Source organism: Centruroides vittatus, unplaced genomic scaffold (assembly GCF_030686945.1).
Source record: "Centruroides vittatus isolate TY-2023 unplaced genomic scaffold, ASM3068694v2 contig_1057, whole genome shotgun sequence".
In the NCBI taxonomy this organism is placed as follows: Eukaryota; Metazoa; Arthropoda; class Arachnida; order Scorpiones; family Buthidae; genus Centruroides; species Centruroides vittatus.
Window position 1 is genome coordinate 1,027,268 of NW_027120684.1, and position 72,089 is coordinate 1,099,356.

Below are 72,089 nucleotides of genomic sequence, written 5' to 3' on the forward strand. Positions count from 1 at the left end.
AAAACTTTCAATGTTAAAATTATAAAATTTTAAGTCATACCTTCTAATAATTTGTTATATATCTAATAACCTATTATTTGACTACTGTTAAAAAACTATATGAAAATGCTAAGCAGTTTTTAAAAATTCATTTAAGAAATTCAAAAAGTCGGAATATTTAAAATTATTATTAGAATTGCTTTGTTGTTACACAGATGTATTGTTTAATATGTTATGACACCTTTGTTGTAAAAGTGTGTGATTTACATTTCAATGGGAAATGAGTGACTTATCACCTAGAACAAAAAAAAAAAAAAAAAAAAATTCAAATTTAACAAATGAAGGTGTCTCAATCAGAAATTGTCAAAATCATTCTGTTTACAATATACAGTATCAAAAATTTTCAAGCAAATGAATTTGAAAAAGAAAATTGTGATCATGGTGTGTATGGGGAGAACCAAAAAGCAGCTTTTCATCCATCCACACTAAAGCGATGTATCAAATATTCAGGGAATGTAATGATATGGGATGCATGCGTGCAAGAGGTGTAGGCCACATGACAAATATTACAAACTTAAATTCCTCAGGATATCAAGAGTTGCTAGATTACTTCTTGATTCCTTTAATGAAAGCACACTGTTCAGATGAGAATGTTATTTTCCAACATGATGTACCAGCAAGCTTGGTTCACAGACAATATCAATTTTTCAGACTTAAATCCTATGGAGCAGCGATTCTTGACCACTGTGCCGTGGCACTTTAGTGTGCCGCCACTGCGAATACCCATACGTAAGTGATGTCAGACAAGTAGTGCAATCGGTTCTACCTTCCTAAGGTGCATTTGGAAATTGTAACTGGTATCGCCGGTACTTACCAAGGTTTTTAGAAAATGTGACCTAAATAACCACCTGCATTTAAAAATCACTGTTATGACGTCACCAGTTGTCCTGCGGTACTTACCGAAATGCCACCAAATTTTTAAATTATTAGAAGTGTATCTTGATGAAAAAAAGGTTGAGAATCACTGTTATAGAGATTGTATGGGGGATAATGAAACAAAGCTTCAACATTATCAGAGTTAAAAGAAAAATTGAAAATAATTTGTTCCAAGATTATATTGACGATTATCAGAAGTTAATTGATTCTATGCCACAAAGAATTTGTGATGTTATTAAAAACAAAGGTTATCCAACTAAGTATTAAATGAATTTTCAAATATCTTTTATAATATGTTAATACAATATGAATTATACTGAAATAACATACGCATTCCAATTTTTTGAAACAAATAATCTGTTCTAATTTTTGAATTTCTTAAAATGAATATTTAAGAACTGTTTAGCATTTTTGTATAGTTTGACTGTAATTAAAAAAAAAACAACAGGTTAATTAGATAAATCATATCTTCTAATAATTTGTTATGTAAAATTTTATAAATTAGAAAAAACTGGAATTGTGAGATTATGACAATTTTTTGACACAATTGTATTATTCAAACTGTAATTTTGAAAATTGAATCATGTATTGTAAGTATTAGTTACTGTCTCTTGTTGTTATTCTCTTGACAGCTAATTTACAATACTAAAGTTCTTTTAGCAATTGAATTTTAAATGAGTAGATTTATAATTATTTCTGAATAAAGTATGAGTTAGGCAGGTATAGCATTAGGAGGTAAAGCAAGATAAGCATCACATCTGATGTCTTAAATAAAATTGTAAAATTAATGGGTTTTTTTTTCATTTCTACATATTTAATTTTTAAGGGAGCTGAAATTATTTTTATACCTATTGTCTATATGCAGAAATATTAACTATTGAATAAGTGTTTTATCAATTTTGAATTGGTGACTACACTTAAATGAGGTTTCTGTCGTCACTGCATATAGTTTATGCCTGATGGAATTTCCCATAAGTTGCAATTTTAAATATTTTGGCAAATGGCATATTTTAAACTTTAAGAAAAGATAGCCTCATTGTGTCACTTCTGTAACAAATTTTAAAAAAAATCTTTTCATAGTGACCATATGACAGTTACTTCCTATTGGATGATAGACTATCTAACAAACCCATTAGCTTCAATCTCTACTTTCCCATAAAAAGCATTGTCATGCTTGACGGGAGAATTTCTAGTTAATAATTTAAAATTGTTATTAATTTGTATTTTACAGACTTCCAAGTCAAGTTTTAAAACAAGTAAACATCCAAACCATGCATTCTGGATTGTCATTCATCCAGAAACGAGAGATGGGCAAAGAGCTGTATATTTAGATTTAGCATATGTTATTTCTGTTGATTTTGTATCTTCATTCCCTGTTATATTAAAATCTCATGAATTAAATTCATTTGAAATAAGTGACAATTCATATTTGTTGTTATAAATGACGTCCATGTCTCAATTCCTCTGTGATTTATTTAATAAACAAATCAAAGCTAAAGACATGCATTTCAATTCATATCTTTAGCTTTATGATGGACCAAACTTAATATGCGCATTTGCTTTATACCAATTAAAGAAAGGTATAAACTAAACTAAACGTTGTTCTAAATCAAATTCATAAACTCCAGTCCTCATTGAATTTTTGAACACCACTTAAAGACCTGTGATTCAATTTCCAAGTTGTGACAATAAAAATTTGAAATTCTGTTCAAACTTTCAAGAAAAGAATTAATAATTTACAGACCTAATAAACACTGTAATTTATTGATTAGAATTTTCCTGTATTCAACTTTTTTGTATATATGTATATATATAGTTTGATGTATGCCTTTTTGATTCAGTTAATAATTTACAAAAATATTCTACAAATAAAACTAGTTTATTTACAATGAAATCATATAAATACATGCTAATGATTATTACAGTTTGTACTTGACTTCTCTACTTACTTTTTTTTATTGTTGGCTTTGATGCACTTATAAAACTGGAATTATAATAGATGGAAAGAGATCAAAATATCACTTACATTCAAAATAGCATTTTGATTAATGCCAACTGCTTTTGACTATATACAACCCATTTGGAAAGATTTTTTTTCCCCTATTTAATGCTCTGTGTGACAAATATCTAACATAGTTACACCGTATATACAGCTTATAAGAATACACTGTGTCATTAATCGTTCAAGCATAGAAACAGCAAGATTAAAATGGCTGTTAAGATAATGTTAAATGCTGTTTGGCTGGATTTATTTATTAGTATGCCTCTCTCGTCGAGATTTATTCTTCCAGACAGGAAGAAAGATTGATTATTGGGCATACCAACAGAGGAAGGATACAGTGCAATCACATCCTTCATGGCCTGTCTTGCTGCCTGACTGAAACTGCTGTCACCAGTTGTTAACAAATCAAAAATACAGGCATCAAAATAAAAGTCTGTTACATTAAACTCTCTACACATTTTGGCTGCCTGTTGGACGGTTATTGTGGCTTTACCGTTTTTTGTCACTATTGGAATCCACTGGTTAGGAAGAGAAAACAGACGACTGTAATCTATTCTTTCTTGTTTTGGACATCCTTTAGCACACAATTCAAAGGAATCACTTCTTCCATTCTGGATGGCAACTTCTTGAGGAATACGAATAGCAAAAGTAAGATAATGTCCTATCTGATGCAAAACTATTCGAGTAGATATATGTCTTATGTATATTTCCACATGACGTCCTGGTACTTCTTCTTTAATTCTGACATTTTTATCAGGCCCGCTGCTTTTTGTACCATCAACAAATACACCGGGCAGGAAGTCAGTCTGAGCTACAAATGTTTTCTCAGGAGAACAAGGAGAATGCTCTCTAATGATGATGGTTACCTAATAAAAAATAAATGAATATTAAGATTTTTATTGTAAGAGCTTGATTTTCATGTATTTTGTGATTTGATATTTATAATCATTTTTCACATTCACAAAAAATAATGAAACAGATAAAATGAGAATTAAAATAGTTCAATACTTATTGCAAACATGTTTATGGTAATTTGTGTTGTCAATTGTTAGTAACAGTAATGTGGTTTATCCTAGTTTCTCATATTATTATAGCAGGTACAATTGTATAAAACATTATTTATTATATGCACAAGATTTTCAAAAAGTCATGCAACCATGGGAAAACAGGTTAGTCATTCAATGCTTATTCTCTATTTCAGGTTACAATGGTTTTTACACTGGAAGAACATATCTTCATTTTGGGACAGTACATCCATAGTAATATACAGACAAGTATTAATAAAAACTGTTCTGAACAAATCCCTATAAAACATCTGTACAATAAATTCAAATTCATTGGCAGTGTTGACGACACAGAGATCTGGTAGAACAGGTGATTAGATTTCCAGGGATGCCTTAGTATCAAAGCAATTGTCTGATTACAGCAACATATCTGCCAGGAGTGCTGATAAAGCACTGAAATGCAAACTGCATCTGCACTTCTTCAAAATTAATGGTGTCAATGGATTGCAATCAAGAGATCCCTAGTAATGTTTAGCATATCACTGGTTTTTGGAATTGATAACACTAGACAGAGGAATTGGATAACTAATACTGGACAGACCAAGCTTGGTTCATCCTTGATGGGTATGTTATCTTTGCATATGACACATAGGAAATCTGTCCCATCAACAACTATTCATCACATTCTTTCATGAAATAACAAATAGTGAATATTACTTTAGACGATGCAACAGTTTGTGACCACTCTGATGAGAAATTACAGAACACATGTTCCAAGATTGTATGATATGCTAAAATATACTTATGGCCCTAGATCACCTGATTTGAATCTTCCTAATATTTTTGTTACTATGCATACAACAATGATTCTCATTCAATTGTCCAACTTCAGGCCAATATTCAACTCTTTGCAAATGACATATCTGTAGCAACCTTACAGAAAGTTTTCTGTAACATGATCAAATGCATTTAGTTCAGTGAAGATCAAGATAATGGTATTTTTCAGTAGCAAGGTTGAGGCCGAAGTTTTAAACCGCGAAAACGTATGTCGGACGTTCAGTGCCACTTTTCTGTAAGCCTAGAAGTTTGACAATGGTGTTTGGAAAGTCATGAAATCGTGCTCGACATTCCAAATGCCATTGTCAAACTTCTAGGCTTACAGGAAAGTGGTACTGAACGTCCGACATAAACGTTTTCGCATTTAAGACTTTGGCCTCAACCTCGCTATTATCTAATTTAGAAATAAACAATTGTGAGGTTGCCGACAGGGTGCCGACTATGTCAAGAGGGTCGAGCGGTCGCGAAGAGTCGTATGTGGGCGATCGGCACTGAGACAGACTCTACGGTTACAAGTAACCGTTTATTTGACACGAAAGAAGCTTACAAGATTTCCGCGATCTTGGAAGTTCTAGGTCGGCAGCAGCCTCTGGGTCTTCCTCTCCTTTCGAATATAGTCTCATTTTGAAGGAGTGTCCCTAGGTCGCGAATGGCCAGTTCCCTCGACGACTCCGTGACTCCAGGACGATGCGGTCGACTTCCGTTGATGGAAAGATGTCGATCCGAGGTCGGGAGACGGAGACGAAGATGGGCACCAGACACACACACAACAATAGATCCGTCACTTGGAACTTTCGGGAGAAGAAGCCCTCGCGTCCTTGAATTCTCAGGTTTTATCTGTTTTCCTCCGATTCCGCTTTCCGATTGGTCTCTTCTCGTCACCTGATGACAATTCGAAACCTTTCGGGGGCGCGGGAGAGGTCAAAATCGAAGTTTAATTCGATTCCCACTCGGAGATAGACGATCTACGTTTCCCCATTGTTCTATTGTTTAAAAGTTCGCGTCGTTTTCTTTAAGAAAAACTATTTCTGACTTCTATTTTTTTCCTCTAAAAAAAGAATTCTTTTTCCTAAAAATAAATGATTTTAACGCGAATTTCAGTGAGGTTCGGACCTATCCAGAGCCTCACACAATTACCCATACATTGCCTGAATTTTGAAGACCCTACATTATCCCAAGTTAGTTATCTAATATATTCTAATTCTTAGGTGATTTGGAAATTCTTAGAATCAGTAATTTGGGTTCACCATAACTTACTTTTTTTATCACTCACTATTGATTCAGGAACTGCTATCAGCTGTGACTATGATAGCAAGTTGCTTTGACAATTTGGTGAATAGAAAAAGGCTTGACATTTTTTTAAACTTGCTTACAAGCATCAAATTTTAAAATCTGATAACCCTTACTTCAGTGTAGTGTTTATGAACAGATTTTTAATTTTATTAGTTAGTGAAGAAAAAAAGAAAATGTCATGCTGCTTGACTGAAACTGCTGTCACCAAACTGCTGCAGTTGTTAACAAATCAAAAATGCAGTCATCAAAATAAGTCTGTTACATTAAACTCACTACACTTTTTGGCTGCCTATTGGATGGTTATTGTAGTTTTACTGTTCTTTTTCACTATTGGAATTCACTGGTTAGGTAGAGAAAAAAGACAACTGTAATCTATTCTTTCTTGTTTTGGACATCTTAACGAGAAGGCTAGCAATATAACTTTATTTGCAAGAAGGATAATATCCCTTCAAGACAATCTGAGTTATGAGAGTTATGAAAGTTGTGTGCACTTTCATGGTAAATGAATTACCACAGAAAACAGAAATTAAAAATACACAAAATTTTTCTACTTGAAAATGTATTTTCTAATCATATATTTTTTCAATCCAATAACCTTAATTTTCTAATATATTTCTCTTTTCCGAATTCACAACAATTTTTCAGAATATAATATCTGGAAATATGGAGTTTCTATTTTAATTTGATACCTAATGATATTACCGTATTAGCCCGAATATAACGCGACCCCGAATTTAACGCGACTCCGAAATTTTCATAAAGATATTTAGAAAAAAAAATAATACTCATAAAAGAATTCAAAGAAAGTAAAATTCAATCAGATAAGCATTTATTTAGGTAATTATAGCTAATAATACAGGTTAAATTTATTTCAATAAAATTAAGTAATGTAAAACAAAATTAATATTACGTAAGTAACAACAAAAAACGGAAATGTTTATTCAGAATCAGAACTGTTTTCAGAATGAGAACTCATTGATGTCACATCGGTATCATCAGTATTTTCATTCTTGCTTTCAGTCTCCCACAAAATGCCATCTTCCGTCCCATTTAAATCATCGGAAATGCAGCATTTCTTGAAACTTTTAACTATCGATTCAGGTTCGATCTTCTGCCAGGCAGTGGCAATCCATTCTCCTAAAAGAGAGACTGAGGGTTTTTTTATTTTTCCTGAAGGTGTCAATGGATGATTGCCCGATAATAGCCAATTGTTGTATTCTTTTCGAAAATTCTCTTTAAATGGTTTATTAACCACCACATCCAAGACTTGAAACTAAGAAGTCATACCACCCGGTATTATTACAAGATCGGAATCCAATGCCTCAATTTTTTCCTTAACATTTGTCGTAAGGTGGCCTCGAAATGCATCAAGGACTAGCATGGAGCGGGAGTTTCTCAGAGAACCTGGCCGTTTCCCCCATATCACATTCAACCAGTCTAATACCAACTCCTCTGTCATCTAACCTTTTTCTTGGACTCGAAAAACAATTCCTGGACACAGCTTTTCTTTGGGCATTGTTTTACGTTTCAATATAACGTAAGGTCGAAGCTTTTGTCCATCAGAAGTAACAGCAAGCATAACAGTAATTCTGGAGTTTTCATAACCAGCTGACTTCAATAAGACCGTTTTTTCACTTTTCTTACTTACCGCAAGGTTGGAAGGCATGTCAAAATAGACTGGTGTTTGGTCTGCATTTCCCATATTTCCAAGACTGTAATTGTGCTTTTTGCGTAATGATATAACATGGCGCTGATAAGCCAACAATTTTTCATTAAAGTCGTCAGGAAGTTTTTGCGCGAGAGTTGTCCGCCATCATAGTGATAAACCGTTCCTTTTTATCATTCTTCTACACCAACCCATACTTGCCTTAAAGTCCTTTCTAGGAATGTTTAAATTAGCAGCCTCTTCTAACGCTTTAAATCTTATGACTTCACGGGATATTGGGCATCCTTCATTTCGCTTTTCTATTACGAATTTTAACACTCGCTGCTCAACTTCATTAAACCTTCCTTTTTTAGGTCCACTAAAAGATTTTCTTGAAGAATTTGCATTCTTATATTTCCTTAAATCTTTTCTCCATAGGCGGATGTTTACACAATCTTCCTTACACACCGGTGATTCAATCAAAAAATACACTTACGTAAAACCAGATAACCGGAGTGATTAGTATTCGGGTCGCAAACGTTTTCGTAGCCTCTTCTAGGCTCTTCTTCAGGCTTAGTAGTAATAAATTCGAATATATTCCTTTTTGAAAGAAACGAGTTTCGAATTCCGTCACGTGAAAACGTTCCAACATATTTTTTAAACGAAACGATCGCCATTCTGTGTAGCGCGCATGCGCTTCGAAGCGGCGAAGATGTTAATGTTTACAAATTATCTTCCAGCAGGAACTGCCACGCTGCTGAAAGGGCCAACTCGTCTTTAAAATTGATGCATGTGGTGTTACATCCTGCTCTGTATATTTCCATAGCTTCCAATAATTTGAGATGTTCTGGGTGGTTAGTGGTGAGGATAATGCGAGCTGCGGTAAAGTCCGCCGTGACTTCTTGATCGGTGGCATATGTTGAGAGAGCTGTTGTGAGCCTTTTGTGTGCTATGTCCGCCTTATGTTCTTTAATCCTTATCCCCATTGTACGTTTGGTGGAGCCAATGTAGACCATATCTCTGTCAAATCTGTGGTCTCTGAGGAGGATGGTGTATATTCCCGGTAGTCTGATTGGGTTCGGAGGATCTTTTCCGTTACGGAGTATTTGGAAAATGGTCTGGCATCTTCTGTAGGCTATACGGACTTGACATTTTTTGGATATCGTAGCATATATCGATTTTAATCGTGGGTTAAAAGTGATAAGGATCCCTTCAGTATTGTTTTCTTGAATATTTAAGCGCCTTTCTGTCTGATTGTTACTCTGTTTCTGGCTCTTTCTGTACTTTCTACATAGTCCCCTTATCAGGTTGGTGTATCCGTGTTCTACCGCTATTTCGTTTATACGTTTGATCTCCTGATTTAGTGCCTGGTGAGAGGAGGCAAGGTAAAGGCGTAAAGGCCCTCCTAACCAATGCTCTAAAGGCTGCTATTTTATACTGAAATGGGTCACATGACCCTATCGGAATATACATGGAGGTAGTATCAGTTTTGCGATACACCGAAGTGTGTATGTTTGGCCCTTCCAAAGCGATATCTATATCTAAGAAATGGATTTTAGAGTTACTATGCTGCTCCACCTCAATTACCAGACCGTACAGATTTTTGTTCATCGCTTTAATAAATTGATCTATATTCGGTTCCGTCTTCCACAGGATGATGACGTCATCAATGTATCGTTTATAGAGCAGTATGTCGAGTAGGAAGGTAGGAAGAGTGATGTTTTCCAAACGTCTGACCACCATTTCGCACAGATCCCCCGACACCGGGCTCCCCATAGGAACACCCTTATTTTGCATGTAAATAATCCCATTGAATTGAAAAACCGAGCTATAACAAATCAAGTGTGCCAGCTCCAGAACCTCTCGGTGTAGTGATGTATCGTTGACCTTAGAGAACAGGAAGTTTCTTAGTGCGCAGAAGCACGGAGGTAGCTCAATGGAGGGATATAATGATCTGAAGTCCAATACTGTAGCGTAGACTGGGGAGGAGAGAGTTTTAAGCTGTTGTATCAGTTCAATGGAGTTGGATATGGTAAACTCGTAATCCTCTAGGTGCATGGTGAGCAAGTTGTGTGTGGCTTTCTCTAATATTCGAGTTGGGGCCCTGGCCTTGTCTACTACCGGTCTTAGCTTCTGCTCCTGTTTGTGTGTCTTAGCAAAGGCGAACAATTTAGGAGCGTCGGGGGGCATCCACGATAATATTCTTTAAATCGATATATGCTACGATATCCAAAAAATGTCAAGTCCGTATAGCCTACAGAAGATGCCAGACCATTTTCCAAATACTCCGTAACGGAAAAGATCCTCCGAACCCAATCAGACTACCGGGAATATACACCATCCTCCTCAGAGACCACAGATTTGACAGAGATATGGTCTACATTGGCTCCACCAAACGTACAATGGGGATAAGGATTAAAGAACATAAGGCGGACATAGCACACAAAAGGCTCACAACAGCTCTCTCAACATATGCCACCGATCAAGAAGTCACGGCGGACTTTACCGCAGCTCGCATTATCCTCACCACTAACCACCCGGAACATCTCAAATTATTGGAAGCTATGGAAATATACAGAGCAGGATGTAACACCACATGCATCAATTTTAAAGACGAGTTGGCCCTTTCAGCAGCGTGGCAGTTCCTGCTGGAAGATAATTTGTAAACATTAACATCTTCGCCGCTTCGAAGCGCATGCGCGCTACACAGAACGGCGATCGTTTCGTTTAAAAAATATGTTGGAACGTTTTCACGTGACGGAATTCGAAACTCGTTTCTTTCAAAAAGGAATATATTCGAATTTATTACTACTAAGCCTGAAGAAGAGCCTAGAAGAGGCTACGAAAACGTTTGCGACCCGAATACTAATCACTCCGGTTATCTGGTTTTACGTAAGTGTATTTTTTGGCGGATGTTTACTTCTGGAACTCCATATTTCCTCGAAACTCTCAAGTTGTTCGTTCTTTCTGCCTCGTTTGCAACCATAATTTTAAAATTCATATCGTAGGTTCTCCTGGTACCTTTATTTATTTGACTCTTTGATGAGCCTTTTTTCTCAACACTACCTTTATTACTCACACTCATTTTCTATGGACAATAAAGAAAATAGTAAAGTAACCGTCGCTAGTCACTAGAGCAAAAAACAAATGAAACGAAACAGTTGCGTGAGACGTTAACGAGTGGAGACATAGCCTTACTATAGTAGCGCTATGCAAACAAAAGTGCAGGCCTACTAACTAGATCACATGGTTGTTTTGAAGTGGTCGGTCGAGCTAGGAATTGGTCGGACGTTCAGTCGCGTTTCAACCTCTGTAGGAAAATGTCCTTGTTTATATTACATTCCATTACTTAAAACCCGAATTTAGCGCGAGTCGATTTTTTAACGGAAAATAAATGGTCGAAAAATATCGCGTTATATTCGGGCTAATACGGTAATACTTGCTTTATTTTTTAAATGCAAAATTTTTTAACAGTTGATTATTTAAGAGTTAATATTTCAGATTAAACATTTTCAGCATAGAACATAGTTTAAAATATGGATAAGTTCCCTAAAGATAGCTACATGTTATATTTATAATTTAGTGCCTGTAATATAATTTACTGATAATTGTAAAACACTATGGTAAAAACATCATAACAAATATAATTCATATTTGTTGTTTAATTATTATGCTTAATAATCTAAACATTTTTGTATTACAGTACTTTGAAACATTTACAATAAAAGTGCAGGTCTTCCAGGATTACAGTTCTCAAACTAAAATAATTAGTCTATTCTCTTTACAAATCTCTTAATTCACCAATAATGCTGGCAAACTATATTTCTTACAGTTAATACATCTCTAACTTTGCTCTAACAGCTTGCCAATAGTTAACTGTAGAATCAGTGTAGTCTTTCTACTGACCATAATGCTCTTGCAAGTATAAAAATTCAAGGAACATTTGTCAGTTATGAAGTGTCAGATTTATTAAATAGACTTTAAATCTCTTCTGTTCCTATACAACCTTAATAAGAATATAATACCCTTCATTTATCTATAGCTTTCTTCCATCTCATCACAAACTTCCCAATTTGTTGAAGAAAAGCTTTGAATGTCAGTCTTTAAATGTAGTTTTATTTGGAAATCTGATATGGAATACAAATGCCTTCTTGAGACTCTGAAAACACTTGCAAGAAATTGGCATACTAGTGTATCTCATAAAAGCATTTCAAAATCACTGTTGTTTTGGTAATGTTTACATGCTAAAATTATTATTGATATGAGATATTTTTGAGGTTGACATCTTCAGATTAAAATTTTGCAAACCATTGACAACAGTTTGCATTCAACTCTTTATGAAAATCATAAAATGAAATGCCTATACACCACCTAGTCTGCATATGTATAGTGAAAATCGTTTAATTGGAAGGTGCACTGAGAAATGGACATTTCATAGTTGACAACCCAATATAAGGAGCAGTACTCTATAAATAAATCAGGATTAAATTCTAAATTTAAACCTGAACAAATTTGTCAGGAAATTTTTAAAATAGTTGCAATTTGTAAATTTTAAATAAAAAAAAAACATTTATAGATTATTAAGAAATGATAAGAAGAAGGAGAATTGGAATTCTTTGATGGGGGTTTATTCCATACCTTTAAAAGTCCACCGCTTTGACTCTGACCTAGTTTATGTAGGGGCAACTATGCAGCAATTAAAACAAAGGCTCAAAGAGCACAGATACTCCATTAATAAGAGCATGGATAGTACTGTATTTGCATCATTCGCTAAACAGCAAGAGGTCAATGTCTATTGGGATCAAGCATCCATCATCAGAACTGCAACCAACAGACATACCGTGAGGCATCTCGAGAGGCTAGAGATATACAAGGCACATATGAGAACAGGTTGCATTAATCATAGGGATGAAGACACATTGTCCACTGCATGGAAATCTTTTTACAATAATGTTTTAATACCATGTGGTCATCCTGTATTTTTCCTTATTTTCTTATGTTATTTTTATTTTACTTTTATTGTTTATAAGTAATCCTCATGCGCATTTTTCTTTATTTTTGTATTTATTCTACACATGTGCAATTCCTGTTTGATTTTTCACATGTATCCCATACGTTCTATTTTTAATGTTCTTTTTAATTCGTTCGTTACATTAAAAATCTCTCAGCGAACATTAAGGTGTTTGATTAAGTTTTTTAAGTTCTTTTTAATATTTGATTAACTGATAAAGACCGTTAAAAACAGTTGAAAACGTTTTTATGTTATTAAATATTTATTGCTAGATAGATAAAGGTGGGATTTATTTTAGTCATTTAAAAAAACAAAGTGGATTTGAAATGAAAAGTAGCACGATCCCTCATCAGTTGCAATTTGTTAGAAGTGGTACCATAGAGAATTTTAAAACAAATTGCTGTTTGCTTCATTTCAAATTGCTTATTGAACCACACTGGTAATTTCAAGTGCAATACATTTGAAATTACCAGTGTGGTTCAATAGAACGGTTTTAGCACTAATTATTTTAAATTCCTAGACAAAGAATAATTCTTGCTTACAAATTTCTAGCACTCAAAAACAAAACTATGTTATGTATCTAAAATGATTAAAATATGGAAAATTAAAATAAAATTAACTATAATAAACAAAAATTCTGGATTGACCATTCAAAATTGAAAGAAAAAGACATTTTGAAGCTTCAAACTCCAATAATGAATTATAGAGCAAACAAGGCATTAATCATTATAAATAAAAAACTCACATAAGGTTAGTAAGTTATTTATAATAATGAATTAATTACAAAATACAGTAGACCCCCCCTATAACACAGTAGATATGTTCCGTGTTATATGAATCCGTGTTGTATGAGTCACTTAAATACATGAGCCAATCACAGCCTGGCACATGTGCAGTTTAGGAGCTACGGCTGTTTGAAAGGTTTTCTTCCATAAAATTAATCAATTCTAGACTAATTTGACTCAACATTTCCAAAACACATATAATTTTTTGGGAATAATCCATATAAACTATGCTATAAACAAAAAATTGTAGGATTACTTACCAAGTGCGCACCGTTCGACGATGCCATTGCTTAAGCTTGTATTCGTCGTGGAGTGGCTCATCAAACGGTGGGTGCGTGTTTCCTGATCAGTGAATTTTTTGCAGAAAAGTAACTTAACTTTGGCAACATCATTAACAAAAATATAATTTTTATGGCCGTTGAATAATAAATGTTTTTAGTAGGTCAAGTGCTCGTTTAGCACGTTCACAGTGTTACAAGGCATATGTGACTCGTATGAACATGTCTAGTTAGGGCTACAGACATAATTGCTTGTTTTTCTGTGGGGTAGCACATATGTTTTGATAACATTATTCTACAAACATCATAATCGATATATCGATATTATTTTATTATACACAATAAAATATATTAATTTAATAGTACAAAGCATGGGTGACTCGTGCCGCTCTGTATTAAAATAGACTAAGAGTCACCTGTGACTCTTAACGCCCAGCAGCTACCTAAGTGTTTATCTACTGATGCCATGAACGTGTTAAACTCAATGGTTTGTACAATATCCGCTATTGGTCAAGATTCGACCAATCCTGTCGTGACATGAGTCGGCAATGACATTTTACCATGTTATACAAGCTCTTTTAGTGTGTTATATGAATACGATTGCAATTTTTTCGCAGTGTTATAGGGGGTCTACTGTATTTTCATCTGTTATCAATATTGTTAATAATTGATCTTCCAAGTACATAAATTTAATAACTAAGACAAATAAAAATAAACAGTAAATTTAGAGAAATTTAGCAGTTTAAATTTTTTTTCACTCACTCTTTCAAACATTTCAACTGAAAATAAGTTGTATTATATACAACTTATTTTCAGTTGAAATGTTGAAACCAAAAGGGAATTCAAACGGAGAAATAACTAAATTCATGTATTATATAATTTATATACATCATGATATTAAAAAGAATTTTAAAATGCTTTCCAGTTAATTAAAATCTTAACTATTATAATATATTACCTTGCTTGTTGCAGTAGCAGCACCATCTTTAACAACAGCACTATTTGTTACTTGAACAGCAAGATAGGAATTATCAATAAGAGGCCATGCTCCTAATACTCTACATGTCTGAAATTCATTGTGAAATGTCCTAAGATGTGGATCTCCAAATAGTCCACAGTGATTATAAACAATGTTGTTTTGGAAACGTCCTTTATATGTACACTGAGTAGCAAAAGTAGGTCTTGGTTTAACTCGGCCATTATAAAATGGAGGATATTCGGGTCGTCCATGAGCAATAATATAAGAACAATTAAAATCGTTACTCCACTGCATCACTAAAGATAAAATAGAGTGATATTCCAGGTTACCACGGCAACTACGTGCCGTGGCCCTGATGCACTCCGAATAGCTTCTCAGTACTGTGCAATACTGGTAACTTGGACCACGAGTTATATGTTCTGAAGCAGTAGCTCTAGCATACTCTCTAGAACACACTTCCACTTGGCATGAAGATGAAACTGAAACAAAAATTATAAAATTAAAATCAGAATGTAATTCTAAATGAATACAGTAATATTCATGAAATTAACAGATTACAATTTACTATAAGTGCACTATCATCTATTAATTCACTTATCTACAGTCTCAAACTCTCATATTCATTAACATATTAGTCAAATTATAACTCTGTAAATCAAACATCAAGAGTAGTGTTTATCTTAACCAATTCCATCATGAATGTTTTATATTTTGTATAAAAAGTTAAGAAGAAAAATTTTTTTTAAATATAAAAAATTTCAGAGTTAAAGCACTCAATCTTTACAAACTTTGAGGACAAAACATTACAGTTAATGTAGTGGTGTATATTTATTACATGATATAACATTGTGTAAGAATAATGTATAACATCTGTAATGAGATTATATTATTTAGATTTTCACTTAACATAAAAATTTTTTAGAAAATATCCATAATCAATTAAAATATAAGTCAGAGAAATGTTTCAGAATAAAGTTGTGCTTTCTGCAGAAGAAAAATGGATGAAAATTTTCAACTTTGCTAAGAAAATTCTGATGCATAACTTGAAAGTTTTGTAAAATTTGTGACCAATAAAAATAGAAAGATTCAAAATGTTCTACATTTATATTTTATGGCAAAGAAAAGATTTAACTCAGGGATGTCCAACCTTTTTGTTTCTCTGGGACACATTGAAAGAAGTCATGCAGTTTTGGGCCACAAATATCTTGTATATACTTGTGACCCAATCCTTAAATATACAAGTATATTTAAGGATTAACATGTCTAGATTATAATAATAAGTATTAAAACTTTATCAGGAAAAAAGATATTTAAAAAATTACTTCTACAGACACTTTCAATTTTTACTAAGAAAGAGATAAATTCATTTATTATAAAGGAGACAAACAAAAATTTATTTGAAAAACACAAATATTTGTTTTATTTGGGTCTCTAATTAATAAAAAACGACAAAACACCATTTTAAAGTGCATTTTTATTTGACTAATATATTTATAAATAATATGTAGCCCAAAAAGTAGCCAATGTGCCAAATGATATTTTTTACGTCAAACTAAAAAAATGGGTAGCCAAATTTGGTGCAAAGTAGCCAAATCTTGCAATGCTGAAAGGATTACCAAATAAAGCTAGAGTTGGAACTCAAAGGATTATAGATCCAAATGCAAGGACAAAAGATAGAGAAGTGAGGAAGGTTAGAAAATTAAGGGTCAATATTTGCATAACAGAAGGTCTATTTAACCTTTCTCACTAATTTTTGTCTTTTGGCCTTTTTCTCCATTCCCCAAATTTGGGTCTATAATCCTTTGAGCCACAACTCCAGCTTTATTTAGTATTCCTTCCTCATTCACACATTTTCAAGTATTTGAAAACATTTCCTTTCCACTAAAAATTAAATATGTATAAAAGTTTACAACTTTGTGAAACTTCTTTTTGAGTTTATGCCATTGAAATGAATAAATAAAAATAAAATTTAAGAATTTGTTGGTTTGTTTACACATTCATTGGGCCGCATTGGAACTTGCCTTGGGCCACATGCAACTTGGACACCTCTGATTAAACTAATCAAAGTTGTTATGTTTTGATTTAAAATTGCAGTCCTTTTTGAAAATTTAAAAAGAAACATTATCTGTTCAGGTAATAGTTAAATATCATATAATTTTAACTTCAACTTAATTGTCATAATTTACAATTCACTATAGAGCTGGACAATAAGTCTGTGCAGTTTTTGTTGATAGAGAGTGGTAAGCATTATAAAAAACAACAAATTTATGAGCTTTCAAAATTTAAACAGAACAGTTTGAAATTGACATTTCAACATTATATTTTTTTAAAAAAGCATTAAGGTTTGTTGTGTTTTGTGTTTGATGTCAGTTGAAAGATGGATAAGCAAATGAGCATTTTTGGTATGTTATGCTTTTTTATTTTAACAAAAACAGAAAACATGGTGCAATTCTATGCACAGTAAACTAGAACTTTTCTATAATAAGTTTCAGACACCTTTCTCTCTTTTCTAGCAATTTATTTAATTAAATAAAAGAACTAACATTTTCAGCTATTTTAAATGGCCTTCTTCAAGTTAAAATAGCCAAAAACATTAGTTCTTTGATTTAATTAAAGAAATTGCTAGAAAAGAGAGAAAGGTGTCCAAAACTTATTACAAACATGGTGCAAATCTGTAAAAAGATGTATGTTGTGAGGATGCCTTGAAAGAACATATGTGCTAGAAGTGTTTGTGAGATTTCATTCTGGAAATTTTTCTATGCAAGACACACCATGCTTGGGCCATCCATGAGATCTTCATTTTATTGGTATCACTATCAATACCAATTCATAACTACATGACATGGGAGACTGCAGGCATTCTCCAAATATCAAAATTGAGTGTGGAAAATCACCTGCGTAAACTTAGCTATGTTTAGCAAGCTAAATGTTTGGGTTCTGCACAAATTGACTGAGAAATCTATAAAGCATTTCCATCAGTGATTCACTATGAAAACATGAGGAAGCAATTCATTTCTGAAGCAGATGATAACAGATGACAAAAAATAGATCATGTACAACAATGTTGAGTGCAAACTATTATGGAAGCTGTATGAAGAATCATTACAAACCACTTCAAAGGCTTCACCCAAACAAGATCATGTTCTTAATTTGGTGGGACTGGAAGAGTGTTGTGTTCTGTGAGCTACTTCCGAAGAACGGAACAACCAGAGCAATAAATTTGGCATAGACCTGATCCTTAGGGTATATTACTGAGCTCAGTTTATCATATGTGGTAGTGTCCAACAACTGTGAGTATTAATACACTACCAAGCAGAGCATACAAACCGATACAAGCAAATGTACAAGTCCTAAGTAAAGTAACTGCATTTAGTATGCAGCAACCACCAGATGATACTTCTACATGCACATGCAGGAAGCAGCTACAAAGCAAGTTTGATCATCACTTCCATTGCTATGCTTTCAAAGAATACAAATGGTGAAATACAATGAACTGACATTTCTTACAAATATTGTGTCTTTTGCCTGTAAGAAATTTTTGTAATACAATACAGAAAACTGTTTTCCACGGTAAGCATTTGATGAAGCAATGGTTCTGCTGCAATTTTATAAACAACAAATGTCCATTCCAGATAGTGGTCAACTGGCCAACTGGTCACTGGCCAACCAAAGTTGGCCAGTGACCTTTCAAAGAACAAATATTGTATTTTTGATACTGAACTCTGTCACACAACACAAAAGTATTTATTAGAAGACTATAGCAATTGCAGGAAATTTCTCAGAAATGGAATAGAAAGGTTAAACAGTGTTCATTACTTTTCAAATATACAAAGATCATTTTTAAAAAAATCAGAAATTAATTTTCAAATTTAGGTTTTGATTTTATGAAATCAAATTATAACTTGATTTCATATCATCAAAACCCAATCAAAATATTTTAAAGGAAATATGAAGATAGTATATTTTTGTAATCAGTTTTATCAGTTCATTATTGGTTTGATCCTGATGACAGTTGCCCAGCCAGCTGAAAACACTGATAAAATATTTCTGCTGAAAGAGCCTAGAATTGCATTCATTTATTCAATATAGTAGTCTTTATTAAAGAATTTTTGAATAAAACTAAATGCCATGAAATATAGACTCATATCAAAATTTTATAAAAAGTTTATTAAAAATATTGCAAATAAAATTAACAATACCAAGAGTATATTTTGTGTTTATAGATAATATTAACTATCATTTTCCAATATCTAAAATTATCAACACTGCTAATTAGTGCATTTCTAAATAATGTTGACTAAGAGAAATATTTATCAACAATTAGATAACAATTTCATTATAAATGTAGTTAATCTTTTGGATATGACTAATTGGAATAACAACAGAATTAAGAGCTATCAAATATGTAAAATATAGGCTATAACTAATTTAAAATTTATCGTTAAATAAAAAACATTATCAAAAACAATTATTATTGCACTACAATATTAAACAGTTCCTGCAATATTATATTAAACAGAATACTTTCAAAATTTATAATGAAAATTTTAAATGAATTGCATTTTTATTATTAGCTAAAGTGAATGACAGCATAAAAATATCTATAAATTGCTTAAATCAACTGAAGATAAAATATAACATTTGATAGTGATTCGTTCATTTAAATTCTATAATTAATTTAATTTTTATTATTTATTGAAAATATAAATTTAATGCTGATACTGCACATATTCTACTTATGAAAGACATTTAATTATTAAACATAAGTTTTTAAGTTAAAGTGATGATTAATGATTAAAGTTTTGATAAATAATTAAAAAATTTTAATACCTGAACTATCAGATTAGTCCCTTTCCAAAGCGACCAAACCAGCTTTAATATTATTTTTACAAATGTGATGTTTTTGACTTTTTGTAAAATAACATAAAAACCAAAATTGCAAATTTTTCCTTTTTGTTTTTGTTATTGTGAAATGTTAGATGGTATTATATATAAAACTACCAAATAAATCAATTTGGCCAGCAATCACTAATGTTTTAGTTAATGGTAATAATAAATCCACATTTTCCAGAGAAAACTCCAAAGACTTTACAACTCAAAAATTAAAAAACTTTTGAACTGTAGAGAGTGTCACCAAAAATGATGAGTTTTATGGCATAGCAATGATGCATATGAAAATTCTGCTGTAAATAGCAGAATTTTTGTAAAAGTATTAGTTAATACAAATAAGAATTTGCACATATATGTACCAATAGTGACATTTCTATTTGTAGTTAAATTTTTTAATTGAGTAGCTAATATTTTTTTAAATATTAGCTACTCAGTGGCTACTTTTGAGTTAGTGCTATTGTAATATTTTGCAATGGCACCTTGGAAAAAGGATCATATTCTTTATTAGCAGATGGAACTGATGCTATTATCAAGTGTTGCTAGTAAAGAATGCTCCTTATTGCCACGAATTGATTCTAGTATTAAGTTATTAAAAGTCAAGTTTCCAGGACTATGATTTTAGTATAAAAAAATCAGTAATTAGCAAACACAATAGGAAGTTAGAAGTAGATAATGTGTGATCTATACTTTGGGGATCTATTTTCATTCAATGAAACTGTCTCAGGACAGATTTTGAGATTGTGAAATATATTAAATTTAATATTAAGTCAATCCAACTGAAAAATGATAAATTTGCTTTACATTCTCAGATGCTGAAAAATATACTTGTCAGAAGGAAATGTATTTCCTTCTGACAAGTATATTTTTCAGTCTATAACCTTATACTTTCTGGAAATATGCTAATGGAAACACAGTATACAAATAAAAAAGCAAATGACTTGGAATACAATTATGGTATTTCATAACAGTATGAAATATGGAGTAGAAGTCTTAGATAAAACAGTGAGAAACTTCTTTGTAAAAGCAAATTCATAAGTGTCACTTTATATATAAGTAGTGACAGTTCATACAAATAATACATTATATATTTTCTGATATTTTCAGATTTCTAAACATTTTTTCATTTTAGTCATTTTAAACAACAAGTTAATACATATAATAAATATAAAAGAAAATTTATATGGATTATATGTATTATAAAATTAAGTGTAAAAACATAAAAGTGTTAATTTCAGAAAGTTTATATTTTCAAGTTAATTCTAATTAAAATCTAATGATGATATAAATGTATTTTCATAGAAAAAAAGATTTTTTAAAATTAGTTTTATAAAATGTTTGTGGAATAAAAAGAATTAATATTTAAATTAATTGTTTAATTAATTAATTGAATCATAGAGTCCTGGAAACTTGACTTAGTTTGGTTACAGAAACTTAATAAATTTTTTTTCCTGAATTAAGAATATGAATACACAAATGCCTTAAAAACCAACAGGAATAATATAATAAATGAATTAATATAATAGGATATGTTTAAATTTTTAACTTACTTATCAGCAAAATTTAATAAATTTATATTTATTTGCCCAAAATGACTGATAACATAGATTCTTCGAGCAGCAAGGATCAATTTGAGTATTTTTTAAGAAAACGGTTTGCGATTACAATTCTAGAAAATGTATATATACATATAATTTTGAATTTGTATTTAGCAATTTATTCTTTTTATCAAGTTTGGTTACAGAAAACATTTTAAATCCATAATAGTGAAAATGGTCTTGAAAATATAATCAGTATAAATTAGTCATGGGCAACCCACAGCCCTAGGTCTTTGGCAGTGTAATTTTATTTTCCTGTTTTCTGCTTGTGCCATTATACATGTAGCGCTGCTTGTACTTAATTACTTACGATATGCAAAGCAAGACTACATACAAAAAACTTAAATTTATTACATATACAATATATGGCGCGATCGTACAAGTTGGACATAGAATGGAAAACACGCGTGTACACAGCGAGGTCCGAATCAAAAGTGAGGTCACAAGCCGAGAAAGGTCGAAGGTCAGGTTGCCAGTTTGTTGGGTTCAGTGTTCCACCTGGTGGCGACCTTTGGAATTACGACCAAAGCTATCGCCACAATACAATATTAATTAAGCTAATATTTATCATGAAAAACATTAAAACTATACTTGACCAGTAAAAAGATGAGATTAAACTATTACTATTAGTTTGCATATTATTAGCATATATTTAATTTAGTATCTAGTATATTTATGGTTATACAGTATGTTAGTACTTAACAGGCTTAAAGCCTGCAACTCTAAGAAAAAAATGTATGCGGCCTGCCAAAGGCCTACGAAGTTCCCTTGAGGTCCACATACAGAAAGATTGCTCATCATTGGTGTAAGTTATAAGGTTTTCAAAATTTTTATGAAAATGTTAAAAAGTATCTTAAACTTCTACAAATAGAAATATCTTCTCACAAACTATATACAGTGCTTTAATTTTTTACAGCATTGAAACTTTTTCCATGTGTTAATGCTATAAAAATTTTTATTAAATGAAAGTGTAATATTACAATTTCCTGTTTTAATTTCCTTACGTAATATACAAGAATTATACTATTTTTTTATTTATATAATTAATAGTGATTTTTATTAAATTCTTTCATTTTATAACATAAAAATTGAAACAATTCATTAAGTAGAAAGAATATTTAACATATAAGTAATAATTTAACAACTGGTTAACAATATAAATTAATAAAACACTGCAATAACCTAATATACCAGCAACAAAACATTCCCATTTTGTTTATAATTCGGAAGATATGTTTATTAATTTATAAAGTAATAATATCTACTTATTATGTAAACCACAATTATTGAGATACTATTATAAAACTGTATACATTGTTTTTATTAAGATGTTAAATATTAATTTTATGCATTACTTGAGAAATATTAATTTAGATATAATCAAGATTTAAGAATAAAGAATATAATCATAAGAAATTTGGAAAAGCACAAACAAACATTAATAATGAAATGATGAATCATTAGTGAGATCCTGTTTTAATGGAGTATTATACTAAAATACACTCAATTTGTTTTTATATAATAGATGAATTCACAAAAAATTCATGTAAAAAAAACACTGCCCATTTGAAAAATGGAAGCTTGGTTCCATATCTTAAAAACCAACAAGAATAATATAATAGATGAATTAATATAATAGGATATGTTTAAATGTTTAACTTACTTATCAGCAAAATTTAATAAATTTATATTTATTTGCCCAAATTTTATTTTTTATTTGACTTTTCAAACTAAACAACAAAGTTCGTCTTACTTTTGACACTAAGTGGGATACAAAAGCTATTCCAAAGAAAAGAAATTCTATATTGATACTCAATTTCTTTCAAATATGGAATAGATTATTTTGAGTCAAACTTCAAAAATACTGTAAATATTTTCTGACTGCTTCAGTCAAAATGAAAAACAGATTGTAACTACAAACGTTCAAATACGCAATAATGCAATATAAAAACTACCAAATATTAAAAATTTATTTATTTGAGCTTGTGTAGCAGCCTTAAATGCAAATTCTTAAAAAAATTTTTATTAGAATTGTTTGATTGCCAAAAAATAAAATATTTAATACTAAAGCACAATTAATTTCTATGAGGTAACTGTCAATTTTATTTTTTATTTGAAAAAACTTAATAATTTTTTTTTCCGAATTAAAAATATGAATACACGAATGCCTATGACTCATGCACCTATTAATCCATCAATAGTTACATATCAAACGGAGAATGAAATTCAGATCAATAATCATAATTAAAATATAAATAAGTAATATAAGTTAATTTATTTACTTTAGTAAATTAATTAGACCAGATAAAATTACAAAAAATTATTGTTTTTAGTTAATTTAATCAAACAATAAACAATATTAAAGGCTAATATTAAATTTAATAAATATTCATTTTTAAAAACTAATAAATATTTGTCAAATAAGAAAGTTATATTTTTTGCTCCTAAAGATAAATTAAAAATAATATTTCTATTAAGCATATTAAGTAATAGAGGTTTGAAAGTGATGTTACATTTCAAACAGATGTAAAAAATAATATTTATAAACAGTAAGACAAAACATGTTATTTTATTTGTTATTTATACTACATAATCTACTTTATTTACATATTTGCAGAGTAAAATTTAAAAAAAAAATAACAAGAAGAAACATTAAATATTTTTTTTAAAGATTTTTACTAATCTGTCATGTATATATAATATTATATTGTTAACCAATTGAGCAAATTTAATTGGATAAAATAACACAAGAAAATAATAACAATGTGTTAACACTTTTTTAAATGTAAATTTCAAAATTACACGCACGTGTAATACGAATTAATCAATTTCTAATGGTTAAATCTCAGTTTACTTCATTAAAATATTTTATTAATATAAATATACATATAAAATTAACTTTAATTTTATTAATGCATTTACTTTAAATAAATTATTCGGTATTATAATCGCAGATGTTATACCCGAAATTAGTGTATTAGGAATAAGAGGACGGAATAATTAAGTTATTAAAACAAATATATAAATATATATTTAAAACATTTATAAAAGTCTTGTCCATTGGAGTTTCTCATTATCTTAACGCACGTGTAGAATAATAAAAACAATTGGAAATTGAAAGATTTCAAATATTTGCATAATGTAATAATAAGATTGCACGAGCGTAATCGTTGAATAAACATAACATTAGTAACAAAGCACGGATCGACTACATTTAATTTCGTTATCTGCGGATAAATCAGACTTGTTTATCAACTTACCTGTCGATAAAGAGAACGTCAAACGGAAAAAGACGACAACGAAAAAATTGATGCCGTCGATTCGAGTTCCCATCACAGCCCATTGAAAGGGGCTGCGAATTGATAGATTCTCTTAAAGCGTAATTCGAACATCGAGTATTAAAAATGAGATTATCAATCGAACGGTAAAAATTTCAGATAATCGCCACGGCCTCCCAACATGGCGACGGGTGGAGTTTTGACCCTGACTGTTTCCCTCCCTAAAGGGTGACCCAGGTGGCGTCTCTCATTGGCTGCTCGGCTTCACCTTGGGGATGCTTCCATCAACAATCGGGCACGAAACAAGTTCGAGAATGGATTATGTGTCAATAAGACTACGCTTCTTTCTTCTCCTTCTTCTTTTGTCACCCAACAATCCGTCTTAAAACTTTGTTTACCGCAAAGTTTCTCGTTAGAAATGTTTTTCGCGCATTTCGCTCTACAAGAAATTAAATAATAATAATAAAAAAACGAGTCTCTATTATAAAAACACGCAGTTTTTATTGGTAATGATAGCAGTACTGTATTAACATTTAAAATTGTTTGCTTCGTCTTTTGCTATCGATGCGCCATCTGTTGATAAAAAATACTACAAAACAATTGTTCTTTTTTTTTTTAAATTATTAACCGAGAAAACCTGCAGAATAAATTAAATTCTGCTCATTTTTAAACTTATAAACGCACATTAATAAATACCCGACTCTAATAATACCTACATGCATATATTATATAACAATTTTGTACTGAAATTTTGGTATATAATTTTAGTATATAAGAACATATTTATTTATATTAAATGATACTTTTAAAAAGATTTAAAAGACAACTTCCATCTAAATAGAATGTATTCGACTTCTTTTATATTGTGATTTGTGTTTATTTGTGTTTTTGGAAACCCCGTAAAAATATAATAAAAGTATACCGTAGGTCAAATGAGAGGGAAATTAAAATAGAACATCGACTGAATAAAACTACACAATTAAATTAGTAAGACAAATGTGAAAATAAATAATTCGTGCTACTCCCTACGAGGTACCACATTCGGTTTCTATTTACTAGAAGGGATTGAAAGCAAGTTTTTCTATAATCGAGCGGCCTCTTTACTTTGTAACTCCATTTCTTAAAAATTAAAAAATATATATATATAAGAAATTATAAATTCGTATTTTAAACATGACGTATTTAAAAGTTGGGTAGTCATTTCGTCGCGTTTTCTTGTACGAGAAATAAAAATAACAACAAAATCTTTCTAAACAAGTTTTATAGCAATTTGCGTACGAGGGATTTCTAAAACTAGTAATTATGTAAAAATCATATTTTATAAAATTGTAATAAAATATTTATAAGCTTCGTGGCTACCCCTACAAAATGTAACCAATTAGATCGATGAGCCGTTTCATTCTCTAAACGCTTGTCAATATGTGTGAGGCAGAATACCGTATTCTCATCGGTCAATGAAGTTTAATTAACTAAACAATGGGTCCGGAAATAGCGATACATATGCTATAATTCGCGAGAAAGTTCTCAAATAAATGTGGTTTATCGAGGACGTGTTCAAATTTGGCAACCATTAAAGATAGTATCACGCTGCATGTGAGAAGCACTACAGAGGATCATTACGGTCAAATGTTGAACACACTGTTTATCGCTTTCAGATTTTACTTGAATATTCCATTGAGCGGTAGACTTATTTATCTGCATTATTAACATCTCTGAAGTCTTGTACAATATAAATAAAATGTTTGTTGCTTGCGAGTCTAAAAAGCCATAAATGGTGAGTTTTGGTACTAATTTTTACGGAAATGTCTTTCGCATGTTCTGAAATGTCGCTATATCAAATTTGGTTGCATTTGGACTGCTAAAGACCGTATTTTACAGCATATAAGAGGCATCCCTATTTCAGTACAAAATTATTTAAGAAAAAGTACGTGGCATGTTTTTTAAGTAAGTACCGTTTTGAAATAGGACCACTGAAGTGCTACGGTTGGTGTTCCGCGAATGTGCGATGAGTATCTACATCTGTTTGTTGGCTAGCCACAGACGCAATTACGGAAACACTCGTTTGTTTTACGTTTGTTTGTATGTACAGTATTTAAAATGGCACAGACAATTGAAAATCCCGCCGATTTTGAAGTACGCGCGGTGATTCGTTTTTTTAATGCAAAAGATGTGAAAGCGGCTGACATTCATCAGAAGATTAGTGAGGTGTATGGAAAAACATTATGAGCGATGGAATGGTAAGAAAATGGGTTAGAGCATTTAAAGATAGCCGTACTAATCAGGGCCGGATTTACATAAGGGCATTTGGGGCCAGTGCACAGGGCCCCCACAAAACTACGTTTAAACATAATTTTTTTTTTTTTCTATTACCGCGACAGCAGAGTGTGGCCTAATCATGAGGGCCACAGGCAGAGAAAACCAAACTCGGGAAAAACTTATGAAACATCGGAAAATTTCGGAAAAAAAATTTTATGTAGGTATTTTTCAATTAAATTAAAATAATTAGTTTTACACAATAAAATACATGTATGTTTACAATGACCTTATTTTTAATTGAAATTTACAACTTCCTAGTTAAAATCTAGTTGAAAGTACAGTATTTTGTGTAAATTTTCTAAATCATAAAATTTGCCTACTCTTAAAGGGAAGGCCTCACCGTATTTGTGCCCACGGGCCTCTGATTGTTAAATCCGGCCCTGGTACTAATGTCCATGACGAGGTACGTAGTGGGCGACCGTCTCTCATTACTTAAGACTTGGTGCAGAAAGTTGTTGCCAAAGTTCGATAAAACAGACGCTTCACAATTTCGTCATCCAAAACAAAAGCCTGGCAAGCTCAGTAAGGGGATTGTCAACCTCGCTATTGTGCATATAATAAACTTCAAGATTTACATTGAAAGAGAAGGCCAAGAACTTCACAGGATAAATACTAGAAGCAAATGTAAAAGAATCAAGTGGGATTTGAGCAAAAATAAAAAATGACAAGTCAAAGAGTAAAACCTTGCAATATTGGAAAAACTAAGAAATATCAATAAATATAATTTGAAATAGCAAAATGGTTAGGTCAAAACAGAATAGAAATTAAAAACTAAAATCTATAATTTATATCAGTGCATTTGGAAGGATAAGCTATAATTTCATTCTAAAATATCTTAAGTTAGTATATGTAAACAGAAAAAATCAAAATTATAATTACTTTATTAATTAAGAGCATTAATTCGTTCCATAACATTAATATAAAATTCTAATAAAGAAAACGAACTTTTTTTTTAAAATTTGAATTTCTTGAATAGAATTTAAAAATTCAAATAAAATTTTTAATACAATTCTTATTTTTTGTGGTTAATGTTACCTATGGTTCAAAAATGGCGGCTCGTCTCTGATTCCAGCAAATAGAAGGGAAACAGTGGGGACACACGTTCTAACCTAACCTATTCTAATAAATTACCATAATTATTACCAACAAAATTATTAGAATAGGTTAGGTTAGGTTAGGTTAGGTTAGAACGAGCGTTCCCACTGTTTCCCTTCTTCTATTTGCTGGAATCAGAGACGAGCCGCCATTTTGGAACCATAGGTAACATTAACCTTTTTTGGTTTATATAAATATACTATTACAAAGAACAGATAAGGAGAAAATAAAATGAAATTGGAATGGTGATAAATTTATAAAAATGTACAGTACATTGTTACTCTGTACAATGTTGCAATTAGGTTGCCTGAATTAAATTCAGGCAACCTAATTGCAATTAAATATTTATTTTAAATTACATTAAAGTGCATGTGCAATAGGATGATTCAAGAAAGTAATATTTCTAGGAAACAAAATTACTTTTAATAGAAATGATATAACTTAGCTACCATAGTAGTCAACATTGGAAATACAGTACTAAAGTAATATCATTTAATATGGTACATTCATGTGGAATTCAATAAAATTTTAAATATGTGTATTTTTCAATTCATCATATTCATATATACAGATATTTTCAAGCTATACAAAAAATGAAGCCAGAATTTAGTAATCTTTCAATTGTTGACATTTTATAGCCTATATATATATATATGATACAAATCAGATAATCAGTAGTTAATAATGTTGTAAATTATTGTAATTAAAATGATTAACTGATATAACTAATACTCATGTGTTATGCCACATTTCATTTCATAAAGTATGATTTCATTATCTTAGATAATTTGAATCTAAAACAATGATTTTATATTGATTGTAATATTTACTTAATGTAACTAAACTGATATTTTGAATTTCTTGAAAAAAATATTCTTAAATCATATTCACAATAAAGAGCAAAAAATAAAGATTGAAGAGATTCTTTAGTTAAACAACTAAATTCTTTTAAACAATCTTCATTTGTCATTTGTATAAAGTATTGCAAAAAAATCTGTAAACATCTTGTGAAATAGTTCTCAAATTAATACATGATAGAAAAAAGTTCATTGAGGACTATTTCTATTTAAATTTTGTATGTTTTGAAGTTATATGATGATGATGTATATTGTAAACTTGCCAAGATCAAATGTGAAGTACTGTCCTACAAGAAACACTTAAATTTTGAATATTTACTACAGGAGATAACTTTTGAAACTATTTAAAAAAGTAAATAATTTTATGAACTATGTCTTCTATGTCTTCAGAACTGTTAGATATAAAGAGGCATTAAAGAACATTTTAAGAAACGTTTTAATATACTGTGAGCATTTTCCACATATTTATAAATGTCTTCAGGCAGATGACGACATTTATAAATATGCGTCTTCTGCTTGAAAAGAAAGTGCTTGCAGGATATTAAAACGTTTCTTAAAATGTTCTTTAATGCCTCTTTATGTGAATTTTTCTCTTGAATCAGTGAAATTGTTGGCATGACATCTTCTCTATATATCTAAGTTACTGTTAGATAATCAATCTCAAGTACAACTCAAATATAAATGTACCCCAATGTCTAAAATATAAATTTGTTATATACCCCTTGGTCTGCCACTTATTAAAGTTTGTAAACAAACCTGTATAGGCACAAACTGTTGCCTTTATTTTTGGTAACTAATTTATGTAATTTGACACTATGAAAATTGCCTTATACTATGACAGGAATTTTCAATTAATGCAATAGTTAATTTTTAAAAATATATGAAGCATACAACTTTGTAGCATTTAATTCATGTAATAAACATGATTAAACAACAATTAACTAATTAGAAAATTCTTGGGAATTCTGTAATACTGCATCTGAAGGTGTATAGGAATGCTACTGGTAATTCAACGATCCAAAACTATGGTTTAATTATGTTTATTTTGGTTGATTACACTGTAGTTTTGGATTGTTGAATTACTGGTAGTGTTCCTATATACACCTGCAGACACAGGATTATGCAATTTCAAAGAATTTTCTTATTGGAATATAGCTGGTATCCCAACAAGCTAGTTAAAACATTTTTTTTAATCATCTAGTTACTTCAGTAACCACTGAACTTAGACTAGGCCGCAGTTAACATGTCATCCAATAAATAGGTTTTAAAAAAAATAGCTTAGATTCATTGCATGAATGTTTTACATAATTTAGAACAAATATACAGTAATTAATCTGTAATTTTACTAAATATCAACTTGATATCTTGCAAGTTTAACAAAATTGAGCCAGTCAAACTTGAGTCACAGGCATCAAAAAACATAGACTGCTGCATCACCCATGTCAATGAACATACCACCAGCTAATAATTTTCATTTAAATAATGTTACAATTGCAGTATTTCTGAAACAACTGATTATTTTAGCCTCACTTTAGCCTGCAGTAATCCTGTGAATGATGTAAGGTGCTTTTTTAGTGTTATTTACAAACCTTTACAATGACCAATGGAAAAGCTGTTTCAGAAGATTTAAGGAATACTATCATTGCTGAACAAAGTCATGGCATGTCTGAGAGAGCCATTAGAAAAAAGATAATGCTAAGCAAGACAACAGTGCACAAGATTATTGTTTATTACACTAACCATAGCCATGTTATACTAATAAAGCTGCTGGACATCAGTGAAAAACTTTAAAAGTTGATGATAGGAGTTTTAAGATAATCGTAAAAAACAACTGCAGTGCCACAGATATTGAATGTAACTATAATATGGAGTGATACAACTGGAAAGAATGTATCTGTTTCGACAACACGCAGGAAACTGCAAGAAATGCACTTCCAGGAATGCATTTCTTGCAGCATGTGAAAAATCTTTGCAAACAGCATATCAAAAGAAGCAACAGTACAGTGAGCCAAAGAACATCTTTCCTGGTCTCAACAAAAATGGCATGAAATTCTGTGGTCTGATAAATCAAACTTTGAATTATCTGCAACAGACAAAAGCAAACGTGTCATTCGATCTGCCAGTTGAGCTAATGAGCCATTATTGTTACACTGATCACTGAAGTTTCCTGCTAGCTTCATGGTTTGGGGATGTATGAGTGCCAGTGGTATGGGTCAGTTGACATTTGTTGATGGAGGAACACTTGCTTCAGAGCAATACATTAACATTCTACAACAGTATTTACTTCTGTCCATAGCAAAGCTATATCCAAATAGAACCCGCATTTTCCAGCACGATGGGGTCACGTCATACAAGCAGAAAAGAACATAGAACTTCTTCCATGGCAGTCCAACAGCCCAATCTTTCACCAATTGAGAAAGTATGGAACATTATGAAGAGACATCTGCAAAAAACATGTCCTTGGCAGTTGAAGGACTAAAAGCTTCCATTTTAACTATCTGGAATTCCATAACGGCAGATGAATGTGAACACCTAGTCAACTGCATGCCGAAATGTATGGAAGGTGTTTTGTCTGCAAAGGTGATGCAACAAAATATTAAACATGCAGTGGTCTATGTTTTTTAATGCCTGTGACTCAAGTTTGGCTCAATCTTGTTAAACTTGCAAGATATCAAGTTGATATTTAGCAAAAATAAAGATTAGTTACTGTATATTTACTTTAAATTATGTAAAACATTCATGCAATGAATCAAAGCTACTTTTTTAAACATATTTATTGGATGACATGTTAACTGCAGCCTGGTCTAAGTTCAGTGGTGACTACTGTATAACTGATGTTTTGAAATTAAAAAAACATATGTCCATGATTATTTGACATCAATTATAAATGATAGAAAGAGACCTATCATTATAAATGTATTAACTAATGTGAACTAATTTTATGAATTTTAACTCTATTCAAATTTTAAAAATTTCATTTATTTATAACTTTCAATATAATTTATTTAAACAAAATGAATTCCATTTTTATTGAAAGAATGAAGTAAAGATATGAACTCTTCAATGCCCATTGTTCTAGCTCGAAGCTGTTCAAATTCTTTAAGGGACTCTTCTATTACAGATTTTATATCATTTGATTTTATATTATTTAAAGAGCAGTGCACTTTATAATTTTTTTCAAGCACTTCAACAACCGATGACTGTTTGAAAGCAGCCGATAGTGTCTTGTTTTTTCTATTAAAGCAAATCCGCCACAAACTGTCCCATTCTTTGAAATTAATTGGTGGCGGTGGATTTTTAGGCTCAATTCTCACGACACTCGATTCAACTTTGGGAGGTGGTTTAAAATTATTTTTTCCTACTTTCATCAAATGATCAACTCTCGCCAATAGCTGAGTATTGACAGAAAGGCGACAGTACAGCTTATCTCCTGGCTGAGCAACTAGACGTTGAGCAAATTCCCTCTGAAACATAAGCACAGCACAGCGAAAAAAGGGACGATGTAGCAGCAGTTTAAACACAAATGGAGAAGATATTTGATATGGAAGATTAGCAACACATACATCAAAATAAGGCAATTCTGTCTTTAAAACATCTCCCACAATTATTTTCAACTTATTCTGAAGATGGGTACCTTGTACCCTTTTTTGTAATTCAGCTACTAATCGCGTATCTACTTCACAAGCGACCACGTGTTTCACCTTCTCAAGCAGCTTGACGGTCATGTTGCCAGTTCCGGGTCCGACTTCCAAAACGACATCAGTAGGTCGAAGGGCGGATTTATCAATCATACTATTTATGATTAATGGATTTTTCAGGATATGCTGTCCAACGCTGGTTTTGAAATAAATACCTTGTTTCTGAATAACTTCATGCTGTCTTGACTTTTTCTCAGCTTTAATTTTCCCCATTTTGAATTATTAATAGCGCCACCTCTCTAGTTTGTATTAAAAAAAAACAAAATAATAGCCAAACTTTAGCCAAAATTTTTACAATCACATAATATATTGAATCGTATGTTTATTGTCACCAAAACATAATATTATAAAAAATAAATATGATAAAATTTTGTACGTTTCTTGTTAAGTTAAAACAGTAAATTCAATAGAGATCATAACACTGAAAATTATAAATCATTTTAAAAACCGTAAAACAAGGAAATATTTTTAGTCACATCTGAATGGAAAAAAAAATTTTTTACAATCGACCATCATCGATGGTTGAATGGTGACAGTAAAATGGAAGTCTACCGCTCCGAAGGACCTGGGATCGAATCCGGACGGGTCGAAGAATCTCGGGGTGATCCATTCGGACATGTTGGGCTCCATCCTCACCAGCCGGCCCAGTCAAAGAAAGCCTCGCAAATTCGAATGCTGTCTTACCTAGAGGGCAAATTGTAAAATATAAACTTCCGTGAATAAACTTTACATTTTTATCTTTTGAGTCACCTTTTTCGTATTATTATTTATTTATTTCACTAATATTGAGAGTACATTATTCTAATCACCACTAATATTTATCTAAAAGTAAATTTTCTTATATCATGATTCACTACATTAGCAATTGTAAAATATGAATTATGAAAATTCTGTTAAAACTTAAACAATAGGAAATGAATAAAAATAATAGGTGAACTTAAACACTATTATAGCTTCATTCAAAAATATGCACAATCATGGTAGTTTGCAAACGGGAGCAAACAGAGCACTTGTCTTTCCCTGGAATCAAATAAAAAATTCACAAATTATAATCGTAAAGATTGAGATAAAAATGATTGAAATATAACCTTTAACCTTCGACCATGGGACGCTTTGTATGTCTTTTTATATTGATGCAATACTGTATTCTATAACCTACTTTTGAAAAACCAATAAAATGAAATAATTAAATAATTTATTGATGAAACTTTTTGTCTCCAAGCTTTGCCTTTCTGGAAAATTTTCTGTGGACAACCTTACGCACAGTATACAGTTTCAGTTTCAGTTTGTTTCTGTTTCATGGTACAAGGGCCATATAGACTACGCTGCACCATGACAGTGGGTATAGAATGCACAGTATTCAGTTTATCAAGTGTGACAAGAAAATAGCTGTAAAATCTGCAAGAGTTTAATGCAATACAGTATTAAATGGAACGGAATTAGAAGTATCATTTTTGAAATACTTCTTTCTTTTTTTACGATTATCCGCGAAAAAGTAGACAGGATTACACGGAAAGTGTAATCAGTAGTTCTCCAAACGTGGATCAAGTAGCGAATCATCATTATCTTCATTAACCCTGGGCTCATTGCCCGTTGGTGTCTGATGCCTTTTCCACTATTTTCTTCTATTTCTCTCGATCCATTGCCGATTTTATCAATTCCCATACACTCGCTTCACACCACTTTCTCGTCATCAATCCATTCTCTATATGGTCTGTCTCTTTTGTATAGACTACCTAAATCGTTAATAGAATGACTTACATTTGAACATCTAATCATTGCTATTTCCAAGAGTCTTTCAATGCATAGAAGCGACAAGCGTATTATATTAATTAAAAACAGTTAATATATATCAGGGCTTATCATACCAGTTAACACGAATACAAAAATTTTTTAGATTCAATGTACAGTTAAGTTACAAAGAAAGATTTCACAAAGATTAAAAATCAATATGTACAATATATTAATCCTTGTAACTTTGCACTTTGCGTACTCTTCTATATTGCAATTTCTAATTGCGGGCTTAATGCTTTTAGGCGATTTTTTATCGCATTATTTCGTCTATATTTACCAGAAGATTTCTTGTTTTTTAATTTTATTATTTTTAAAAACATAATATTGATCATCATATATTAAAATACACAATGAATTTTTAATATTTTATTCTGTTCTTATTGACCTCCTCTTACAAATAATGCAAACGAAGTGCAAAATATATTTTTTACCCGACGCCAATTATCAGATAAACTTAGAACTACACATAAAAATTCTGTGTATGATTGATTTATTTATTTTTTTTCAATGTAAACACCCAAAGAAATTAACAATAGTCTAACACGTTTCCTGAAGATATACCTTTTAATTAAATTTACTTGTTAGTGCTAACAAATGAGATTCGTAAAATTTACTAAGCATTTTCAACAATTATGATATATATATTTCAGCGAATATGAATTTCTATTTCGATATTACAGTATTTAGGCCACTGACATCTTTGATACATTCATAAGACAAAAATTTTAAAATAAAAAAAATTGAAACAGATTTAACATTTAAATGACCTACTGAATATTTGCACATTGTAAATAATTAAAAATAAACCGTGAGCGGAAATCCTTTTACAGAAAAACCTGAAATTATGCACGCTACCTAAGAAAACAAGTATCTTTCGAACGAGTAATTCAAATTTACTACAGACGTTTAAAAGACGGAGAAATCGGCAATTTTGATTCCTGTATCAGCGAATTTTCCACTTAGCGCTGTGTGACTGCGATACTGCAGAACGGCCCTTTTGCTTCGGAATTTGGCGCTGTAAAAGCGGGAGAGCAGTTTTGTTGGTAAATTCCCGAACAGCTACTATATTTTCCAATTCATCGTACTCATTTTAGTTACTCTACCGTCCGTTTCTATATTAAAAATATTCACGTTATTGTAAACCTAAACGACGACGGGGATGGAAATAAATATTGATAAATGTAGAAACGTTTTCATGAATCTAAAAGTGTGTAATTTTAAAATTTATTTTGATAAATAGCCAATCTTAAAAATTAAATTTCATATCAAAATTTATTAAATATGAAAGTTTATATACACTTCAGAAAATTAGATTTACAAATTTAATTTTTGGAGTAATTATAATTCTGGTTCGAACGTATACTGACTACAATGACAGTCGAACACCGGTTTAAATACAGTGTGAATGTCCGTACTATATAAGTTGCCTTGTCCATTTATAGATGATTAACAGAGTCTTTAAGCTGGTAAAAACACTGCTTTATGTTTTGTCACTTTGCAGATCATCAGACTTTAATATAATCGAAGTAAGTTTAACAACCAGTGCAGAAATGTCTGTCCGTCAATTCAAAACGAAGAAACCCAATTTGTATTAAAATAAGAATATATTTAGTTTTTTATATTCACACGCACTTTTACGTTACTACACAAACTACAAACAGGAACTCAAATTAAACATATTTATAAATTAAAATTAGATGAAGAGAAAATAAAACCATTTTGACAAACTTTACATGTTATGTAAAGTAAATTTTCAAAAGTGTTTACCAGAGATAATAGTTTCCTTCATTTAGGAACTTTCTTATGCATATAAAGTAAATTTATATATTTTTATAAATAATTAAATAAGGATATTTATAAAAATTTATTAATTAAACAGTAGACGATACCAACAAATAGAAATATCAACTTCAACTTTATTTGCTGTTTATTTTATAATAAAATGATTATTAAACAACGATTATTTATTAGAATATGCAATTTGCCTGTTACATTACTTTGAATTATTATGAAATATTAATTTAAATGACAAAGTTGTAATTTCAATTAAAGTAAGACCCCACTTAACGCGGAGGATGCGTTCTTAGACGACAAAGCGTTAATCGAGGCAGCGTTAAGCGGGGTCTTACTGTACTATATTTTATTTTAAATTTTAAAGTGTATTTTCAGTTCACAAACAACATATTATAACATTTATTCTGTTTAATAAATCTTTATTGTAACGCATCCCTGTCAAAAAAATTAAAAAAATAAAATAAAAAAAAGTCTCAGTTCTAGATAGCTCACTAGATAAAAACTACCTTGTAATAAAACGTATTAATGTAGTATAATGTATTAATATTTTGTACAAGTAAAAGCATAATGGCATTTTGACAGAATATTTCTTTGCACAACAATTTGAGCATTTTATCGGTTAGTCTAAAAGTGTAGCAGTTAGCAATGTCGAAAAGTACGAAAAAGGTGGGCCCACCAGTGACCAAGCGGTTCCGTTCCCTGAATACTGGGAGTTCGGTCGTGGGTTCGCGCCTCGCTCGGACGGGCTGGCCATGTGGAGTTTTCCGGGTTTTCTCCGCGTCTGTAATGCCTAAATAAAAACCAGTTTCCCTTAAAAGACCTCTTAGAAAGCACCCCCCAGGCAGATCGCCCACGTGTTGCGTTGCCATAACTTAACAATAAAAGTGCGCCTTATAATCGAGAACATTTATTAGTAGCCAATCTAAGTAAAAACTTTCGAACTAAAATTAGTAGTATCGTAGCGGAGAAAAAAGACACGAAATATGAATGAGAAGGCGATGCGTACAAAAATGATGATTGCGATTGATAATCGTACATCATACGGCGCCTGGATTTTTTTCAATAATTAACGGTTATTTTGAAAGTAAGGCGTATTTATTAAATTGTCGTACAAAACCCCATTATCTTACAGGCATTATGGTATATCGTACGGCGCCTGAAATAATCGTGCAAATACGACAATTATCGTATAGATGGCAACATTGCTTAACTCAGCAAAATATATTTTTTTCGACAATTATTTTTACTCATATATATTGTATTATTATAAGTTAATTATTAATTAAAATCATGTTGTGGTTAATTATTTAAAGAGAAAATATATATATTAATTATATTCTAGGAAAGTAAATAAATAGGCCACTTGGTGGCTTTAGTTAAATTATGCGCATTTTTTGTATCACGTGATGGAGTTGGTGATGCTGGAAGACGTGTTTTTTTAAAAATCTGTTTCTTATGAAAACTTGCGGGAGTAAATGGTTTTAATGTAGTTTTGAGGTTGCTTAAGGATGAGAACATGGAATATATTATATTGCTTGATTTTCGGGATCGTGTTTTTGTCCAAAACAGATAATGGTGATTGTCGTAGAGGTAACTTAATTATAAATTAAATATTTATGTTACGTTCAGTTTTTATATTTTATAAGCGATTTTTTAAACACATTATAAACCTGTAATTACAAATATTTATGATGCAATGTAATATTTACGTCAGACAAATTTGACGTTTTGTTAGAGTTGTGGGCCATCTCGTTATCTGCAAAAAAAAAAAAAAAAGGCACATGAAGAGTCATAAATTTAGGAGTGATCCTAAATTTAATATTAAACATGACCCTAAAATTTAGTACCAGTTTTTCCCCGCCATGTGGGTACTAAGAGGGTTTTTTTTATCAAGCCTGTTGTGAGTTTGCCCAGTCCACAATAAGGTAGATACTGTAGATGGTGGAAACAGACCATTCCTAAAAAATTCTTATGAGGTTTTGGTCTATTTGGTATACCTGAATTCCCCAGAGTGGTAGACTGATGTCGTAACCACTCGTCCGTCCAGCCTCACTCCTGAATATTGAATGATTCGCAAAAATTAATGTGTGTTTAAAACAAAACAGATAAATAACAGCATATGTAAAAACTGGAACAGTACACCAAAAAGAAACTAACACCCTATATGCAATTTCCAGCAAATAACTGTAGTGTTCTAATGTTTCTAGCCACTAGTTAGAGGCTCTTGTCAGGAAATAAAACAAAAAAAAAGAACAGTTCTATCGTTATAATACTAATTATTTAATAGACAATTTGGCATTAGAGGTAGACTAATGCCAAATTGTCTATTAAATTATTAGTATTATAGTCATTTCTTGCCCGATTTTATTCGGCTTTACTTTGTGTATAGCTTTACATCGTTTGACGGAGAATATGATAGAGAGCAAAAAATGATCACGATAGTATTTTTAAACATTGTTTAAAATTTAATGTTCTCTTTTTTATAAAAAGCAATTAAAAATTCTTATACGAAGCAAAATTTTGCTTTAAAGTTTACATTACATCCTTTTCAGTTAGTCAAGTAGTCTGCAGCTCTGGTTAAATGCTGTTTTTATTTATTGCTGTATATGTACTAAATGCAAGTTTACAAATAATTTGCCAAGGTTCACCTTTTTACTATTGAAGACCCTCTTGGGTTTTTTCCTTATATAGGGATGAACTTACTTCTCTAATTAGGTGCCAATTGTATCTAGCAGAAATAAAATCTTACCAAATTCAAAATTATATTTTTTCTGATTTAAATTTTATGAAGTACTTTTAAATATTTAATTTAAATGACATTTTAGAAATGTAAAAAATGCATATATTGACATGATAATTGGTATATTGTATGTCAAAATTATATCAATATAATCATTTAATAAATATATCAAATTTTTAGCATATAATTATTAATCTAATTGTTAACAGTAATCATCATGGATGTCTGGAGAAAATTTTCTAGGGAGGCAAAGCTTGGAGACAATTACATCAATAAATTCTATTGTAGAACTCAGTATTATACCAATACAAAAAAGACAAACAAAACATCCCATGATTGAAGATGTAAGATTACATATCTCAATCACTTTTAGAATCATAATTTGTAGAATTTATTTTTACTTAATCCTAGGGGCAAGTGTTCCATTTTTCCTTCTGTTTGGACACTCATGGTGATCATAATTCTGATTTCTAGCCTTTTCCAATTTATGTTTTTGCACTTTATAAACAGCATTTATCATGCCAACCAATTTATAGTCAAGTACTTATTTATAATTACAGACATACTTCATTTTAACATGGTTTGCTATGGTGGTGCTTTTCAATTACAATGGAGCATTGATTATCTAAAAATAATTGGGGGAGAAGTTTGGCTAACAAATTTTTTCAGATTATTGATCATACTTTGTGTCAACTACAGACTAGTACTGCAAATATACTTTATTAATTTTATTTAAAAAAAGATAAATTTATTGTATGGTGAATTATTTCCAAGTGTCAGCCTGTGGTTGAGTAATAGAATGTCTTGCATTTCATTGATTGAAGAAATTGAAGAATTTGGGTGTACTATAGATTACCACCTATGGAATTTTAGGACTTTGATTATATATTTGAACTCGGGACCGAGACGAGTTCAACAGTACCCTATTTTTGGACCGGAGACGAAAAATAAAAAAGTTATCATACTTTTTCACTTACCATACTTTTTAATGCTCTCATGAAGACGGCACCATAGTTGCTAGTACTGCCATCTTGCAGTAAAGTCTGCAAACCATGACGTTGGACTATGGTCATCTCCAGTAGGATTAGCACGCGATATGAGAGTGGAGAGAGCGACGCAACTTCCGATCATCGCGCGATTGCCATTTCGGTTAATGTTACTTATGGCAGCAAACGTGGCGGCTGTTCCCACTGTTTGTGCTCCCGACTGACCTCCCGGAGGGGAGCCGCTGGCAGGCCACCATGTGCTAAACGTCACTAGTTATTGATTCGCGGTAGTTCTTGAACAAAGTAAAAAAAAGGGGGAAACGTCTACTGAAGGCAATTTTAATGGCAAGCGACGCGACTCCCGATTGTGATAGTGAGGCCGACTTAGCAGAGAGAGCGACGCAGCTGCCTATCATCACGCGATTGCTGGAAAAAAGTATGATAACTTATTATTTTTTGTCTCCGGTCCAAAAGTAGGGTATCGTTGAACTTGTCTCGGTCTCCCGAGTTCAGATATATACTCAAAGACCCGAAATTCCATAGGTGGTAATCTATAGTATCCCCAAGAATTTTTAGTAAAAGCGAATTAGCTGTAATTTCTTTGAGAACAGTGTTGCAATATTACCTTTATCTGAAATAAGATTACAGATTTATTTTGTAGTATGCAATAAAAGCATGCATATCCACATACCGTATATACTCGCATATAATATGAGGTTTTCATTCATTTTTTACTTCTTTAAAAACCTAGGTCATCACTATATGCATGAGCTAAGGATTTTTTGCATTTTTGAAATAATTTTTGTGAACTGTGTATTTGCATTTTTTACCGGATGCAACCCCTCTGGTGTTTAAAAACAGAAGTATTTTATCTGGGTCGTTTGAATCATTCTTATGTATTGTCAGGAGTAAAGATGAATAGCAATAGGAAAAGCAAAGCTTTTGAATTGAATTCCAAATTGAAATTCCAAAATCACACTGTAGTTCGATATAAGTTTTAATCCATTCCCACATGAAAACAGATTATTATTCGGAAATCAGAATTTGAGGAAACTCATAAGCGTAATTGATGGAGAGTGGATTCAACTGTTAAGAATTGGCAAAAAAGATTCCCAATTATCCAGCTTTACACGTACAAATTATGTTATTGATTTTACAAGATTTTTCCTTAAAGTTTAAAATGCCTGTAATTTTTTTGGGACAGTGTGTGAATTTACATGCATTTGATATTTTATTTGTGATTAAATGAAATAAAATTAGAATTGTATTAATAAATCTAATTTTCTTTATTTTAATCTTGAAAGTCATCCGAGTTATCGGGGACCAAAGATTACCTGCACTCCCTTGAGCTGATGTCTAAGTGCCCGATAAAAGTTAAGCAATACAGTATCCCATACAGCTATTTGCCTGCCCTCAAAAGACAAATTAATGACCTTCTGAAGGTGGGAATTTGCGACTATATGCAAAATTGTCTTATACATGAGTAAATACGGTATATATGGAGAATTTTCAGATGTCTTTTGAAAAGTTGATTCTGAGTTTCCCAATTATTTTCTATTCCTAAGCTTGATGTTTATTAATTAATGAATGTATCAGGCTCATAATGTAAACCATTAATTATTTTACACTAAAATAAACTATAGAAAGCATTTAAAAGAGTTGGAATCTGGAATAATATCAGAATCAGGAGTTTTTAGCAGAATTGGAATTGAGCAAAATTTTGGTACCATTGCATCACCAATGTACAGAGGCATAGTTACTGTGGAGCAGTTGGAGCAAACTGCTCCAGACGCATGAATCAAGAGGTCTCCAAGTTAGAAAGGGCTAAATAAAAACTAGTAAAAACATTTGTGAAAAAATTTTGGATTTAATAATTAATTCAATTAACTATTAGATTTGAATTCGTTCGACAATTATGTACACTTTTAAAGTGCTTATCACCTGCACGTCTCATCGCGTCATCTGAAAAAAATATTCTGGAAGGATCAGAATTGTTACAATCGACATATCCCCCTGACATTTCGCCTGGTTTTGGACCTCAACTACTTTGATTTAAGATGCATTTTTATACTCAGGTACAAGATATTACTTCTATAAGCTTAGTTGCTGAACTACTTTTAGTTCACACCGCAGCCTCAAGTAGCTTTTCCGACATTATTGCAGCATGCTTCATTTTTTTAACTTTACCAGTGATGACAGTGACAGCAGAATGAAGTTTTTCAAAACTAAAATTAATCAAAACTTATTTAAGAAGCAGCACATCAGAACACAGTCTTAGCTCTGGCTACTATATTAATTGAGAAAACAATAGCTTATCAACTTGATCTGGAAAAGGTGATTGACTGATTTGCAAATGATAAAGTGAGAAAACAACAATTTTGAAGTTTTTTTTATGTATTATTATATATTTGTTATGAAACTAAACTTGCATACATTTTGTCAATACAGTTTATACAATATGTAGTAAATATTATTAAGTACTTAAAGAATTATATTTTCTTTTATTATTATATGTATTTGTGTTTATTAAATTGAATATCTTATTGTTGAAATGCCTTGAATCTCAAATAAATTGTTAAGTAATTTAAATTTAATTTGTATACTAGTACTTTTTATATATTAACAGGACTTATCTGCATCTATATTTTTCAGTATAATATTTAGTCTTACAGATCAAAGTCTTACAGATACAGGTGAACTAAATAAAAAACATTATTTTTGATCTGTAAGACTAAATATCTGCATCCATATTTTCCAGTATAATAAGTCCTGTTAATATATAAAAAGTACTAGTATACAAATTAACCCGGGAGGGGTCGCATGACCCATTCTGACCCGCACCCCCTATTTCATGATCGACTGAATCGCTAATAATTAAGTTTTACCGATGTGACTCACAGTAGCTTCCTAAATTTATTGTTATTATCTGAACGTATCGCCGTTACTCAGTTTCTCTGAACACATTAAGAGATATTGGCTCTTTTGGGTCATGGTGACCCACAGCGACCCTTGACGTATGCGTAAATTTGTATTATTAATGTAATGTAAATAAAATAAATATAATTTTTTAAAATCATAAAGTGACATATCTTTTCTATTATAAAAATAACTTCTATCATCACTAATTATTTCATGTTTTTTTAAATAGTTAAAATTTTTCAGATACTTATAAAAATTTTCCCCAAAATTTAATATGTAAATTCGAATGTTAATAAATAATTAACTAAGGCTTACAAACTAAACATATATATTTATTAAATTACTAAACAGAATGAAAAATAATATTTAAAAGAAAAAAGTAAAAAAAGTTGAACTGTTAAGAAGAAAATTAATATCTAAAATGCGGGTCGAGGTGACCCGCAGCGACCTCTATAAGTTGTTGAACTTTGCGACCTCACCCGGGTTAAATTTAAATAATAGAAAGGACACAAAGGCATAATGATTAATTGTTATTAAGTAAGGTTTTAAATTGAAATAATTAGCTATATGTTTTTAAACTAAATGTTAAAAATAAATTTTGTGAGATCTCTTTTGAAGAATAAGGGATTCTACTTGCTCTAGGGCAGTGTTCCGCAACCGGTGTGCCGCGGCACGCTTGGTGTTCCGTCACATGGTGAAAGGTGTGACGTGAACTTTTACATATTCTGTTAATTTCAAGTTTTATTTATATGTTTTTATCACAGTTGTTGTGTTTCTTATGCTTGTATTTCATTCTCTGCCGCAGCACTGATGAAATAAGATGATGATTGTTTATTCTTTATTACAAGCCACGCATTTTTATGTATTCTAAGAAATTATATGTAAAATAAATTTGCTCACAGGTGTTGATGTCTGTATAATAATAATAAGTTAGTGGCATTACGTAATTCTATTAATAGTATCGTATCATATATACATTTTTGAGGGGAATAACATTTTGGTGTGACGTGTTGGTTATGGGTGTGCCGCGAGTAGAAAAAGGTTGCGGAACACTGCTCTGGGGTGCTGAATATGTAGCTATGCCACTGCTAATGTAATATAATATATAGTGTTAGATGATGATAAAAGATTATAAAAAAGCATTCTATTAATCTGTTATTAAATTATTAGTTTAGTAATTTTTTATAATAGTTAAACATTCATTATTGATAAAAAGAAAAAAACAAGCGATGCCCTTACTAAAAATACATACTGTTGAAAGTGCTCATATTTTGTTCTCAGTAATTAAATTTTGTTCTGGTAATGCCAATAGGCAGCTTTTTCACTTTCATTTATTCATTATTGAAATATAATTAAAATTTTTTAAAATTATCTTAGCAAACAGTACAAAAAATTATTTGTAACTCAATAAAAAGTTTGAATAAAATGAAATGATCTCTGGAGTCAAATGAAAGTTATAATACTTTTTAAGAACATTTAATATTATGGAACTAGTTCAATCCTTACCTTTTATATTAATGCATAATTATCAAATTTCATAACAGGAGGAATTCTATCAATCTTAAAGTTTCCATAATTTTCAGTTCAAGAAAATTCATGCCATAATGCTACAAGATACAACTGCAATCTACAGAAAAACTATTTTAACATCCTCTTTATCACATCAGATATTTTGAACAAGGTACATGAATTAAATGATGCTTAAGTGTCGTAAGAGTTAAATTTATTTGTAGAGTTTATATGAAAATGAATCAGAATGGTAAATAAAATAAATTCAGAATGCTGTAAAGCATAGTTTCTATTTAAAATAATGGCTGTACTATAGATTACTCCCTATGGAATTTCAGGACTTTGAGTATATATCTGAACTCAGGACTGAGACGAGTTCAATGGTACCCTACTTTTAGACTGGAGACCAAAGATAAGAAAGTTATAATATTTATAATTTCCGGGGGGCGCTCCGATCATCATGAAGACTGGCGAGTTTTCGATTACACCCAGTTTCGTCGGAAAATATTTTACCCAGTTCATTTTTCCTGTGTTTTTTTCCACTATGTTGATTCTAAAATTGACTCAATTATTACTACTAATGTCTGGAATTGAGCCTAACCCAGGTCCTCTTCAAAAAACTCCAACGAAAAGAGGTAGACCTCCAACAATTCGAGCTACGCAATCTTCGTCCAATACAAAGTCGGCTGAAGGTGAAAGCAACTTGATTACTGAATATACTCAATCATGAAGAGTAGAATCGACCACTTCGGTAAGTGAATACTTTACTTTGAATTCTTCATTTGCAACTTCAAATATGGAATTATCGGACTCGTCAACTGCACTTCTCTGGAAGAAGATAGTCGATCTGATTACTTCTAGTAACGAAAAAATTGAAAACCAATTTTCTCTAATCCGCAATGAAATCATTACTATTCATAAAGAAATTGGTGACTTTACTGATCAACTCCATTCTATGAGAGATAGAAATGACAAATTCGAATCCGAGCTTACAAAATTAAGAAACGAGAATGAGTTGCTTCAATTTAAGATTGATGCACTGCATAATAAATTAAACAATAATAATATAATAATATATGATTACTCGAAAACATTTGCTGACAGGAATGAAGAAGACTTATTGAATTTCTTGAATCATTCACTAAATATTCTATGCAAATTGGTTGAAGAAATAAAATCCATTCAGAATATTGCTAATTCTAAGATTAATATCAAATGCTTAACTTTAAAATCTGATCAATTGCAAAATCAAATTATGATCACCTTCAATAAATTAAAGCAAAATAAATCATTGGGACCATGGCAAAATTTAAACATGTCTGTAGATTTGGTTATTAATTCTCGTAAGAGAAGAAAAGCTTTACTACCTTACTATATCAATCTAAAAAAACGAAATATACAGGTTAAATTACAAGATGATTATCTTCTAATTAAACAGAAAAAAGTAACTTACAGCTTCTCAACAAATCAACTGGTAAATGCAGAGGATTTTTTAGAATATACGACTTAAATAATTTCAATAATTATCAATCTTCGACAACACTCAATAATGAAACCGATTGCAATAAAAATCGAGAAAAACCTTACCTGAACATAATAAACTGGAACTGTAATGGTTTATTGAAAAAAATTGATAGTATGGAGTTTAAATGTTTATTGAACAATACCAATATAATGGGACTAACCAAAACCTGGTTGACTTCCCCACATAAAGGTTTAAAAAATAAACACATGGAATATACTGTTATATCAACTGTGGTGCATAAACCAGTCTGGCCCTGGTTGCCCATATGATGGTTTAAGCTTGCTCATCAAGAAAAATATAGGAATATATAAGAATTTACAAAAACTTTAACTGTATAGCAGTCTTAATCCAAATTACCAATCCAGACTTACAGTTTTTGATAAACAAATTAATAGTCATTATACTAGTTTATATCCCTCCAGACCAGCTTCAGATTTTAAAAGACGTCTTTAAACTCATTGAACAATGGAAAATCATTACCCCTTACGTTATAATAATAGGAAATTTAAATGCGACAATAGCCCAAAAAATGGACATGGAATACAAGGGACCCAACTTATTAATTCAAAATACTCGTAAATCAAAAGATAAAAAAACATAACAAATTAGGACTGCAATTACTTGAATATATGAATCAACTACAACTTTATATACTGAATGGCAGAATTACAAATGATTACCCGTCTGAATTTACTTGTCTGACCAACTCTGGCTGTTCAACAATAGTCTAATCATATGTTCAGAACTAATTATAGACTTATGTATGCAGATCCAAGTATTGAATTATGATCTCTCTGACCATTTTCCAATAAAAATGTCTATTCAAATAGCAAAAAATCAACTACATAAGAATGACAAAACTACAAAAATTAAATACAGAACTACATGTTCTGTATTTAATTTTTATTTAGAAATACATAAGAATGAATCAATATCTCATCAAATAACCAATTATAACTATCAACAATACCAACTTTCGATTAGTAACAGAATTAAACATTTACTGAATTATGCTCCAACAGAGGGATTAGAAAAATATTTTCAATTTGAATCAGTAATAAAAGAATTTATTCATACACTTAACTCAAAGTATAATATATCACATAAATTCAAGAAGCCATAGTATGATTTGGACTGCTACAAGCTCAAAACTCAAAAGAATAAAGCTTTAAAACAATTTAGAATAAGTTATTCAGAAGAATCTTTCAAGCGATATAAACAACTAAAAATATCATCCTTTTCTTTTCTTTCGAAGACACAATGTAGTGACGTAAACTTAAACACTGGGCGAATTTTTCATCCTTTTTATTCGGTTGGATAGAACTAAAAATATCATATTTCAATCTATTAAAAGCAAAAAAATTAAACTATTTTAAAAGCCTACAACAACGAATGCTAGCAAACAAAAATAATCTACTTTTCTGGTCATCAATTCAAAACTTGCGTAAAATTCGTCCAGAACGCCAACCAGATATAGACTTTTTAATATGGTTTAACTATTTCAATAGATTTCCGATTAATGAAAATTTATCAAATAATTACCAAATAGCCTTAACGAATGATTTTCTTGATTCACCCATTACCTATGATGAACTGGAATACTCCATTGGAAAACTAAAACTAAAATCATCGCCAGGATTAGATTTAATTACCAACAAATTCATTAAATTCTTACCTCCGTCAGGAAAACAAATGCTACTTGAACTATTTAACTATTTTTACGATTCAGCAACTTACCCGTCATCACGGAACTCCGTTAAGCTACTCATGATTTACAAAAGAAAAGGAAATAGATTAGCACCAGAGAACTATCGCCCCATCGCACTTCTATCTACTATAAGAAAATGTTTCACATCCATATTAGCAACACGTTTTCAAAAATGGACTATAAACCAAAAATTAATCTCGAAATTCCAATATGCTTTTATCAATCTAAAGGAACTGAAATGGCTATATTCTTGTTAACTTCCTTAATCCAAATATACTTAAGAAAAAAACGAAGGAAAATTTTTGCCGCATTCATTGATATTTCTAAGGCCTTTGATTCTATACACGTACCCTCTTTGGTTAAAAAATTAACAATATTTGGAACTGGTAATAAATTCGCAGCTACTATTATGAATCTTTTTTCCTCATACAAAATCAATATTATTTATGGAAATCGGCGATATCCTGAATTTACTATAAATTGAGGTATTCTTCAAGGTGAACCATTGTCTCCTTATTTGTTTAATTTTTATATTAATGATATTGATAAGCTGTTTCTAAATGATTCAGAAGGCATTTATATATACGGAAGAACATTTCATTACATTTTATATGCCGACGACCTGGTTTTATTGGCCCCAACCAAAGTTACCCTACAACATAAGCTTAATATAATTAATGACTACTTGAACTCTATATTCTTATCGATTAACATCTCCAAATCAAAAATAGTTACTTTTAGAAACAATATCAAACTTGCAAACCAAGAGAAATCCTTCTACATAAATGATCAACCTTTAGAACTGGTCAATAATATAAAATACTTAGGTACGTTTTTCAACTGGAACGGTAAATTTCAGATGCATTTGAAATATCTTAATGTTAAAATCAATCAACTAATCAATAACATTCTCTATTTGGATGCTAGTTTAAAAATTACGAATCTAAAACTTCATATGAGAATGTTTAATTCAATGATAATGCCAGCTATTCTGTATGCCAGTCTGATTTGGGCCATTGATTTATTTTATGACTTGGAAAAATTTCATATAATATTCCTACGAAAACTATATAAACTCGAACGTGTACTGTTCCTGGATACGCTATACGTGCAGAAACAAACAGATGTCAACTTTTCCCCTTCTTTATGAAAAGACTAATCAAATTCTACTATTGATTATTGAACTCAAAAGATGATAATATTAAATTTCTATTTCACATTATGAATACTCAAATGAATAATGATAATATCAACAAAACAACATGATGCTATAAATTTAATAAAGTTTTATAATCTTTCAGAGTCAGAGTATCTAGTTCCTTATTTGACAACGATATTGACAATTGTAAAAATGCCTATTCTATGATGATGGACTCTGCATTCTCGCAATCGATGATTAGTGATCAAAATGCTATAATTAATTCAACATATCATCCTTGGTACTTACATATTCTAAGCCTTCCTACTCAATCGAACATTATCACAATGAACACATCTTTAAATATCAAACGTCTGTTACTTCAACTGAGACTCAACAAATATTCCTTAATTGTAAACAATACTTATATTGACTTCAAGATCATGTTATTGGTGTAATTTCAACACATTTTCTGCACTTCATCTTCTCAGTGATTGTACAGCTTTGAAATTTTCTTTGGTAGTTTTTCAAACTTCAGACCTATTTTCTACAAATAACGAATTAAAGTATAGATCCACTTTGGCCAATCTGTCTAAAATGACTATGTATAAAATCGCTAATTTTTTTACCCAAAGTGTTAACGAATTGAATGTTCATTACATGAATTAATTATATGTTCAAGTAAATTATTATAATATTTACAATTAACCTAATACTTTGTACAGTGCTTACAATTCTTTGTACTTTAATCAATTCCCCCTGTAGCAAAGGCTCCTTTATTATGAATAAAGACTATTATTATTATATTTATAATTTCTTGCCTTTCACAGTGCATTCTACACCATTTTAGAGTTTTCCACCATTTTAAAGTTTTCTACTAGGTGGCATTTGACTGTGCTCCTGCAGACTTTCACAAGGGGAGCCGCCGGCAGGGCACCTAGTGTTTAACGTCACTAGTTATTGATTCACAGTAGTTCTTGAACAAAAGGAAAAAAAGGAGGTGGCATTCAAATGTTTGTGCTTTCAACAGATCTCCCGGAGATGGGGCCACTGAGTGTTTAACGATTTCTTGCTTTTCACAGTGTTTTTTTAATGGTTTGCAGACTTTACCACTAGATGGTGGTACTAACAACTACAGTGTCGTCTGCTTAATTTTCTTTCTAATATTTAGGTTAGTGTGTCTTCTAACTTAACTTAACCTATTTACTTTGGAAGACAAGATATGATGAGTAACCGTACCCAGATGACGTGGTGTCTTATAAATGTGTTAATTTAAGTTAATTTAATGATATGTGTAATTGTACCCAGTGGAAACTACAAGTAGCGCCACCTACTGGAAAACTAAAATGGCATGGAATGCACTGTGAAAGGCAAGAAATCATAAATATGATAACTTTCTTATTTTTGGTCTCTGATCCAAAAGTAGGGTACCATTAAACTCGCCTTGGTCCCAAGTTCAGATATATACTCAGTCCCAAAATTCCATAGGGAGTAATATATAATCCCAAAAATAATTATTTAAAAGAAGAGAATTCAGACATGCTATATTGTCTAAAGGAGTTAGTTTTAAAATTATTTATATTTATATATTTTTTATATTAAAATCTCAGATTAAAAATTGTAATGGTAAGAATTACTTTATTTCAGAAAGTGGGATAGGTGTTGCATCTCATACATTGCGTCATTCAGGCAGTGCATTTAGACATATGCTTGGACATGAAGCAGATAATAATGAAAATAATACTTTGGGATATACATCAGTTATGCCATCTTCGTCATTTCCCACAGAAAATGAATCCAACATAAGTTTTACATCTACTTCTGAATCAAAGACTGTATTATCAGAATTATGTGATATGAAAATACCTTGTGAAAAACTCAGTGCTGATTGTATTGATTGTAAATTTAATTATTCTTGTGTATATGGTGAAACAATTTCTGTTGAATGCAAGGTTAAAGGAAAACATTTTTGTCAGGTAATTGATTAAAATTATATCTTTTTAATAATAATTAATCAAAAGTTTGACCATTGGGACTAAATAATAAAATTGAAATTTAGTTAATAAAAAGTAAAGTTTCTTTTGTGGTTTTATATATGTTTAAAGATCAACAATAATTCTCTTTTTGCAGATAATTTATGATTTTGTCTCATTCAAACTTTTGTTGCTTGACTATAGTTTTTGTTAAAAACAGTTCTTATGATGATCATGCTTGACAGAGTAGAAAAGTCTTAGGAATTTCATTTTTATATTCTAATTTTTTTCTCAGATGCTTATTAATAACTTCCTTATCAGGCTATCTGTATACAAATATAAGAGGTGCTCACAAATACTTGGAAAAACTATTGTGTGACATTTTAGTATTAAAATTTTGACATTAACTTCAGACAAAAGTAATATAGTAAACTTGATTTATAGCTACCCTCAATTTCTGATATACTATGATATAACCTATAGAGAAGGTCTTGTTGATCTCCCATAAACATATTATTTTTTTTTACTAATATGAAGATCTTGTAAGTGGTTAGGATCTTAGGAAAATTTGACTTTCATCTAAATTGGCATAATTTTTATAAAATCTTATTCATAAATTATCACATATGATCTGTTGGGTTATAGGAAACATTGAGAAAAAATTATATTATAGTATAATCTATTTACTGTAATTGTTTAAGGTCTTGCCAATTCCAAAATAGTTATATATATATAGTTTTAACTATAATAATTATTATTAATTAATAATAATTCATCCAGTGTTGTTTATCTGCTTTTTTGCAATAACATATAATTGAAGTAAAAATTTCTAACAAGTTAAACTGCTATACTGCAAGCAAATGATTAAATGATTGATGTTTAATATTTACAGCACTGGTTGAGGCTGATGATAGCTGTTAAATGATTACCGTATTTTACGGACTATAAGACGCTACAGACTATAAGACGCACTTTAATTTTTAAGCATTTTTTTTTTTTTATTTAAAATACCTATAAGATGCTACAGACTATAAGACACACCTGAATTTTGGAGGCAATTTTTCGAAGAAAAAAATGCGTCTTATAGTCCGTAAAATACGGTATATGTTTTCAGCCAACACTGATTAATTTTGACTAACTGTCTTTATTAGACGATATCTTCTGGGAATTCTATAGTTAAAATTCTTGCCTCTTCATTCTTCATAAATACTGCCACTGCAAAACTATCTACAGATGTACACAACATATGATCTGCTGAATGCTTTAAAATATGACCTATTGTCTAATTTTGATGAAAATATTTTTGTTAATAGGCCTGTCTAAACATAATGCCTTAACATTATTTTAATTTAAATCCATATAATATGTTTGAGTCTAGACACACAATTTGTGTACAAATTAAATAGTAATAAACTTTCTTAATGGACCCTCGAATATTCTTAGCAATTAAATTGCATCCTGTTTAAAATTATTTAACCTAATGTGACCTGAGCCAGCACTAAAGTTGTGGACCTCTGATTTATATAAACCATCTAAGTGAATTCTAGAATTATAAATTACGCATTGATTTATTATGAATAAAATTATGACTGTATATAAAACAAACAGTTATAAATATTAAAGAATAATTTTTTGTAGCTTATTTCTTTTGAATTATTAATAATTAATTCAAAGGAAGTAAATATTTATTAATACATTAGATTATAATAATGTGGATGTATCTGATATTAGTAGATTAATTGGATATCAACACTTGAACTGAATATTGAATGAATTAAATTTAAAATTTTTAGAAGTACAATTTACATGTTTAAAAATTTTAAATATACTTGGTCATGTATAAAACAGATACCAGACATATAGGAACTTTGTGATACTTTATTATATCTTATTGTACAGAATGGATTTCAGGATTTTATTCCCACATCAGCCAACCATATATACTATCTCTCAAGTTCTAAGAATTACAAACAGTACTTACAGAGCATCTCAAAGTAAGAAATTATAATAAAAAGTATATTTAAGGTATTAAATTACAGATGGCATTCTTCTTTAAAAATAATTTTAAATATTAATTTATTCTGTTTGGAAACTGTTTTAGAATTCAGACTAGAAAATTCAAAAATAAATTCATTTATATTCACTAATAAGAAAAATAAATTAATGATTGTTATAATGTATTTTTTGTTTGTTTTGAACATTGAATCTATCTGGACTTAATTATAAAATAAATTTGACTGGTAGATCTTTATATATTAATTGTATCAGTAGTTTGAATTATTAATATGTATTTATGCTGTATGAATCATTGTAAATTAGTGATGTAATATTTCTTTGTATAGGTATTTACTCTTGATTATTATTAATTTCTGATTCATTTTTAAACTAACTTTTTGTTTGTAAAGTAATATTTTAAATTCTTAAATTTTCAGGGTCCTTCGACCTTTATGCGAACTATGAAATGTCGTTATTGTTATCAAACAGAAAATACTGAACATACATGTCAAAAAAATTCAAGCTGCCAAGTGATTACTGCTCCACGACAAAAATATATTACTACTTGCATGGTACATAGTAATGTTATTTGTTTAGGTAAGTAATATTTGCCAAATTTTTATCACAAAATCTTCATTTTGATGCATGAATATAAGAACTGAATTTATGCTATTATATCATCATCAATTTATAGGTCAATAAATAAATAAAATTCTAAAAAATATAACCAAAGTTTATTTAGTTGTAGACCCTATTTTCACAGATTTTGAAATATGCCCCTTATTGGATTGTAAATGTTAAGGTCAGCCTAACTATATTGACCTATATTAAAGTCAGTCATCACTATTATAATAAAATGTAGAACAAGATACTCTTAAATAATCTGTGATTGAAAAATTATCAGGATCAATTTTATATTCAATAGATTAGAACATTGGTTCCCAAAATGGACACTGCCTGAGGCACTATAAAGAGGGCACTACCTAGATTTAATCACCACCCTGTGGGCAGTGATTAAATCTAGGGGGATGAAAAGAAGCAAGTGAATGGCAGGATACTGAACAGTGGTTAGGTAAAGGTTGGGGTCATTGACAACTTTTTTTTTTCTTCTGTTAAAATGGGTAAGAAGAAACATTATATATAATGGTTTCCAGATGTTGAGAACAATTCATGGTAAAGACCAGGGGTGTAGCAATCGAAATGAAGCCTAGGGCACAAATCAAAGTTGTGCCCCATCAAAAATTATTTAAATATAAAAAACAGATACACTAAATAAAACAGTCCATTTGGCCAACTCCCCTTTTCCGCCAAAACTCTAACCTTTTATACAGATTGAAGTTAAGTTTGATTAACCAATCAGCGCTACCTAGCTCTGTCGTAGGTCCAGCTATGGTCCGATGATCCACGGCCACTCAGCGATCGTGGATTCAAAACTACTGGTCATTTTCCAACCGACTTCTGCAGCGTCGAATAATTTGAAATAAAATAAAAAGAAACAAGAAAAGGCGGGAATCGTACATCCAGACGATTCTATCCTGACCCTGACAATTAGATAAATCAAGTAGCTTCATTAACGCTCACTCGCTCAGGAGTATTTAAATCAGAATCACAAATCACATGTAAACAAAATAAACAACTGCGTGAGAAGTGTTGAATTTGAACGAGCAAGTGCACCGCCTGCACGTGCCACTCATTCCTTCTTGTTCATTCGCGAAGCGTGTGAGTCATGGATGAGATTGTTTGATATGAATTGATTTATTTTGATTCTTAAATTTAATAATTGGCGATTTTGCACGCCCCCTTTGAAAGGTGCCCGGGGCATGTGCCCTACTTGCCCCACCCTAGCTACGCCACTGGTAAGAACACAAAGTTTGAGGTTCATAGAAAAGTTTTTCTAAAAATATTTCCAAGCTTTTCTTACACAAAGGAAAATGGGTTAGGGGTGTTGGGTATAACTTTATGAAATCAAAGAGGCGGTGGCTTGAAAAAATTGAAGATAAATCAGTTTTAAATGCTAGTTATTAGATGATAGGATCTACTAATCCACTGATTTCCAAACTTCTTCAAGCCACTACCCTTAATTCTAATGACCATATAATTTAGATGATAATTTATATATTTTTATAAATTAATATTTTAGTTTTGGAATGCCAAAATGATTATATTTTCAATATTGAGAGAAAAATAATTTTATAATTAAGAAAAGAACATTTTGGAATACACAATTCCATTTCTTACATAAATTTTTAAAAATAATTTTGACTTAATACCGTGAAAAATTTCGATTTCTCTTTTCATGTGATTTCTTTTGTTCTAACATATTTGAAGATTTCTATGACTCCAACATATTTCAATATATTTGCATTTTTAAAAATGTCAGTTTAAGAAAAAAAATATTGATACGTCCTTGTATAGAAAATTATTCCTTGTTAAAAAAACTTTTCAAATTTTTATTTAAGGCTACGTCAAGTAAGTTTTAAGATTTGCCTATTTTTTTATGGCCTTGTCATTATACACATTTCAAATATCAGTCTTTCATTCTCATTTTATTCTGCAATTGAAGCAGTCAGGCAGTTAGAAATATTTTTAATTTGAAGTTTGACAATTTCTTTGTATGATTGCATTTCTTCTAATTTTTTTTTCTAGCATGGAATAGTTATTATATTCTGTCCAGTGTTTCACTGTTTAATTGCAAGAGTTTAATAAAAATAAAATAAAATTTGTGCAAATAATATAAATTTATTAAATTTTACTGACAAATAAGTTACTATTCCTGATCTCTGACTTATTAGCTAAAATTGAAATACTTTGTTTAGACATATCCTATTACATTAGTTGGTTTATAAAGGATTTTTACTGGTTTTTAAAGTATGGAACCAATCCTCTGTTTTTCCATGAGGACAGTAGCTTGTCTTTTTTTGAATATGCCTATCATGTAAAAACAGAATTGGGTGTACTTTAAATGAAATGTCTTTAGCAGAATATATTTTTATAAGACCATTTTCTTTTCAAATAGTTGAAACAGCACTATACAGTAATGTTCATTAAGTTAATTTTGTTAATGAAAACAATGAAACAAATTTAGTTAATTGCTTAATAAAATATTTTATTTACATTTTGTAATTTATATAATATTTATGGAATAATTCTTTTAGATTATTGCAAAGTTCTATAAATATATTTGCTTTAAAATGTTCTTGAAAATTTCATAATTCAGAATGAATTGAGTTCAATTTTTCTGTAAGATTTTGGTATCTTTGATTATTAGAGAGTAATCTGCAGTAAAATGAGAGATGAGAAATGATTGTCTGTCTACTCAAAACTGAAATTTAGACTTCTAAATTGACTATATGGCTGATTTAAAATTTACAACCCTTGCCTCTAAATCTTTTGTATTAAACTAATAAAATATTGTCATTTAAAATTTAAATTTAAAATGTATTTATTTACTATGTAAAAATAATCTTTCAGGAAACAGAACATTTCCAAAAAATCTTATATGCAATTGGACAAAAGGATATAGTTGGAGAACTGCTCTTCTTTTAAGGTTTGAATTACTTTGTAATTTTAAATTAAATTTAAATATGTGTTTATTTTAATATATAATTTTAATGCATTAAAATAAATTTAAAATAGTAAATAAATTTTTATTTTTATTATATATTTTGTATTTCATGACTGGTATAGAATATGAAAAACAATTTTTAAAATATCAATAAAGAATCTATAAAATATGACTATATATTTATAGTTTTCAAGTACAGTAGACCCCCCATAGCACGGTAGATACGTTCCAGTATCTACCGTGTTATATGAATTCAGTGTTGTACGAGTCACTTAGATTTCACAAATGCATGAGCTCGGCACTTGTGCAGTTTAGGGGGTACAGTCTTCTATAAAATTAATTGATTCTAGACTAATTTGACTTGAACATTTCCAAAACACGTATAATTTTTTGGGAATAATCCATATAAACTATGCTATAAACAAAAAATTGTAGGAATACTTACCGAGTACGCACCGTTTGAAGATGCCTTTGCTTAAGCTTATTTTTGTCGCAGAGTGGCTCGTCGAACGGCAAACGCGTTTCCTGATAAGTTATTGTTTCTGCAAAAAATTTGCTGAACTTTGGAGACATCATTAATAGAAATATAATTTTTATGGCTGTTGAATAATAAATGTTTTTTAGTAGATCTGCTGCTTGTTTAAACTCAACGGTTTGTGCAATGTTCACTATTGGTCCAGATTTGGCCAATCCTGTCGAGACACGAGTCGGTCATGACAATCTGTCTCATTCCTTTACCATGTTATACAAGGCTCTTTTAGCATGTTATGCAAACACAATCACAATCACAATTTTTCCACTGTGTTATACAAATCCATCTTATATGAACCCGTGTTATAGGGGGGGGGTCTACTGTAATATACACTTGTGCAGATCTACATGACATAGTAACATAAATATTAAAAAATGCTAAAACTTAAGGAGACTTCTGAATGTTTTTTTAATCAAGATTAAACATTTTTTGAGACATTTTGCTTCATCATTGTATCCTTGTATTGTATATCTGAAGATTTAAAGGAAATAGTGGCAATTATTAGGGACGAAAAGAAATAAAGACTATTGGAAAAGTCTATCAATGATGAGGCCAGTTTTTATATACTGTATATCAGTATCAAGTGAATCTTTTTTGGATTTGTATTTAGAATAGTAAGAATTATTGATTTTGTGTTTTGTTAAATAGAATTTTTGTTATCTAATGTAAAATAATAATGATAAAAATAAAAATTAATAGAATTTTTATTTTTATAAGCTGTTTTTATTAAGAAACATTTTGAACATTTAATAAAAGAAATTAACATTATTCCCCACCAATAATTATTCAAGAAAAACAAAAAACAGCAAATAGGAAATCTTTTAATTGCATTGATTTATCATTATTGTTCAATACTTCAGACCATTGTTTTCTTTTTCTCATCATGGATCAGTAAAATTACAGATAAGTTTACTTGGTCCAGTAATTATATGCAACTATAAATTATGCTTATTTATTAGACATATATATTTATGGGGCTGTCCATAAGTTATGTTGGCATTTTTCTTAAAATTTTTACCTCCCCTCTTCCTCTAGTCCCAGCTTGTTCAAGTTTCCATAACCCCCTCCTCTCTTCAGACGTCCAACAAAACTTGATCACCCTTAAAACCTTTATCAGTTTATGAATGATAGATAACATAGGTAGAAACAAAACATACAAAAAATTTTTAAATAAATATAATAAAATGCATAAACTGTATAAAATTTATGAAATAAATAGATGTCCATTGACACTCAACCCCCCTCCTCATCTGACTTTGTCCAACATGTAACTCCCTTCCTTCCCCTCTGGTGTTGACGTCATTTATGGACAGCCCCTATCTGGAGTTACTGTTCATAACAAAATACATACAGTAACTGTAGATTATTATTTAAATGTCACTCGTAATCAACTGTACCAGTGTCAGTACAGTCAAATAATTTTCTGTGGACTGGCACCAGTTCATGGAACAGTAGTTGAAAAACACTGGTTTAGTGTAATCTTTTATTTAATATTTGTAAGTAATTTTTTTTTTCCTTCAAACTATCTTTCAAATATAATGTATATTTCAGTATTGTTCTTGGTGGTTTTGGAGTGGACAGATTTTATCTCGGCATGTGGCAAGAAGGAATAGGAAAATTATTCAGTTTTGGGGGCTTGGGTGTCTGGACGCTGGTGGATGTAATATTGATAGCAACAGGTTACTTGGGTCCTGCCGACATGTCTCTTTACATTCGCTAAGTATTTTAATTTTTATACGAAAATGTATAATTTCAAGTATTTATACTTATGTACAAAAATGTTTGAAATAAAAAATTTGTTTATATCTGGTTTAAAAAATAACTGAACAAAATTTTTTAAATTTTAGCCAACCCATTTACACCCCTTAAAAACTACTTTTGGTTTTTATTGTATGTATATATCAAGAATTAGAATTCTTCATTCCTAGATTTGAGGAATGTTAATTATCTTTTTGTGAATTGTAATAGTATTTTTATCATCAATATTTTACATAAATAAAAACAATTTTTAATATGTATAAAAATCTTTATTTGAATAAATAAATTCGTTTCTCTTAAGTTTCTGTGTTTTATTTTTTATTTTGAATTTATAGTTGTCTTCAATAATGATAGTCCTGAACTACATACATTTACTTTCCAGTTTTGAGAAAAAATTTGTAAATGTAATATTAATTAAATATGCACTATGTATATGATGATCTGTCATTCTGACTTAATAGTTTCACTTAAGTTTCAAAATGTTAGTTTCAAAAAGTATTGTATCATATATCATATTGTATCATTATTTGTGTCTTAACTAAAGTTTGGTTTTACAAATCAATTTTTTCAGAATGAATTTTTATTTACAGAGGATTATGATAAGCTTGTAAGATGAGACAGAGGAATACAGTTTAGATGCATTAAATTTTAGGCATTGGAAAGATTTGTTATGTTTCTAAGCCATAAGATAATGCTCCAGTCCACATCAGGAAACTCATGGAGCAACTCCCAGCGTCAATATTTTAAAAAGCTTTTCCTAGGTTATGTTTATATTCTTTACAGGCATTACAATGTCACTACATTCATTGTTACAATTCATACAGCGATTCCTTTGAGTAACCTGTATCCTCACCCCCCTACAAAACAAATGGAATACCTCCACATCTTTTCAATGTCTAAAATTGAATATATCTAACTGTACAAAATTATTTCTAGTTACATATTAAATGGTAAATATCCGAGTTAATAACTGATTTCCATTTAAATGATCATAAGACTAAATGCTAATGATCTTTAAATAGTCAATCTACTACTATTAAAATCATATATTTATATATAAACATAGTTCACGTTTTCACATTTAATTAAGTTAATTCAAATTAATTGAGGAAAATTATCACTAGATTATTCTACACAACAATTGCTTCTATAATTTTAAGAAAAATAATTTCCCTAAATCATAGTCTTAATTAAGTGTTGCAACCAGGCCGGTTTTTAAATTCATGGTTTGGATTAATTATTGATTTGTCCGGTTTTCGTAGAAATTGTGAAATTATGATGAAAGAAAATAGTCGCAAATATTTTTATAAATTTATTTTATTTTAACGGTTAAAAACTAACTACACACCCCACCCAAACTTATCCCTAGGCTGAGTGACAGAAAATGTACTTTAAAATTCTAACTTGCAAGTACTGTATTTACTCGCATATAGGACCAGGTGTGACTTTAAAGATCAAAATAAAGAAAATCAGATTTATTAATTAAACGAAATGAAATTAGAGTTATATCACAAATAAAATATCAAACGAACGTAAATGCACACATTGTCCCGCAAAATTAGTCATTTAAAACTTTAGGGAAAAATCTTGTAAAATCGACAACATAATTTGTCACGTAAAGCCGGAAAATCGGGAACCTTTTTTTTTGCCAATTCTTAACAGTCGAATCTACTCTCCATCGATTACACTTAAGAGTTTTTCCGAATTCTGATTTTCAAATAATCATCCGTTTTCACTTGGGAACGGATTAAAACTTATATCGGATTACAGTCTGATTTTGGAATTCAATTCAAAAACTTTGCTTTTCCTATTGCTATTTATCTTTACTCCTGACAATACACAAGAACGATTCATACGACCCAGATAAAATACTTTTGTTCTTAAACACAAGAGGGTGAGCATGTGGTAAAAAATGCGAATGCACGGTTCACAAAAATTATTTGCAACAACGCGCGTATAGGATGACCCAGGTTTTTGAAGAAGTGAAAAATGAATGAAAACCTTGTCTTATATGCGAGTAAATACGGTAATCTCTGGCAAATATTACTTTTGTTCCAACAAAGTCCCTCTTTTGTAACTTAATAATAATAATGTTGGTATGTGTTGTTATTTATTATTCTTACTTTTATGTATTATTTTTGCAATTAATATCCACATCGACTGTTGTTAATTATTTTTGGATGTGTCACGTGATTATTGTATTACTTTGATATATTATGTACAGTACATGTTTACCTTCTAATAATAAAAAAAAAACTATTTACTTTTTACTCACAATAAAAACAACTTAATTTTTTTTTATTTCTAAGTATAACATCCTAATTTTAAAATATCCGGGTCAGCAATTTTGAAAAGGTGACAATACTAGTCTTAATAGTAAGAATAGACGTCATTGTTGGCATTTCTTCCAGAATTTTTTTGTCTATCAAAATTGGTGGATTTATTCCTTCAAGTCTATATAGAAACCGTTTTTTCCGATATTTAAATATCCCTTCGAAATTCAGGATGTGGTTTCCGCAGTATCTTCCCATTTACGACGTCAATACTGAATCTCCTGTATTTTTTGGCAAATACATAACTATGGAAGCACGAGTTAGTCGAAAATCGGTTTTGCCGGAAATACAAGAATTAAGCGATGCCCAAAAATATGTGAGCAGTCTCCTGGAATGTTCAATGACTCTCAGTCTACACCAGTTGTGGGACGAAGTGTCCATTTTGACTCCCATCACAGACGGGGGATTTTCGATTAAATATGGACTAAAGAGGCATTCGACGGTCGTCGAAAATCTAAAAACAAAAAAATTGAGAGAGGGAGGAAAATTGATTATTCCAGATATTTCATCATTCGTGACATTGCGAGACGTATGGATGGAAATCATATCATGGTGGCTTCGTACCAAAGAGAGGGACAAAGATCGAGTTTTAAGTTTTTTCAGACAACAATTCAGTGTTCCTCGTTACGACACAATACTGCTGCTGAAAAATATAATACTAATCTCGAAAATCGATCTAAAAGAGGAATTTCAAAGGAAATTTGAGGTTATTCCTTCTCTGCAAGAGGAATTTCAGAAGCAATATATCTCCCTTCCTCCTAAAGTGAAGAATACAGTACAAGCAATACAAGAAAGTAAATCGGGCATGAAATATTTATACGAAACAGAAAATTTGGTCATTTTCATAACAAAAACCATACTTAGTCATCTTTCTACCTCGAAATACGAAGAAAAATTTTTGAAAAGGCTCAAAATTCTGCGAAAATATTTACAAATCCTGGTGAAGAAGTATCTCGACGAAATATACACGAAGAATCAATTCTCGAGAGAAAATCCAAAGAAAATATCGGAGAAAATCGTTTCCGAAATAATGACCATACTTTTGCTTGAGAAAAACAACCTAGAAGACGAGAAAAATTGCATTTGTTTTCTAAAGGCGAACAATAGTTTCCTGGATTGTATTTTCGAAATAATCGACAGACTTTTACTACGAATAAACGAAGCTCTAATTTCCTCAACGATGGAATCAGACGAAGTAAAATACGTATTTTTAACCGTGACCGCTAAGACACTGCAGAATATATCTTCTAATTGTAGAAAATGGATCGAATTGACTTCATATCTAGAAAACCAACGACGACAAATTGGAATTTCGGAAAACGTTATCAAACTGATCGATTCGGCAAAGACATTGGAAGAATCTCTCGAGAGGAATTATTCCGAAAACAATCTTCGATTAAATCGAGCCAAGAATCATTTTGAACTTCTGAACAGGATGGTGGAGCGATTCGTTCGTTCGAAATTAACACCTATCTACTTGGATGACGTTATCTACTTTTATCGTCAAAGACTTCGTAATGTGGTGTTAGACGTTCACGACTTAGTCTTTAAAAGTCATACATAATTTTGGTTCTACATTTTTGCCTAAAAAATAATAAAATCTTTTAAAATTTTGGCATGTTTGTATATAATTTAGTCTAGGTCTACCATGCAACTCGATTTTTTGGGATTTGCTCGATTTTGAACATTTCGTCCCGTCGAATAACCCCAGGAATTTTTTTAGAATGGTTTGTCCACCCCAATCCTTTCCACTCGTCTGCCCCGTTCTGGACCTGGCCGAACCCATAATGAGCTTGCTAAAAACAGTGCGTACAGGTTAGAGTTTTAATTAAAAAAGTTATGGCGTACTATTCTGTCCGCTCTATGTAGTGCTGTGTGGGGACTTCAAAATTATTGATGATTTTGTACAATTATCGAGGATGGTTACGTCTGTTCATTGTCTAGCTTTTATTTATTTACTGTTTCCGTCATATGGGACTAAGAGTACGTTTGTTTTTAATTATGTCCATAATGGATTCGGCTTTGTTCACAATAGGACGAGCAGATTTTATAACAACAACTTACAAGGGAACTGTCGGAGTGTCATCTAATAGATTTTAATAAAATTTAGTTACGTTACGTTAAAAGTATACAAACTCTATGACAAATTTGTAGTATTCACTAAAAGGGTTAATCAGAGTTACTAGCAATCAAATGTCGTACTATTTTATAGTGGTTTAACACAAATATGCACATTTTTAGTAGTGAAACGGTCGCGGAGAAAGACGGCGCTATTACATTTAAGAATAAATCCTAGAATTTTCGAAAATAGGAGAATTAAATGTAAATATTCAAAACATTATAGCAGAATTTAAACGTTAATGTGATAATGTTTGGCCTACAGAAAAAATTTGTAGGCCTAATATCTCAGACGTTGAAACACAGGTAGCCAAACTGCTTTTTAATGCATTTAGCGATATTTTAAGTAGTTGCGTAAGTAGAGATGACGAAGAGTTTTGTCAGATGGAAAATAATAATTTGATTATAGATAGGCCTGTTTCTGATAATAAAATAACATGTCTGCTTCAAGAGAAAGAAGTTGATAACGCAGACACTGACTGTGAATCAGGATATTCAAATGATGAAAGATCCGATAAGAATATAATCTCAACAAAACGAAAAGAAGAAATTCTTAACTTGCATAAGAAACACCAAAAATGGAAATTACACGCATTACACGGAAAGGAGCTAAAGAATTAAAACGTTTTAGTGATTTATAAAATGGGACTAACAATTTAAATCTCGAAAGCATAGAATGGAAACGTTAAAAATCATTAAAGAACATAATAAACAAATGTTTGAAGAAGCTCGAGGCAGCTATAAAATTGTTAAAGGAAATCAATTAAAAATATGGGCATTACAGAAATTTCTTCAACTGAATAGTTCAATTAAGTTTACAGCTAGTTATTCTTGGGTTGCAAAATTTAAAACAGAATATAGATTAGTATCTCAAAATATTACAAAACTTGTAAATAAAACAGAAATAGTGAATAAAAAGGTTATTTCAGTAAAAGCTGCGCAATTTCGAACAATAGTAAAAAATTTATTGCCATCTTATTCGCGTTACTTCATATTCAATACGGATCAGTGTGGGTTTTCATGCGAAATGATTTTACCAAGAACACTTTCATATAAAGGAGAAAAAAACACTATTGGATTTGCACATTCTCCAAGTAATAAAGTTACGCATTCCTACACTGTTCAATATTTAATTAATGATAACGAACAAGTTGTAGGTAATGTATTTATTTGCTTACAAAAGGCTCATGGAACCTTTGGACCTAGAGTTCAAACATCGCTTTTCAATGCCCTAAACGTAACTGTTACAGCTAGCTCATCTGGCAAATTATCTATAGCAATTATTACGAACTATGTAAAACGTGTATTATCTCCAAATATAATAGAAAACTCATTATTAATAATTGACTCGTGGAGTGGACAAACAAATATGAATATTTATAATACAGTATTTCAAACATCTACAAATCAAAGTTCATGCGAAATATTAATTATTCCACCAAAGTGTATGTCTACATGCCAACCTTTAGATGTTGGATTTCATAGACAATTAAAACTTTTAGCTAAAGAAATTTTAAATGCTATACAATTACAGTCAAACCTGTTTTTATGCGGTCTTTTTTGTGCGATTTTTTAATGCGATTTTTTTTTGTGCGGTATAGTTGGCGACTAGTCTCGTGCGATTTGTCATGTCTCACGTTGACTTATTATAGCTAAATAAACTTATTATAGCATAAATGAACTTATTATAGTAATATTATTGCATGAATATGCGAAAAATGAAATAATTTATTTTTTAAGTCAACAAAACACCACCTGGACAAAAATATGTAAAACAGACGATAGACGAGACGATGCAGTCAAGTGCTGACATCTGTTGTCAATAAATTTTATTTCGTACGGTTTTGAGTTATTTTCTATGTGAGACTTTTTTTATGCGGTCCCTATTGTCCGCATAAAAAAATATTTTTTAATTGTGTTGCGAAAACTATTTTTTATAGCCAGTCGTGAAGTTTCGTGCGATTTTTTTATGCGGTCCCTGTCCACCGCGTAAAAACAGGTTTGACTGTATTCTGTAATGATTCTTCGATGAAATTGTTTTGGACAACTAGAAATTGCATTATAAAATTACATTCGATTTTTCATCATCAATTATCTGCGCCGATGTTTAATAATTTGATTAAACATGCATGGTTTGCTTCGGACTCATAAATGAAAAATTCAATTCTTAAATGTAAAACAAGTTTGTTTTTCTTTTTTAAACACTGACAGTTTAAATTGTGTTGAGAGTAATTGCCAAAATGTTCGATTTGTTAAATGTGCACGATGCCAACAGGTTCTTTGTTTATTTCGCTTTGTTGAAAAATATTATGTAAATAGTTGCCCATCTAATAATTTGTGAATATAATAACTTTTAAATATATCTATTAAAATGTATTTATTTATTACGTTTCGATTGTTTTCTCTATATTTATTCTATCGTTACTTTTATGTTAAATTTCATTTTTAAAGTAATATGTATATATCTAATCTTTTATAACATTTATTTGAGTTTACGGGCAGTCCTCTACTTACGAACTTTCAAAGTTACGAACTTTCGAAGTTACGAACAAAGCCGACAAATGGCCGGTTAACATAAGCGAGAAGTAGAGTACCTAGATATCAGAGTAGCGACACACGAGTCATCGCCGCCATGTTCTGTCGATCGACTATCACAAGTGGTCTATGGGTTTACATTAAGAAATAACGATTTTTTTTAGTTTAATAAAGCACTTTATTCGTAAAATTCGTCTTTTCGAGTTACAAACTTTTCGACTTGCGAACGTCCGCTACGAACGGATTAAGTTCGTAAGTAGAGGACTTACTGTATTCCTTATTCTACTCTGTAAATGTAATACAGTAATACCTCGGTTTTCGTAGTAATTAATACTAAAAAACATAAGAAATTAATATAAAATGAGTGTAAAAAACTAATACGATGGTCTCCGAAACAGAATCGCCATCTAACTGTTTTTGATTGATCGGAATTAATAATAACTATTCGCATCTTCAATTGTTAGCGGTCTCTGTTTCGTTAGCGCATTTACGCCTTTCGCTACATTAGCCTCCTTTTTGCTTTTTTTTTTTTTTTGGCCACAACGAAACTCATCGTGGATGGCGACTTCCCGTACAGTACGTACAGTACATGCGACTGATTTCAGCAATCTTAATGCTGCTCTCGTATTTTTTTAATGATATCCTTCAACTCGATCGTCTTTCTGCCTTTTTCGAAGGGCTACTGGCTCTGGAAACTTTCTTTGGTCCCACGATGGAACTAAAAGGAAGGAAAACAATGGAATTGTTTGGCTAGACGCGCGGAGTAATGCTCATACAGCAAGAAACAACGCCACGATGACTTGTGAGCAGAAAAACGCGTGGGTTGCTCTTTGTTTTCGCAAAATTAGCAACGAGATTATGTGGCACGCCGACGAAATCCGAGGCAAATTTTTTGCCAAAAAATCGACGAAAACCAAAGTCAACGAAAATCGAGGTATTACTGTATCTTCCTCCGCGGTCCTTTCACTACTAAAAATTTGCATATTTGTGTTAAACTACTATAAAATAGTACGACATTTGATTGCCATTAATCCTGATTACCACTTTTATTAAATACTAGCAGATAGGCCCGGCGTTGCTCGGGCAAAAGTAATGATAGCGAAGATTAAGATTATTACGTTATAGTCACAGAAGAAAAAGAGTAATTTCATCAACAAACTAAATATTTTTAATAAAAGGTCGAATTTGAAAATCGAATATTGTAATATTGTTCGATTTTCACGACGTGTTCTGATTATATCGTTTGATTTTCATCGAATGTTCTAAAGAAGAAAAGTCGAGAAAAACCGAATTAATCTGTTTAAATTTGAAAATCAAATATGTTCTAACATATTACTTTTTTTTTTTTTTCCTCCAGCGCCCGTAAATCTTGCACGTCGCCTTCTCTTGTTCTCCATTGTTACTTAACACTTCTATTGATACTTAACACTTCCATTGTTGATGGAAGTGTTAAGCCTTAATCCTGTCCCTCTCCCCGTGGGGAGAAATTTCGAAAAATCCCTTCTTAGTGTGCGTTTTTGTGACGTACCGTAACTATGTACCAAATTTCAACTTTCTACTCTTAACCGTTTGGGCTCTTAACATTTCCATTGTTACGTAACACTTCCATTGTTGACACTTCCATTATTACTTCATACTTCCATTGTTGCTTCACGCTTCCATTGTTACTTAATACTTCCATTGTTGATGGAAGTGTTAAGACTTAATCCTGTCCCTCTCCCCCGTGGGGAGGAATTTCGAAAAATCCCATCTTAGTGTGCGTTTTCGTGATGTACCCTAACTGTGTACCAAATTTCAACTTTCAACTCCTAACCGTTTGGGCTCTGCGCTGATTATTATTATTATGTTGGGTTAAGTTAGATATACTCGGTTAACACCGGTGGCTAAGTACTATGCCGGACCAAAGTCAAGGCATAGTAACCAAAACAGAAATTAAAGAAGTGTATCAGTGTGTGTGTCTGTATTCAGGAATTTTCTCACAATATGACATCTATTCAATATAGTGGCCTTCTGTAGAGTGATGTATGTGTTTCTATTCAATTCTAATGTGCCCAGGCTTTTGTGTAGTGTGTGTGGTATGACACCTGTAGAGGAGAGAACTACAGGTACAATAAGCACCCTATCCATCCTCCACAGATGCCTTATTTCCTGGGCGAGTTCTGTGTACTTGCTAATTTTTTCAGTGCATGCGTTTTGTATATTGTGAGTGTTTGGAATGGATATGTCTATAATGTATGCGATTTTATTGTGTTTGTCAATGAGTGTGATGTCTGGTCTGTTCTGGTAAATTGTTTTATCTGTGATTATGGCTCTGTCGTAGTACATTTTGTGCGTGTTGTTTTCCAATACTGTCTGCGGAATGTATTTGTAGTATGGTTCGTGGATGTCTGCTAATTTGTGTTTCTTTGCAAGCTCTTGGTGTATTATATTTGCTACTTGATTATGTCTGTGTAAATAATTTGTCTGTGCCAAGAGGTTGCAACCAGAGGTGATGTGTTGTATAGTTTCTGGCATGATGTGACATTTTCTGCATGTGTCATTTGTGAGTGTTGCATCTTTGAGTATGTGTTTTCTGTAGTTTTTAGTATTTATGACCTGATCCTGTATGGCAATCATGAATCCTTCCGTCTCCCCAAAGAGGCATCCCCGAGCTAACCAGCTGTTTGACGCAGTTTTGTCAACAAAATCCTGGGCCAGATCGTAAGGATGCCTGCCATGGAGTGCCTTTCGAGCCCACGATTGCTTAATGGTGTCTATGCTTTTTATATGTTGTGTTGTGTCCATATGATGTGAGTGTAAGTTTAATGGTGTGTTATTTGAGTCTGCTAGAGTTACTGCTTTATGTAATTGTGATGTTTCTTGTTTTTTGTAGAAAAACTCTCGCAGTGACTGTATTTGTTTGTAGTGAAGGTTAACTATGTCAATCAGGCCTCGTCCGCCATCTTTACGTGGAAGGGTTAATCTTTCTGTGGCGGATTTAGGATGATGTTGTTTATGCTTAGTAAGTGTTGTTCTTGTTTTCCTTTGGAGTTGCTCAAGATCTGTGTGAGTCCAATGTATAACTCCAAAAGAATATGTGAGTACTGGGATGACATATGTGTTTATTGCTTTAACTGTGTGTTTTGCATTTAATTGTGTTCTGAGAATAGCATTTAACCTACTTTGGTATTCTTTAATTAATCTTTGCTTTATTTGTGTATGTTCTGTTAGTTTGGCCTGTTGGAATCCTAAATACTTGTAGAACTCGCCCTCTTCCATGGATTCAATAATGTCTCCATTTCCAAGTGCAAAATCTTCTTTCTTCAGGATTCCTTTTTCTATGTGAACTGTTTTGCATTTATCTAGGCCAAATTCCATTTGTATGTCCTTGGTGTATGAATGTGTGATTTGTAGGAGTTGATGAAGTTGTTTTTGTGTGGATGCATAAAGTTTTATGTCATCCATGTACATGAGATGTGACAGTGTAAACTGTGTTGTATTTTTGTGTCTGATATTGTAACCATATTGCGTGTTGTTTAACATGTTGGATAATGGGTTCAGGGCTAAGCAGAACCAGAGAGGACTCAAGGAATCTCCTTGAAAAATTCCTCGCCTAATAAAAATTTGGTTTGTTTGTATGGAAGTGTTACTAACCCTGAGATGTAGTGTTGTTCTCCAGTGCTGCATAGTGTTTTGAAAGAATGCAATGAGTGATGGATGTATTTTGTACATGTGTAGAATATGTAGCAGCCAACTGTGTGGAACACTGTCGAATGCTTTTCTGTAGTCTATATATGCCATGTGTATGTTTCTGTGTTGTTTATGTGCTTGCCGTAGAATGACTGAATCTATGAGTAACTGTTCTTTGCATCCCTTGTGATTTCTACGGCAACCTTTTTGTTGTTCTGTTAGAATGTCGTGTTCTTCAATATGTTTGTATATTTTGTTTGCGATACAGGATGTCAATAATTTGTAGAGTGTTGGAAGACATGTAATTGGTCTGTATTGTGTGGGGTCTGTGGTATTGTTGTTTTTAGGTTTCATGTAGGTGATGCCCTGAGTAAGAAAATTTGGCATGTCTTGTGGATTGATGATGATGTGTGTTAGATGTTTAGCTAGTTCCTGGTGCAGTGATGTAAACTTTTTGTACCAGAAATTGTGAATGTTGTCTACACCAGGTGTCTTCCAGTTGTGTGTTCTGTTAACAGTGTATTGGAAATCATGTATGTTTATTTCAACACAGGGCATAGTTGGTATGTTGTGTAAGTTTTTGTTTTCCTCCTCGATCCAGCCTGCATCAGCATTGTGCGTGACAGCACTGGACCAAAGGAAAGACCAATATGTTGTGAGTTCTTCTTCTGTTGGTGTGCCACTCTGCTGTGTATCAGTGTTTGCTTTGTTATTAATTTGTCTGTAAAAGAGTTTTTCATTGTTTTAAATAATTTATTTTGTTGTTTTCGTAGTGTACATGTTTTGTATCGTTTGAGTCTACGTGCTTTGGCAGCAAGTTTTTGTTTTAGTGTATCAATGTATTCTGTAATGCGTGTGTTGTGATGTTCATGTTTTGTGTGTGTTTTTATTTTCTTGAAAATGTTTTTGAGCTGTTTCCTTAATTTGGGTGTTATGTTGTTTTTAGTGTATTGTGTTAGCCTGCCTAATTGCTGTCTAATGTCATTTATTTGTGTTTCTATTCTTCTCTGCCAGGCAGGCTTGTGATAGAATTGTGTTTTCTGTGTATTTGTCTGTGATTGTACTTTCAGTCCATGGTGTGTCACTACTGTGACTGCCCCAGCATAAACTAATGTATGAATGTCTGCGAGTGTAGAAATTGAATGAATGTAGTGTGGTAGTAAGTGAGTGTTTACATAATTTAGTGTTTTTCCTACTTTCTTTGACGTGTTGATTTTTGGTATTCGTGGTCGTTGTGTGGGATCTGTACCTGTATATTTAGTGAGTGTTTCCTGAAATATAAGTGAGAGCGTATTAACTAAATCCAAGTCTATGTTATCAGTGATGGATGAGGAAGTGTCTGTAGTATCATTAGTGGTAATTGTTGTATGTGTGTTATTATCAATGCTTGTTGCTGGATTATCCTGACAGGTTACATGATCTTCATTAATGTTAGATGTTTCTGTCTGTTGATGTATTTGATCAGCAACCTGTTGTTTGATAAGTTCAAGTGTTGTTTGTGGAATAAGGTTGTTGTGTATAATTGTTCTTTTTTGATCAACAACCCTTTGTTCGGTGACAGTGAGATGAGGATACTGTTGTGTGAATCTATGGTGTAGTTGTTGTCTGTATGCTGTCATGTTTGTTTCGAGTTTTGTGATCGTGTAGTAATTACGGATGATAAACTCGTTCATTTCTACTGTCCATTTCATCCGTTGGCGTGGTTTTCCAGCCTTTGTGGTCTGTGGATGCATTGCCACAGAAACACCAAGGCTGGGTTTGTTCCTCACATCTGTTGAGGGCATTGCAGTAGCCATGCTTGGGCCGGTGCTGCTTTCGCCACCTGGTAACCAAGGGAGACTGTGACCTATTTTTCGAACGTGAGCCTCTGCCTAACCCACGAACGCGGACCTTGTTAACCCGGGCGACGTCCGAGCCGGTATCACATTTAGATCTGGTTACTACCATGATACATATCTCCGCAGAATGTTGGTGTGTGGTCACTCTTAGCTTCATTTCTCCCCATAGACCTTACTGGCATGGGTGTCCCTACCAGGAGCTTATGCTCCAGCCTGCATTGCCCTATGGATCAGTAAAATTACTGGGCTCTCCCACCACGACCAGGTGGTGACCACGGGAGAGTTATTATTATTATTATTATTATTATTATTATCAACTCGTCTCGATTATATATATAGATATACGATAATAATAATAATAATAATAATATTTTACAATTTTAAGTACATCGCGCGTACAGAAATAGATAAAATAAAACAAAAATGACAACAATCAGAACATAGACAAGAGAATAAACAATAAAATAAGGTAACCCGACAATATACAAGAACGACACAGGCTCAACAATAAAGCAGAACAGTGTGAAGAGCCACAGAAATACATAATGCTAAAATCTTATTTAAAACCACCAGGGAAATTACATTCGGTTTCTCTAGTGTTTCCTGTTGAAATTCCGACATTTTACTTAGAATAAATTTTAGCCTAAATGTAATTTTATATAATTGTAATACCGGACTGCAATTTTTAATCATATTTAAACTTTATTTAATTTAAAATACTACTAAAATCAAGAGTATATATCTCGTCCCCTGTACATCATACTTTTCCTGTTAACAATCCAGTCATGCCGGTCGATTATCTAACTCCGTTCAGAGATAAATATTTAAATTGATATAACGTGACTTCTGGTCGAAGCTGTAAGTTTGTATACAGCTAATCGGAAATTAAGAAGTACAAATTAAATTCTGTACACTTTGTTTTAAAAGATATTTATTTCTTTTTATTATCAATTATAAATACACAAATATCTATAACAGAAATCAATTATCAATGTGTGTTTTTTCAATTTAAGCAAATTGATTTATTTGTCTTCAGAATAAATCCAATTAAAGTTTGAAAACATCCAAAGAATGAAGAAAGAAGCTTTGTTAATTTAGTAAATAAAATTTCAGAATAATTATCATCTTGATTTTCATAATTTATCATTTAAAATTTCGAGTTAATTAACTGTTGATTCATAA

At 31.2% G+C, this 72,089-nt stretch overlaps 3 protein-coding genes across 4 annotated transcripts; 1 reads left to right on the forward strand and 2 right to left on the reverse strand.

Moving 5' to 3' along the window:
* Positions 1 to 2,775: 2,775 nt before the first annotated feature.
* On the reverse strand, positions 2,776 to 24,934 carry LOC136972394 (repulsive guidance molecule A-like). The gene is made up of 3 exons (XM_067266981.1): positions 24,495 to 24,934; positions 14,729 to 15,228; positions 2,776 to 3,783 (listed from the first exon to the last, which is right to left on the reverse strand). Exons 1-3 carry the CDS (start codon positions 24,565 to 24,567, stop codon positions 3,091 to 3,093), a joined length of 1,266 nt encoding a protein of 421 aa, XP_067123082.1. The 5' UTR covers positions 24,568 to 24,934; the 3' UTR covers positions 2,776 to 3,090.
* Positions 24,935 to 31,737: 6,803 nt separating this feature from the next.
* On the reverse strand, positions 31,738 to 32,724 carry LOC136971814 (dimethyladenosine transferase). Its single transcript, XM_067266317.1, has one exon. The coding sequence runs from the start codon at positions 32,689 to 32,691 to the stop codon at positions 31,786 to 31,788; it is 906 nt and encodes a 301-aa protein (XP_067122418.1). The 5' UTR covers positions 32,692 to 32,724; the 3' UTR covers positions 31,738 to 31,785.
* A 4,721-nt stretch (positions 32,725 to 37,445) lies between these two features.
* Positions 37,446 to 58,478, forward strand: amx (almondex). 2 transcript variants are annotated; one of them, XM_067266653.1, is made up of 6 exons: positions 37,463 to 37,656; positions 44,295 to 44,392; positions 50,239 to 50,567; positions 52,997 to 53,156; positions 56,031 to 56,106; positions 58,208 to 58,478. In XM_067266653.1, exons 3-6 carry the CDS (start codon positions 50,298 to 50,300, stop codon positions 58,374 to 58,376), a joined length of 675 nt encoding a protein of 224 aa, XP_067122754.1. In that variant the 5' UTR covers positions 37,463 to 37,656; positions 44,295 to 44,392; positions 50,239 to 50,297; the 3' UTR covers positions 58,377 to 58,478. The 2 variants fall into 2 exon arrangements, with proteins under 2 accessions (XP_067122745.1, XP_067122754.1); XM_067266644.1 differs by lacking the exon at positions 44,295 to 44,392 and having other exon boundaries at positions 37,446 to 37,656.
* The last annotated feature ends 13,611 nt before the right edge of the window (positions 58,479 to 72,089 follow it).

What these genes read in the sequence shown, in the direction of transcription:
- LOC136972394 (XM_067266981.1), bottom strand. Translation starts at nt 24,567, where the DNA reads ATGGGAACTCGAATCGACGGCATCAATTTTTTCGTTGTCGTCTTTTTC. An exon ending in GACGTTCTCTTTATCGACAG is followed by an intron (nt 15,229 to 24,494) that starts GTAAGTTGATAA and finishes TTTTTGTTTCAG; the next exon opens with TTTCATCTTCATGCCAAGTG. An exon ending in CTGCTACTGCAACAAGCAAG is followed by an intron (nt 3,784 to 14,728) that starts GTAATATATTAT and finishes ATTTTTTATTAG; the next exon opens with GTAACCATCATCATTAGAGA.
- LOC136971814 (XM_067266317.1), bottom strand. Translation starts at nt 32,691, where the DNA reads ATGGGGAAAATTAAAGCTGAGAAAAAGTCAAGACAGCATGAAGTTATT.
- amx (XM_067266644.1), top strand. Translation starts at nt 37,575, where the DNA reads ATGAGAACATGGAATATATTATATTGCTTGATTTTCGGGATCGTGTTT. An exon ending in TAATGGTGATTGTCGTAGAG is followed by an intron (nt 37,657 to 50,238) that starts GTAACTTAATTA and finishes ACTTTATTTCAG; the next exon opens with AAAGTGGGATAGGTGTTGCA. An exon ending in AGAACTGCTCTTCTTTTAAG is followed by an intron (nt 56,107 to 58,207) that starts GTTTGAATTACT and finishes TGTATATTTCAG; the next exon opens with TATTGTTCTTGGTGGTTTTG.